The sequence below is a fragment of the Poeciliopsis prolifica genome, unplaced genomic scaffold (assembly GCF_027474105.1).
Source record: "Poeciliopsis prolifica strain line A6 unplaced genomic scaffold, Auburn_PproV2 SCAFFOLD123, whole genome shotgun sequence".
NCBI classification, from domain to species: Eukaryota; Metazoa; Chordata; class Actinopteri; order Cyprinodontiformes; family Poeciliidae; genus Poeciliopsis; species Poeciliopsis prolifica.
Window position 1 is genome coordinate 361,381 of NW_026562498.1, and position 70,807 is coordinate 432,187.

At 44.6% G+C, this 70,807-nt stretch overlaps 4 protein-coding genes and 3 pseudogenes across 5 annotated transcripts in view; 5 read left to right on the forward strand and 2 right to left on the reverse strand.

The window, feature by feature from the left end:
• LOC129355027 (dolichol phosphate-mannose biosynthesis regulatory protein-like) overlaps positions 1-840 on the forward strand; it is a 1,750-nt gene extending 910 nt beyond the window's left edge. The window contains 4 exon segments of the mRNA XM_055024580.1: positions 103-192; positions 295-397; positions 669-694; positions 696-840. Coding sequence (XP_054880555.1) covers positions 103-192; positions 295-397; positions 669-694; positions 696-725 — 249 coding nt within the window. The 3' untranslated portion in view covers positions 726-840.
• A 2,503-nt stretch (positions 841-3,343) lies between these two features.
• On the forward strand, positions 3,344-11,350 carry LOC129355024 (phosphatidylinositol 4-phosphate 5-kinase-like protein 1). The gene is given in 10 exon segments (XM_055024574.1): positions 3,344-3,378; positions 3,380-3,644; positions 7,732-7,782; positions 7,853-8,007; positions 8,396-8,520; positions 8,643-8,677; positions 9,106-9,161; positions 9,302-9,414; positions 9,825-9,991; positions 10,815-11,350. Coding segments are annotated over 10 exon segments (1,425 nt in total). The 3' UTR covers positions 11,238-11,350.
• A 2,733-nt stretch (positions 11,351-14,083) lies between these two features.
• Positions 14,084-28,814, reverse strand: LOC129355012 (endophilin-B2-like). 2 transcript variants are annotated; one of them, XM_055024563.1, is made up of 12 exons: positions 28,634-28,814; positions 27,338-27,479; positions 26,829-26,840; positions 26,588-26,716; positions 26,377-26,510; positions 25,538-25,630; positions 24,761-24,823; positions 21,683-21,706; positions 20,573-20,662; positions 19,757-19,857; positions 18,505-18,679; positions 14,084-17,906 (listed from the first exon to the last, which is right to left on the reverse strand). In XM_055024563.1, exons 1-12 carry the CDS (start codon positions 28,694-28,696, stop codon positions 17,799-17,801), a joined length of 1,134 nt encoding a protein of 377 aa, XP_054880538.1. In that variant the 5' UTR covers positions 28,697-28,814; the 3' UTR covers positions 14,084-17,798. The 2 variants fall into 2 exon arrangements, with proteins under 2 accessions (XP_054880538.1, XP_054880539.1); XM_055024564.1 differs by lacking the exon at positions 26,829-26,840.
• Positions 28,815-31,859: 3,045 nt separating this feature from the next.
• Positions 31,860-38,855, forward strand: LOC129355013 (protein zer-1 homolog; annotated as a pseudogene).
• Positions 38,856-40,962: 2,107 nt separating this feature from the next.
• On the forward strand, positions 40,963-48,347 carry LOC129354991 (TBC1 domain family member 13-like; annotated as a pseudogene).
• A 14,984-nt stretch (positions 48,348-63,331) lies between these two features.
• Positions 63,332-64,917, reverse strand: LOC129355004 (uncharacterized; annotated as a pseudogene).
• A 4,117-nt stretch (positions 64,918-69,034) lies between these two features.
• LOC129354986 (threonine synthase-like 2) overlaps positions 69,035-70,807 on the forward strand; it is a 5,315-nt gene continuing 3,542 nt past the window's right edge. Inside the window, 1 exon segment of the mRNA XM_055024553.1 lies at positions 69,035-69,398. Coding sequence (XP_054880528.1) covers positions 69,211-69,398 — 188 coding nt within the window. The 5' untranslated portion in view covers positions 69,035-69,210.

Genomic DNA, 70,807 nt, shown 5'->3' on the forward strand with positions numbered 1-70,807 from the left:
CCAGGTTTTGTCCTTGTGTCCCAGGTTTTTCCAGGCTAGAGCCGGAGCAGAAACCTGTCTGGTGAACTCCCAGTGAAGGGAATGTGTTTGCTGTATTTCCAGGCTACAGGAGCGGATCAGGCGGTCGGGATGAGTCTGGTTCTGTTCAGCCTGCTGCTCTTCTCGTATTACACTGTCTGGGTCATCATTCTGGTACGGGACCTGATCCTGGGAGAGAAATGAACCCACTATTATCAATCTGAACGTCTAATTACTGGATGTTATTATAAATTCAGTCTCCGTGTTTCTCTGCAGCCGTTCGTCGACGGCCGCCACGTCCTTCACAGATATTTCCTTCCTCGGGAATATTCGGTCATCCTGCCTGGAGTCGCTGCGGTGCTGCTGCTGCTCTGCATAGGTCAGAGGTCATGTTTCCTCTACCGGTTCTGGTTCTGTCCCATCAGCTTTAACTCTTAATATTAATTCATTCAGTGTGTTTATGTAGCTAACAGGTTCAAACTGTCTCATGTTGAGACAATCAGTCAATAAAATTTCACATTTGGTTTTTAATAAGCAGAACTGCATGTTTCAGTTTCATAATAAAAGCCCAAACTGATGCAGGAATCAGATTTTTAGTTGTTTCTTGGTTCTGAAGGTTTTTGGGTCTCATGTTCTGTTCGGTCCGACAGGAACCTTCACTGCCGTCATCCTGTGGAAAAAACCGCAAACCACAGAAAACCGACTGAGTTCAGGAAGTTCTGCGTTTTCTTTTGCTCTGGACTCAATCTGACAAACTCTGGCTCCCCCTAGCGGCCATTCTGTCCCGATGACGTCAGAGACTGTGCCGCAGGAATGACGTCACAGTTGAGCTGATTGATAATGAGGAAATCTGTAAATATTTGTGGAATTTGTGTACAGATTGTTTCTCTTTTGTTTACATTGAAATAAAATAAAATTTTTGCTCCTTAAAATTATTTGTGTCTAAATTTTTCAGATCAAACAAATAATTGAAACAAAGTCAAATTTAATTTATGTAGGAAATAAATTGTTTCTGTGAGAAAGTATTAATATTTCTTACGTCTGCTTAAAGCTTATTTGAATCTGACAGGTGAAACTCAAAGGTGTATTTATTCATTATTGAATTATTAAAATTGTTCTTTAATTAAACGTAGATCTGTAAACTGCAGGTTTACAGATCTATTTTCTGAACTGGATCCTCAGATTTTTTTCTTATTCCAACAAACATAAAATACAAATTTTTCTGAAAAAAAAATCAGAAATAAACATTTTATTTGTTTTTAGCTTGCGCTGCATTAATGCTTCTGTCCAGATGGGGGCAGCAGATCCAAACTTTAAATCTGTAGAAAACCGAAACCATCGATTAAAAACTTTGTTTCCAGGTGGAAATAATGCAGTTTCATGTTTCTGAAATGATTAACTGGATTAATTGATCATCGAAATAAAAGTCAACTAATTTATGAACTGACACTATAAAAATTTTTTATCAATAAAATCACGAAGGAAACTAAAAAGGAAAATAAAGAACATTGTGTAAAAACACACAAAATATTATGAAACTAAAGTTTAAAAAACATTGAAAAATCTTAATAAAAAAAGAGCTCTGATATTTCATAAAATTGCTAATGAATCTGAATAATTATTTACTTCCTGAATTTTAATGCAAAGTTGCAGAAAGTAAAGAAAAGTTCAGCAGAACTTTGATTTCATTAAATTATTCCATAACATATTCATAAACCTGAACGTTTTTAGCCCAGTTCAAAGTTCGGAACCGATGGAAACTCCTGCAGAAGGACCAGCTGCTGGTTCCGGACTGGTCCGCCCGGCTGGGCCGGGCTGGGCCGGGCTTTTAATTTGAAGGGACGCTGCTGCTGTGGAGCAGGAGCCCATCAGCCCGCAGAGCCAGTCGGTGTCAGGTTCTGGGTGTGACCGGATCCAGGATCAGTCCGGGCCCGGTCCGGCTGCGGCACAAGAACCAGAGGCACCGGACCGAACCGGAACCACAACCAGCAGAACTCACTGTGCGGTGAGCAAAATAATATTATACTAAGATAGATAGATAGATAGATAGATAGATGGATGGATGGATGGATGGATGGATGATGGATGGATCATTTAATAAATGCTGACGTTAACGTGCAGATCATTTGAATGTTTCTGATTGGCTGATGATGAGAGGCCGGAAGTGATGCTCCCAGCTAAACAAACTCTGAGGTGAGCTGACCTCCTGACTCCAGGACCGAACCGGTCCGGACCGAGCCGAACCGAGCCGAACCAGAGCTTTGTTAGTCAAATGAAGACCGGAGGTCTGAATCCTGATGGGAGAAAATCTTTGCAGAGCAAAGAGACAGAAAAGTTACTCTGTGAAACAGCAACGATCATATTTTATATTTTCACTGTTATTCATTCATTTAAATATCCCATCTTTAAGTTAAATACCTGATTAGCAAGCTAATTGTTTAGCTTAGCTTAATTAGCGTAATTTATGTTAACTACAAATTTTGTCGTCTTACATTATTGCAGCTTTTTTGTTCCTGCAGTTTAATTTTTCTTTCAGTGTTGACACAAAAAGAGAAAAATAAATAAACTAAACATGGAGAAAATATTTATCCTTTCATCATGAAGTGGTTCAGTTCCACAGCTACGCTAACGTCAGCTAACTTTAGCTAACTCAAGTTAACTTCAGCTAACTCAAGTTAACTTTAGCTAACTTCAGCTAACTTAAGCTAACTTCAGCTAACTTAAGTTAACTTTAGCTAACTTCAGCTAACTTTAGCTAACTTCAGCTAACTTTCGCTAACTTCAGCTAACTTTAGCTAACTTCAGCTAACTTAAGTTAACTTCAGTTAACTTCAGCTAACTTTAGCTAACTTTCGCTAACTTCAGCTAACTTAAGTTAACTTTAGGTAACTTCAGCTAACTTTAGCTAACTTCAGCTAACTTTTGCTAACTTCAGCTAACTTTAGCCAAATATTAGCTACATTTCTAAAGTAAAACAGATGAAACCTGTCTTGCTTTCTTCCTTTCTGCTGTTTATCTCGCCACACCTGGACATTTTGTTCCTGTTTAGGCTAGCATGTATCCGTTAGCGCAGATAACCTTTGACATTCCTTCTTTGTGTTCCTCCAGGTAGCTCTAATGTTGGGGATGAACCAATCAGACTCAGAGAAAGCAGTGACATCATCAGCAGTTACTTAAAGGGCCAGTCGTCTTGTTAGTTGTAGAGGTTTGATCTCTGGCTGCTCTGCTGAAACGTGTTAATGAGCCGCTCAGCTCATCAGGCGCGGCGGTGCGCGGCGGCGCGCGGCGCGGCCCGCAGAGCTTTCATCCCATTGTGCTGGTCACCATGGCAACCCAGTTACAGACTGCCGTGTTTGGGTTTTGCCGGCCTCCTCTCTGCTTTCTGCAGAAAGCTTTCAGCGCCTCACGCTGCTGCTCTGCTCTCTGCCCAGATGGAGACGCCCGGACGGCCGCCGCCGCAGCCATCCGGCACGGTGAAGCGGCGGCGCTGGGGCGGCCTGAGGCAGCAGTGGAAACTTCTGGGTCTGTTTGAGATCGACCAGCAGCACGACTTCTACGGCCTGACCTGCAGGATGAAGGAGGGCCTGGCTGCAGCCATACACACCTCCACACACACACCGGCAGCGGTGAGTAGCAGCGGCAGCAGCTTGCATGGCAGAAACCACAGAGGAACGCCTGCTGGCTTCCCAAACCCGCCCACAGGTCAGAGGTCAGCAGCCTTTATGTTTTGGTCTCAAATCAGTTCAGTTCAGACCAGATAAGATCAGATCAGTTCAGTTCAGATTAGTTCAGATCAGTTCAGTTCAGTTCAGATCAGTTCAGATCAGACCAGTTCAGTTCAGTTCAGTTCAGTTCAGTTCAGATCAGTTCAGTTCAGTTCAGATCAGATCAGATCAGTTCAGTTCAGTTCAGATCAGATCAGATCAGATCAGTTCAGTTCAGTTCAGATCAGTTCAGATCAGTTCAGTTCAGTTCAGATCAGTTCAGATCAGTTCAGATCAGTTCAGTTCAGTTCAGTTCAGATCAGTTCAGATCAGTTCAGTTCAGACCAGATAAGATCAGATCAGATCAGATCAGTTCAGTTCAGATCAGATCAGATCAGATCAGTTCAGTTCAGATCAGATCAGATCAGATCAGTTCAGTTCAGTTCAGATCAGTTCAGATCAGTTCAGTTCAGTTCAGATCAGTTCAGATCAGTTCAGATCAGTTCAGTTCAGTTCAGTTCAGATCAGTTCAGATCAGTTCAGTTCAGACCAGATAAGATCAGATCAGATCAGATCAGTTCAGACCAGATAAGATCAGATCAGATCAGATCAGTTCAGTTCAGATCAGATCAGATCAGTTCAGTTCAGTTCAGATCAGATCAGATCAGTTCAGTTCAGTTCAGATCAGTTCAGTTCAGTTCAGTTCAGATCAGTTCAGATCAGTTCAGTTCAGACCAGATAAGATCAGATCAGATCAGATCAGTTCAGTTCAGATCAGATCAGATCAGTTCAGTTCAGTTCAGATCAGATCAGATCAGTTCAGTTCAGTTCAGTTCAGATCAGTTCAGTTCAGTTCAGTTCAGTTCAGTTCAGTTCAGACCAGATCAGATCAGTTCAGTTCAGTTCAGTTCAGTTCAGATCAGTTCAGATCAGTTCAGTTCAGTTCAGTTCAGATCAGTTTCAGATCAGTTCAGATCAGTTCAGTTCAGTTCAGTTCAGATCAGTTCAGATCAGTTCAGTTCAGTTCAGTTCAGATCAGTTCAGATCAGTTCAGTTCAGACCAGATAAGATCAGATCAGATCAGATCAGTTCAGTTCAGATCAGTTCAGATCAGTTCAGTTCAGTTCAGTTCAGATCAGTTCAGATCAGTTCAGTTCAGACCAGATAAGATCAGATCAGATCAGATCAGTTCAGTTCAGATCAGATCAGATCAGTTCAGTTCAGTTCAGATCAGATCAGATCAGTTCAGTTCAGTTCAGTTCAGATCAGTTCAGTTCAGTTCAGTTCAGTTCAGTTCAGTTCAGACCAGATCAGATCAGTTCAGTTCAGTTCAGTTCAGATCAGTTCAGATCAGTTCAGTTCAGTTCAGTTCAGATCAGTTCAGATCAGTTCAGATCAGTTCAGTTCAGTTCAGTTCAGATCAGTTCAGATCAGTTCAGTTCAGACCAGATAAGATCAGATCAGATCAGATCAGTTCAGTTCAGATCAGATCAGATCAGTTCAGTTCAGTTCAGTTCAGATCAGATCAGATCAGTTCAGTTCAGTTCAGTTCAGATCAGTTCAGTTCAGTTCAGTTCAGTTCAGTTCAGTTCAGTTCAGACCAGATCAGATCAGTTCAGTTCAGTTCAGTTCAGATCAGTTCAGATCAGTTCAGTTCAGTTCAGTTCAGATCAGTTCAGATCAGTTCAGTTCAGACCAGATAAGATCAGATCAGATCAGATCAGTTCAGATCAGTTCAGATCAGTTCAGTTCAGATCAGTTCAGATCAGTTCAGTTCAGACCAGATAAGATCAGATCAGATCAGATCAGATCAGTTCAGTTCAGTTCAGATCAGATCAGATCAGTTCAGTTCAGTTCAGATCAGATCAGTTCAGTTCAGTTCAGTTCAGTTCAGTTCAGTTCAGTTCAGTTCAGTTCAGTTCAGATCAGATCAGTTCAGTTCAGTTCAGATCAGTTCAGTTCAGTTCAGTTCAGTTCAGTTCAGACCAGATCAGTTCAGTTCAGTTCAGATCAGTTCAGTTCAGTTCAGTTCAGTTCAGTTCAGTTCAGACCAGATCAGATCAGTTCAGATCAGTTCAGATCAGTTCAGTTCAGTTCAGATCAGTTCAGTTCAGTTCAGTTCAGTTCAGTTCAGATCAGATCAGTTCAGTTCAGTTCAGTTCAGATCAGATCAGTTCAGTTCAGATCAGTTCATTTAAGTTCAGATCAGATCAGTTCAGTTCAGATCAGTTCAGTTCAGTTCAGATCAGATCAGTTCCTCATATCTGACTCTGGATCAGTTGAAGGTAAATACTTTGTGGTTTTGCTGAAGGTTCGTCTCTAAAATGATTCCTGCTTCATCTGCAGTTTGTAATCGATGAGGTGATTTGACCTCTGACCTCTGCTCCTCTCGCTGTCCTGTCAGTAAATTGATGCGAAGCTTTTAAATCTGTACAAAACGTCTCTGATGTTAATTCATTCACTTCAGAGCTGAATCTTTTTGTTTTACGTCACTAATAATAAAACGCTGAAGGTCGCTGCTCCGCGCTGAAGGTCGCGGCGCTGCGGCGCTAACAGCTTTCCAGGGATTGATTATTGGATTTCTGAACGTGTCGGCAGTAAAATCATCTGTGTGTCCAGATCAGAGGAAAACCCGCAGCAGAAACTTCCACAGTTGATGAATGACCCCTTGCTGCTGCCGTAGTTCCCTTTGGCAGCAGTGGAAGCAGGTCAGAGCTTAGCGACGCGACCGCAGGAAACAAACTGCTTCAGCAACCTGGGATTCAGCAACAAACATCCTAAACATCCAATTAAAGTTGCTCAATGTGTCAACGCTGCCGTCTCCTGGTTTCAAGCAACTAAACAAACAGCAATTATTCCTGAAACTGAAACCTGAAGATTATCAGGAAATTCCTGATGCTAATTTAGAGTAACAGCTACAAAAACATTTAACGACCGTTTGTTTAAAATATTATAAAACCAGAATCCAGTCAGTGAATAATTATATTCAGTTTTTATAATTCTGTTTTCAAATGTTGCTGCTGCTGAGTTGTTGCTAAAACTTTGTGTTGGTTCAGTTGAAGCCACTGGACGGCAAGACATCTGCTAATCTGCTAATAGCAGAGCTAGTTTTTACCTTAGCGTGTTAGAATTTTTGCTAATGTTGAAAACATTTATTGCTTTAACTTCCCCTGAACATATATGAATTATTTTGAGAACCTCTCCTTATGAAAACCTCCTGGGAATCAACATGGCTGAGTTTAGCGCTTTAGCGATAGCATGTGTCCAAAACCATTTTGGACACAGTAGTTCTGCAACAGCAGAACTACTGTTTATTAGAGTGATGTAGGGTTAAAGGTTAAAATATTTAAACTTGAATGAATAAAGTCAGTTTGGCATCATGTCAATATTTCTGTTAGCTTTGTGAATTAGCCGCAGGTTGATTCGTTAGCATGCTAGCGATCTGCTGAATGATGCGTTGTGGTGAAGCAGTGAGTCCCTCTGAGCTTCATTCTGGATGTAGAAGAATAAATAAATGATTCTGTTTGTGTAAAAATCCTCACAGGAAGTAAAATGTGATCCAGGTTGGAGCTCACTGAGTTTCTGTTGCTACAGAACAAACAGAATTCCCGACCCGGTTCAACTCGGACCTAATCCCTCTGATGCCCAGAGCGCTGACTCAGCAGGGAGCATTACGACTCGGTCAGCGGCGCCGCCTGTGACATCACGGATTGCAGCGGCGACCTCAGTGCGCTGAGCGCCATCAGTCACTGAGAAATACACAAATATCCACAGAAATCTCATATTTAAAACAGATAAACCGAATTAAACGAGTCGGTGCAGAGATGGATGGAGTTTGAAGAACCTCCTGTAGAGGTCTGTGTTACATCACTTCTGGAAATCCCTCTGACTGAAAACCTTCTGTTGCTTTGGCTCATGAATTCCTGGATTTCCACTTTCCTACAGAAACAGAAAGTGAAATATGAAGCAGATCATGAATCTTTCTGTCTTACTGTGTTTCTGTTTCCAGAACGACCTTTCAGACGACGACTTCAGATCCAAGGTCACACAGGTGCACAAGGTGAGGTCGGGCCGGCAGGCTGTGATTGTGTCTCTGCAGGCGTCCCAGACAGTTTACTGTGTTTGTCCAGGACTTCTCGCTGGAGACGTTCGGCGGCCCGGTGTTCGCCGCTCTGCGCGCGTCGCTAGGAATCACAGAGGACGAGTATCTGCAGTCTCTGTGCTCAGAAAGCTGCTACCTGCAGTTCATCAGCAACTCCAAGAGCAAAGCCGACTTCTTCCTGACGTGAGTCTGGTCCTCATTCAGCAGAAAAACAAACAGGAAGCAAAAACTGATGGGTTACAAGGCATAGACCGAAATACATAAATCAGAATATTATAGAAAGTTGCATGTTAGCATTTTAGCAAGGATTTCAGCCATTATAAAGTTATTAGCTAATGCTAACAAAATAATTTGATTAGCATAGCTGCTAACAATAGTCATTCTTAAGTATTTGACTTTTTTTCAAATGTTTGTTGCTATCAGTTTAGGAGCTAATGCCAACAAAATAGCTTTTTAGGACAGTTGCTAACATTAGCCCATGCTACCATGTCTAATGTTATGCTGGCATGCTAACTGTAGGATGTTTACCAACGCGTGTTGATTGATGCATTTTGTGTTTTTGAACCTTCAGAAATGATAAACGTTTTTTCTTGAAGACCCAAAACAAACGGGAGATTAAATTCCTTCTGTCCAACCTGAAGATCTACGTAGAGCATCTGAGGAAGTTCCCACATTCACTGCTGGTCAAGTTCTTAGGTACAACACATGACCTGACCCCTAGCCTGACCCTTAGCCTGACCTTTAACCCCAAACATCATCAGCTGGAGGTCGTGTAATCATGATCCTGTGAACTCTGATGATTCTCGTTTTCCTTTCAGGAGTTCACCGGATCCGGATCCCGCCCGGTCAGAAGGTAAAGATCCGCTTTGACCCGGTTCTCTGGTTCTGAACGTCTGGATCAGGAACTGAGGGATCTTTAAACATTTCTCCCCCAAAATGTAGCATGATAAAAACAAATAAATTCAGAAAACAAATGTGATTTTTATGTTATGAGAGAATAAATCTGCTAATGCTAACTTTAATATTCCAGAGTTTAATCTTCTGTATCTTGTTGAAAAATTACCTGTAAATTAATTTCTGAGTTTTTAGAAACTAAACTAAATAAATATTTTGGTGAGATTTTGTGTTTTTAAGTCATTTCCTGTAGAAACTGCCTGACAACAGGAAGTAGGCGCTGCTCTAACATGTTAGCTAAAACGTCTGAATTTCTTCTTCTGCTGTTTTGTGGATCTGAATGTTTGGCGCCTCCTGCTGGATCGTCTCATGTTTCCTTCTTGGCAGAAATATTTCATCGTGATGCAGAGCGTCTTTTATCCGGACGAACGCATCAACGCCCGGTGAGTCTGGGCCGCCGAGGTCGGGTCGGTTCTGATCAGTCCTGGTACCGGGTCGGTCCTGGTACCGGGTCGGTCCTGGTACCGGGTCGGTCCTGGTTCTGGTTCCGGTCGGGTCCAGTGACGCTGCCTGTGTTCTGCAGGTATGACATCAAAGGCTGCGAGGTGAGCCGGTGGACGGACCCGGCGCCGGAGGGCAGCCGAATCATTGTGGTTCTGAAGGACCTGAACTTTGAAGGCCAGGTCATCACGCTGGGTGAGGAAGAGGAGAGGAGGAAGGTGCAGCGCACCCTCTACTGGTCACACAGAGAACTACTTCTGTCCTCCAGAACTGAACCAGTTCAGTCTGAAAACATCTGAAAAACCTGCTGGATTCAGGTCTGGACTTTGACTAGGCCATTCTAACCTATTAATCAGCGTTGATCTGATCCATCCATAATATCTCTGGGTTGTGTCAGAAACCAAAGCTCAGATTTTAATGGTAAAAATGTAGAAACATTAAACCATGAAAATGAAACTAAAGTTTTTCTGAGACCAAAGGATGAAACCCAAACCGCCTGGTTCTGATCTGACACCCATCCGGGTCTCTGTGTTTAGTTTTTGTTGTGTTTGTGTGTCTGGGTTTGGTTTTGTTGGTTTTGTTGAGTTTCGATGTGTTGTGTGCAGATCGGCAGCGCTCCTGGCTCGTCCAGCAGGTGGAGATCGACACCGGCTTCCTGGAGCGGCTCAACGTTCTGGACTACAGCCTCCTGCTGGCCCACCAGCCGCTGCACCACGACGAGCGGAACCAGAACCTGTCCTTCGCCTCGCTCATCGTCAGAACCAAGAAGTCCGTCTGCTCCGCTGGCTCCACTAAATAATTACCTAAACATTTATCTGGCTGACATGCTAGGTAGTTAGCATGTTGGCTAACTACCCAGCTATCAGGCTAGGTAGTTAGCATGTTGGCTAACTACCCAGCTATCAGGCTAGGTAGTTAGCATGTTGGCTAATTACCCAGCTATCAGGCTAGGTAGTTAGCATGTTGGCTAACGACCCAGCTATCATGCTAGGTAGTTTATCTTGCTAAATAGTAAGATAAATATTACAAACTGCAAAGTTTATAGTGTTTAGCTAAGTATAGCTTAGTACCATAATTAGCTAATTCTTGCCTTTGTTTACCAAAACATCTGCATTGGTAAATATCAATACAGATGTTCCTACTAATGGATCTATTGAAACAGCTTTTATTTTGATAGTCCACTTCTGCTTCTCAGCAAGTGAATCTGCATGTAGCTAAAGCTTTAGCTTGCTAGCCTGAGCAGATGCCGGTTTTTTTTGATCTCATCTCTTGCTGGGAAAAATGAGAATCACCATGGCAACCAGTTGGTTCATCAATCAGCTCCTCCATAATTTCTATAAATCTGATTATCTGATCAGAACCGATTAGATTAGGAAGCAGAGCAGAGGCTGCTTTAGCCTCCGTCTCCATGGCAACGGCTAATTGGTAAGGCTCCAGCCCAGTTCGGTGATGCTGAGCCTGTGGGACTGAAACGGACCTGGACGCTTTCCTCAGAACTTTAAATGGAATAAGCATCGACCCGGTTCTGATCTTAGGCTCGGTTCTGTCCAGAATCCCATACAGTCCGGCTCACTTCCTGTCTGGTACCGTTCCAGGTCCGTGAACCCCGGTCCAGCCCGATCCAAGGCGGAGTTCCTGGAGCGGTTCTGAATGACGACGCCGGACCGGAACCGGACTCGGGCTTGACGTCGTCCCAGGACCGAGACGATTCGTCTCGGACGAGTCCGCGCCCCGCCGGGTCCGGCGCCGGGTCCGGCGCCGACTCGCCCGACATTCCGGACTTCAGGGCCCAGAACCGGCGCCTGCTGCCGAACCTGAAGAACCCGCTGCACGTCATCGACGGACCCGAGCAGCGATACTTCATCGGCATCATCGACGTTTTCACCGTTTACAGCCTGAAGAAACGGCTGGAGCATCTCTGGAAGAGCCTGAGGCATCATGGCCGCTCCTTCTCCACCGTCAGCCCGCAGGAGTACAGCCGCCGCCTGCGGCGCTGGGTCCAGGACCACACCGCCTAGACCGGACCGGAACCACACCGCCTACACCGGACCGGAACCACACCGCCTACACCGGACCGGAACCAGGACCACAACGCATAGACCGGACCGGAACCAGGACCACACCGCCTAGACCGGACCGGAACCACACCGCCTACACCGGACCGGAACCAGGACCACACCGCCTAGACCGGACCGGAACCACAACGACTGGACCGGACCGGAACCAGGACCACACCGCCTAGACCGGACCGGAACCACACCGCCTACACCGGACCGGAACCAGGACCACACCGCCTAGACCGGACCGGAACCACACCGACTGGACCGGACCGGAACCACAACGACTGGACCGGACCGGAACCAGGACCACACCGCCTAGACCGGACCGGAACCACACCGCCTAGACCGGACCGGAACCACAACGACTGGACCGGACCGGAACCAGGACCACACCGACTAGACCGGACCGGAACCAGGACCACACCGCCTAGACCGGACCGGAACCGGAACCACACCGACTAGACGCTCCATCTCCTTCAGCTCACAGAACCAGAACCACGGCGCTCCATCCAGCAGACCGGCGCCAGGCGAAACGTTTCTGGTTTCCTAATGAAAAGAAAACAAACTTGTTATAGAAGGTCAGAAAGTAAACCATTGTTCTCCATCAGGTCAAAGGTTAAAGATCACGGCTGCTTGCCAGGGTTGAAGGAGAAAGCCTCTTCTCTCTAGAAACAAGATGGCCGCCGAACTGAGGTCAGCACAGCCCGCATGTCATGATGATGTCCTCTGGCACGGCGGTGGAGGCATCAGGATGTGGGCTCACTCTGTGGCTGCAGAACTTCTCAGTCAGTGATTGGACTAGACCAGCGGCGTCCTCCATTTTTGTTTGCTGCTCAGGAAAGAAGCAAAGTTCTGATCTGGATTAGATTAGGGAGGTTTGACCTGATCCTTGATTGATCCCAGTAATTAAAGTCTTAAAACGTCTTAAAGTCATTATAAAAAATGTGCCTTCAAAACCAATCACAGGAGTTAAACTTGGCCTGTAGCTAGCTGCTAACATGCTAACTAGCGAGCTAGCTTGTTTTGGACGTTGGTTTTGGTTCGGTTCTGTGTGAAGTTTCATTTCTGCTGGAATTAAAAACGTCTTAAATTAGATTTTCTGAAAGCTGCAGATGTTCAAAAGTATTTATGTGTCCAACAGTCACTGACAAACCGACTCAACGCTTAAATACGAAAAGAAAAGGGGTTAACCCTAACCCCAACCTTAACCCTAACCTTAACCCTTATTCATCTCATTTACATATTGGAACTAATTTTACAAACTGATGAATTTCCAAACTGCATCATGAATGATGTGAAATCATGATGAGGATCCAGGAAGTAAAGACACCCTGCTGGGTCACAGCAGGGTGTCTTTACTTCCTGACTTACTTTCCCTCCCAGTTTCCAAATGATGGTTTAGTTTCTGATCAGCTGCGTCTCAATATGCATCGTTTGTTATTTATTGACGTCTTTCTGCTTTACAGAAACATCCATGATGATGTTTGGTTTGAACTTTTAAATTAAGAGTTTGGATTTTATTTCATGTTTTTTGCTATAAATCTGTAATTTTATGCAAACTGACCTGAAAGGCCTGCAGTCCAGTCCAAGAAACAAACATTACAAATCCTTCATTCTGAGGATTTCTGCCTCAGGCCCACAGCATGATGCTGCCTCTGCCAGCATGATCTATTTTATTATTATTTTACTTTATTTCACTGATTCCAGTTTATTATTTTTACTTCTTGTGTTTTTTATGGTTTAGTTTCTGAGGTTGAGTTATTCTAGTTATTAGTTGTCCTGTTGCATGTTCTCGCTCGCCCACTGTGCCATTTTCTCTCTCTGTGAGCCGGTAGCCAATCAGCTGGCCCCATGGCTCCCAGTTGCTCCCAGTATTCGTCCAGTCTCTCTCTCCTCCTCACTGGTTCTTCTCCTTTTACCTGTTAGATCCTTTCCTCTGGTTCTGTTCTGATTTGGTTTTGGTTCTCCTCTGGTTCCCTGTTGTCTCAGTCGGGTTTCACACGTGTTTCCCAGTTAAGCTAATGATTAGCATCAGTTTGTGGACGGATTCCAGTTTGGTTTCCTCAGAATGAAACGAGTCAAAGTGACGTTTCTGAATTTAGAAAAAGGTCAAAACTAAATGTTTGGTATAATGGCACCAGAGTAACAGCAACTGGTTGAACTGGACCTGGAGGTCGCCTGACCTGCGGGTCGCCTGACCTCTGGGTCGCCTGACCTCCGGGTCGCCTGACCTGCGGGTCGCCTGGTTTGCTTGGTTTGTTTCTCATCACCAACTTCAGTAAGTTTTGTTTTTTCTGAGTTTTCTGTTTAACTCAAATTGTTTGTGAAACAAAACTTTTGAATGTTCAGAATGTTGTTGGACAAACAAACAATTATTTCTAAACATAAACTTAATGAATATTTTGTATTTGCTCAGTATTAAACTAGAAATGCTAATTCTCTTCAAAAAACAAAAATCATTGGTTGGAGGAAAAGCTTTTAAAAATCCCTGGCAAGACATTTTATTATTAGCTTCACAGTTTCCTGGTTTTTCAGTTTTTTTGTTGCAGCTTCAATAAATTGGGGGTAAAAGTTGATTTTTGTGCTTTTATTTTCAATAAAATTAAAATAATTTTATGAGAAAATATTTTATTCATCGGTTAAAATGTTTTCCTGCAAGATTAAATAAGTTTCAGATCTAGTTTAAGATTTAATTTATTCTGTTTTGATAAAAATAAAAATCACTGTGGGCCACAAATGGCCCCCAGACCGCAGCTTGGACATCCTGCTGCGATGCGTTCAATGACCACACCAACAACACGGCATCAGTGACACACATGCTGTTTATTGAACATCAATCCAGGAGAAATGAGACGCCAAAAAAAATCACATTTAACCAAAGAGTTAAAACACCGAAGCAAATAAACAACACTTTATTTACACACACACACGGCGCATGGTCCAGTCAAAGCCCGCGCTCTGATCATGCTGAAAACACGTCGACGTTCCCCTCAGAGCTCAGTTTCTTAAATCAGAGAATCTCAGAGATTAAATCCAGAAACCGTTTCATCATGTGACGCCATGGAAACAGTCACTGCCACAAAGCGAGTTTCTGTGGCTCTGCGGTTCGGGGGACTGAATGTCGGTTGCTGAGGTTTCTGGGTTTGGTTCAGTTTCTCTCTTTCTGCAGCTTTAGGAGCAGATTTAAAACTCCTTTAAAACTAAAAAACCTTTTCATCTTTAATTCTGAAATAAACACCAAAACATTTCCAAGTTTTAAATCTGAAGTCGTGGTGAAAACCAGGAACGGATCAACCTGTTGCTTTCTAAGCCAGAGATCAGTTCTGATGGTTCTGGTTCTGGTCGGATCCATGTGGGTCAGAACTTCCCTTAGAAAGTTTTAATCATCAGAGTGGAAATTATCGAGTTCATTTTCATTTATTCACTGGTTTTAATGAAGTTTATCTGGTCAGATGAATTTCCTGGGATGCGAGTCGGGATTTCAGCAGGAAGCTCAACAGAAGGCAGTCAGCCGCCGTGACCTTTGACCTGCTTTAGGAAGACTGAATGCGGTGAGGAAACATGATGACAGGATTTCATCACCGCACCAATTTATAGCAATAAGCTGAAGATGTGCTCATTCAGCCTTTGTTCATGTGACATCGCTGTCTGAACATTTAAAGGGCCGGTGTCGCATCAAATCCACCGTTTTATTTTCACATCATGTTATAATGTTGTAACCTGGAGCGTCGCTTTGATTCGTTTGTTTCAGAAACCCTTTCATTTCCACAGCAACCATTCAGCTGTTTAAAACGCCCGGTCGGCCGTAGCCCCGCCTCCGAGGCACAGCTCCTCCCCTACTCAGCTCCTTCAGACTAGCCAGCAGCAGTTAGCAAACAGAAGGATCTCAGATCAGCGCTGGTAAAAACATTAAAGGGTTAATAGAGTAGCGGTGTTGGGTTGACTTCCTGAAGGCGGAGCTTCAGAGAGAGCAGAAGCTTCTTAAAGGGTTAAACTGAATCTGACCCAGAAACCGCAGCACCAAATAAAAATGTTCCACCGATGAAAATGAAAAGGAGCCAATTCCTGTTTCTCTGCCTCACATTTCAGCTTCAAATAAAAAACTGCTGAACGTTCGTTAGTTTTTACAGTGAAGTTGTTGCATTTTATTACTATGAATACAGCTGCATAATTCTGATATGTTCCTTAGCATCACACCAATAATTAATCTAAACAGTAAGAACTGACTGATGCATCCTGCTGCCGTTCCCTCATAAACAGTAAAATCACAGCGTCATGAATCGCAGCTTACAGGAAGGTGAATCTGACGCCGCCGCTCTAAATAAATCTGATCCTGAGTCAGATCCATGACATCACTTCCTGCCAGCTCACAGCAAACAGCTGCTGAGGAACAGAAATCTTCTACATAGAACTTTATTAGTTTTAAAAGTGTTTTTCTGCTTTTATTTCCCTGATTCTGTGTTTTGTACTCATGTTTAAATTATTTACTGGGGGGATTTTCATGAATTATAAATGTTCAAATCAGAAATAAGCTTCATTAAACTGTGCATTCAATTTACTAGTACGAGTGAAATCGTTGTATTAAATATTAGATTTAGTTCTGAACTCTGAATAATAAAATCCGACAGATAACAGGTCCTAGTCAAATCACGGTGTTTTCCTCTAAAGTCATTTCTTAGTTCTGATTTGTGACTCTAAACAGACACAATTTTGATTTTCCCTTTTTTAAAAATTTTATGTCCTTAAAGAAATTAAATCAGAGATTTTCATTAGTTTTGTCAAAGTGTAATAATGTCAAAAACATAAATAATCTGGCTTTAAATAAGACAAATTATTGAGTAATTATTAAGGACCAAAACTGAAGAAACTTTTTATGATTGTAGAAACTGGTAGAAAATATTTGAATTTTTGGTATAAAATAATCAAAGCTGAAAAGGAAAATAGAAATATTTTATCCAGATTAGTTTTGTTTGGAGAGAAGGAGCTGCGGCGCCGTTAGGCTCCTAGCTAAGCGGCTAACAGATCGTTCCTCTGAGTCGCCATGATGGAAATAATTCATCACCAGCTAAATGAACAGCAACAGTTTGTGATCAACAAACCACTAAGTTATGTAAAGTATGTTTTTTAAATGTTTTTCATGTTTTTTTTGTAACTGAAACAGAAGAAAACAAACGAAGCTAGCTCCTACTGCTAAAGCTGCTAGCAGCTAGCTTGGTCTCTGTTGACACGTTGTGCAAACAACACAGATATGCTACAATAATTAAGTTATTCAGAGAAAATAAGGTGCAAAACAGAAATATAAATAAGCACAATGCTAGTGTCTTTAGCATTAGCTCCCTGGCTTAGCTTGTGATTCTTCATGTTTCTGTCTTCTGAACCAATCACCAGCTGCTAAGAAGCTCAAACCTTCACCAAATTAGACTCAATCATTACAATTCAGAAAACCATTAAGACTTGCTAGTTTTGTGTTACAATGCTAACTGCTAATAGAAGCTAATAGCAATTAATTTCTCAGCAGGTGATCATCCAGACACTGATGGATTGCGTAAACATGTTGATTTTGAGTAAATCAGTGAGATTCAGCCAATCAGAAAGTTAAACAAATATTTTCCAACCTGCAGACTGTTTGGACTCAAGGCAGCCATTTTGAATTTTGAGACTAAAACTTTCCAAACTTCTTGGTACTTTTCAGGTGATTTTTTAAAACTCAGATGTCAGAAATGTTTTCTGAAACTTTACATTGTGAAGGAAATGAAGCTTCTTACGGAGGAAAAACACAAAGTTGGAATTAAAACTGGGAAATTCAAAATTCCTTAAACAGCCGTATGTTCACAATCCAAGATGGCTGCTGCTCATTGATGTAGCTGAAATCCAGTTTGCTAGCAGCTCTGCTGGTTTGAGCTAAATGACTCCTTCAGTGTCAGAATGAATAAAATGGATGGAAATATTTCATCCTGCTTTGCTACTAGCCGTTAGCACCAAAACAATTAGCTTACTGGCTGGAGCTGGTGAGTTTTCCCAGATTGGAGCTCAAAGTTCAGAGATAAAATCAAAATGCATCATAATGCCACAAGCTAACAGTTACGTAGAAAATGACTGAGACATGGGCCCCATACGGTGGACTCTGTGGGCCTGATGGGTAAACTGGGACCTTAACGTCTCCTTGAAAACTGTTAATGACTCAACTGGGCCCCAAACAGGAAGCCATTTGAGCCCAGCTCCACTTCGAACCCATCGGACCTGAGAAGAAACCATATGGGGCCCAAATACACATAGGAGTGACTTGATGAACCAGGTCAGGAAACTTCCTGGTTCCGTCTGAGAGCATCGCTAAAATGTTTCTGGTTTTTCTCCAAGGAAAGCTGTCAGATAAAAATCTCTAAACGGAATCTGAACTGAAACTGAAATTAACTGAATTTGAACCAAATTTGAATCTCAGTTGAATCTAAACTGAACTGAAACTGAACTGAGTCTACCAGAGGGTTCAGATGTTTCACCAGATAGAATGCTAACGGTCCATTAGCTTAGAAGCTCCAGGTAGGTCACAGGTACTTTGCCTTTCTGGTTGCCCCGCTCTCCAACCAGCCAATCAGGATCCATTCCTGGTACCGTGTAGACAGTGATGACCTGGACAGAAACACAGGAAAACGGGTCAAGACAAAAAAAAAAAAACATCTACAACCTGAAGACAAGTTTCCAAAAGGAGCTAACTGACAGAATGACCAGGCAGAAATCAAACACTGGCCCTTTAAGAGTTTCGTCGCTCTATAAATGTATCAAGCGCTACGTCAAAGAACTTTGAGTTTGCAGTCTGAACTTGAAATTGGGCTTCTGTCTCTTTAAGAAGCTTCTGCTCTTTCTGAAGCTTCAGCATCACAACACAAGCTGGGAGAAAGAAATGAAAAAATCTATTAAATATTTAATTTAAAAGACTGACCAGGAAATGATTAATGATGTCATTATAATCTAGATTCTGTTAGGAATAATCCAGATTAAAGTTACTGGTCCAACTCACTGTTATTATTTGTATCATTTTACTGAAACAGAAAGAAAACAGCAGCAGCGAAACAGAGAGAGAGAGCTGAGCGTTTTCTAGATGAAAACTCCCCCTAGTGGCGGGTGGAGGCATTACCAATCGATCCCAGAACAGGATAACCAGCTGACCTCTAGATATCTAGTTACTTTGCGGTTCTGGTCGCGATCAGGGCGCTCGGGTCAGACTGACCTCGTCGGCCAGCAGCGACAGTTCGCTGGCGTCGTGAGCGTCGTAGTCGTACAGAACCTTGGCCTTCCTGGAGCCCGAGGCGCCGGGAGACAGGCGGCCGGACGGGAAGGCGGTCGGAACCGGGTCGGGCCCGGCGCCGGAGGGCGGCGGGGGGCCGACGGCTGAGTTCGCACATCTGCAGCAAAACAAGCAAATATTCACAATAAATATTCAACCGACCCGATAATCTGACCCACAGAACCGGCAGATTCAGAACCATGGAGCCAGCAGAGAAACCGATCTGGTTCTGATGGATCACCTCCCCGACCCAGAAGAACTGACTGGACCCAGAAGAACTGACTGGACCCAGAAGAACTGACTGGATCCAGAGGAACTGACTGGACCCAGAAGAACTGACTGGACCCAAAGAACTGACTGGACCCAGAAGAACTGACTGGATCCAGAGGAACTGACTGGACCCAGAGGAACTGACTGGACCCAGAAGAACTGACTGGACCCAGAAGAACTGACTGGATCCAGAGGAACTGACTGGACCCAGAGAACTGACTGGACCCAGAGGAACTGACTGGACCCAGAAGAACTGACTGGACCCAGAGGAACTGACTGTACCCAGAAGAACTGACTGGACCCAGAGGAACTGACTGGATCCAGAGGAACTGACTGGACCCAGAGGAACTGACTGGACCCAGAGGAACTGACTGGACCCAGAAGAACTGACTGGACCCAGAGGAACTGACTGTACCCAGAAGAACTGACTGGACCCAGAGGAACTGACTGGATCCAGAGGAACTGACTGGACCCAGAGGAACTGACTGGATCCAGAGGAACTGACTGGACCCAGAAGAACTGACTGGACCCAGAAGAACTGACTGGACCCAGAGGAACTGACTGGATCCAGAGGAACTGACTGGACCCAGAGGAACTGACTGGACCCAGAAGAACTGACTGGACCCAGAAGAACTGACTGGACCCAGAGGAACTGACTGGACCCAGAAGAACTGACTGGACCCAGAGGAACTGACTGGACCCAGAGGAACTGACTGTACCCAGAAAACTGACTGGACCCAGAAGAACTGACTGGACCCAGAAGAACTGACTGGACCCAGGCATCTGGAGCCATTTGCTCATTTTTCAGTCATATTTTCATCTCATTATTCATTAATTAATTTCAGTTTCGGCTCTGAATGTGTTAAATTAACTTACAACCTGACAGATGGTGGCGCTGCAGCTCCTCACCTGTTCAGCTCCTCACCTGTTCAGCTCCCTCTGCAGGTCCTGCATGTAGTGATGACACTGAGCGAAGTACGTGGCCTGAGCCTCTGCAAAGTCCTGCAGACACCTGAGGTGGTTCAGCTGGAGGAGGAAGAGGAAGAGGAAGAGGAGTTAGTGTAGAAAACAAACCCTCTGCAGTGGCCTAGTCAAAGTCCAGACTTTAATTTGAATCAGGTTGTTCTTGTTGAAAAACTGTCCAATATGAATTAAAGTAATCCATCCAAGCAGAGCAGGTCAAAGGTCATCCAGAGTCAGGTTGGTCTGGTTCCTTAAATCCGGAGAATCAAACTGATTTTCATTCGGGTCACATCCAGACCCTGAATGACCTCAAAGGTCAAAAACAGTCAAAGTTTCACATTTTAAAATTAAAACGTTTTAAACTTTCAGTTTCTACACCTGATCAGATTCAGACCTAAAGAAATAAAACTGATCAATAATAAGCAGAACTCTGGTAAGTTACAGTTGGATCCATGTGGCTCACTGACGGCCACATGAACGGGGCCGGATCCGGCCCACGGCGGGCCGAATCCGGCCCACGGGCCTCCAGTTTGACTCCTTTAAAATGGAACAAAACTGAAAACATGAAAGTTTCTTCAGTCGCTTCAGATGATGGAATAAATAAATAAATATCAAATAAAATAAAATAAATATATCAAAGTTTAAATTTAAAATAATAGAAACAGAAAGTAAACAACAGCAGCTGTTGTCTTTCCGGGTCCAACAGAACCTGATCCAGTGACACACTGTGGCTCATCAGACCCGACCCGACCCGACCCGACCGGCGCCTCTGACTCACATGTGTGCTGCTGATCCCCTCCAGCAGCAGCCGGGTCACCTCAGCCTGGCGGTCGAACTCCGTCTGGGCAACACGCAACTCCAGCTCCGCCTGGGGGAGAGAGGGATGGAGAGAGAGAGAGAAGGATGGAGAGAGAGAGAGGCATGGAGAGAGAGAGAGAAGAATGGAGAGAGAGAGAGAGAGAGAGAGAAGGATGGAGAGAGAGAGAGAAGGATGGAGAGAGAGAGAGAGGCATGGAGAGAGAGAGAGAAGAATGGAGAGAGAGAGAGAGAGAGAGAGAGAGAAGGATGGAGAGAGAGAGAGGGAAGGATGGAGAGAGAGAGAGAGAGGGATGGAGAGAGAGAGGGATGGAGAGAAAGAGAGAGGGATGGAGAGAGAGAGAGAAGGATGGAGAGAGAGGGATGGAGAGAAAGAGAGAGAGACGTATAGAGGGATGGAGAGAGAGAGATGGAGAGAGAGAGAGAAGGATGGAGAGAGAGAGAGAGAGAAGGATGGAGAGAGAGAGAGAGAAGGATGGAGAGAGAGATGGAGAGAGAGAGAAGGATGGAGAGAGAGAGATGGAGAGAGAGAGAGAAGGATGGAGAGAGAGAGAGAGAGGCATGGAGAGAGAGAGAGAAGAATGGAGAGAGAGAGAGAGAGAGAGAGAGAGAAGGATGGAGAGAAAGAGAGAGAGAGAAAGAGAGAGAGACATAGAGGGATGGAGGGAGAGAGAGAGAGAGAGAGACAGAGAGAGAGGGATGGAGAGAGAGAGAGAAGGATGGAGATAGAGAGAAAGAGAGAGAAGGAAGGAGAGAAAGAGAGAGAGAGAGAGAGAGAGAGAGAGAGAGAGAGAGAGAAGGAAGGAGAGAAAGAGAGAAAAAGAGAGAGAGGTATAGAGGGATGGAGGGAGAGAGAGAGAGAGAGACAGAGAGAGAGGGATGGAAAGAGAGAGAGAGAGGGAGAGAGAAAGGGAGAAAGAGAGAGAGCGAGAGAGACGGATGGAGGGATGGAGAGAGAGAGGGATGGAGAGGGAGAGAGACAGAGAGAGAGGGATGGAGGGAAAGAGGGATGAGAGAGTTTTGTCTCCTCTGGCGTCATCATCTCTCCTCCTCCAGTTTCCTGTTTCCTCACCTTGTCCACTTCCTCGCTCAGCAGCTGAGACAAACAGAACCAGAAAAACGTCTCAGATTAAATCAGTAACTTTTCACCACGAACCGCCTGGACCGGCTCCCGGCCCGTTGCCATGCCGACGCAGGTCAGCAGCTAAATCCGGGTCAACCGGTTCAGATGTGGCGGCTCACATATTTACATACACCCCAAAGAAGACGGAGTCCTCCATGTTTGATGATCCATCCACTTTGTGGCTACCAAAACATCCCTCAGCATGATGCTGCCACCACTGTGCTTGATGAATGGTACAGTGTTACTAGCAGTGGAATCACAAACATTAGCTATGCTAATGCTAATCTGCTAATCACAAACATCAGCTACTCTAATGCTAAAACACCAATATGATAAACTGTGGAGCTGCTAGTGCTAAAGAGCTAATCATGAAATTAGCTCAGCTAACGCTAACGCTCTGTATCACCACGGTGGACATCGAGTCCCTCCAGGATTTCACATCATTTCATTAATTTTTTAAAATCAATAATTTTTGATGCTTCTTCAGAAATACTTGGAAATAATTTTTCAATGTTTATATTTCAACATTTTTTCAGATTCTACATGGAGGAGAAAAAAAAAAAAAAATTTATTAGTTAAAGAAGTTAAAAAGCTCAATTGTATAACCAGACTTCAAATAATGCTGAGGTCGGAAATACCGCCACCTGCAGGTGGGAGAACTGCTTACTGTAGAACTACAGCAATGCATTCTGGGTAAACAGCAAATTAACTACCTGCTGATAATCATACAACCAAATTAACAAATGCTGGAAAATTAATTTACAAGCTAAGCTAAAGGTTTTCAAAATGCTAAAGCGCTAAGCTAAAAATTAGCTTTGTTGTTAGCAGATTAGCAGGAGTTATTAGTTAACTTCAGTTCTGTGAGTCAGAGCAGAAAACATTTGAATAAAAGATGCTGAAGGTTCTAGAAAGTGTTAGTGATGGAAACTGTTCATCTCCGTTTGCTGGATTTACACGTCTGAGGCACCAAGTTGGATTTTTGTTTGAATCACTGAGGTTCACATTTCTCCTCTGGGTGAAGGATGAATCACAAGGATCCAGAACGGGAGGATGAATCCATCATGAAAGGATGAATGGAGACGTCTGATCAGCTGAACAACATGGCGGCGTCTCGACTGGACGCTTCAATGGCCGACGTTTTCCAGGAACCTGGCCAACCTGAGTGGGCAGATCCAGATGTTCATCTGATCCAGATGATCATCTGATCCAGATGTTCAGATGATCCAGATGATCACAGTAAAACTCAATCAGAAACTTCTGCAGCTGAACTTTCAACTATATTCTTTACAGCGCCCCCTGTGTTAAACAGCTGCCATTACACTGCAGCAGGAAACTAAACATAATCAAGGTAAATATATGAACCTTTATTAAAGCTCTTCAATTCAATTTAAAAATAATTTATAAATCCCAAAATTAAATGTCAAATATATTCAGACTCTTTGTGGATGATGATCCTGTAGCAGTCAGTCTTACAGCGTTTATGAAAAGGCCTCTGACTGAAAACCGTTCTGACATGCTAACAGCTCATGTCCTGATGACATCATCAGCTTTTCTGATGTCCACTGGAGGAAACGACACTAAAACCTCTGAAGACACTGAGAGTAACTTCCTGTTTCACCAGATGGAACAAGATGGAGGCGTCACAGTTTAGTGCTGGAGGATTTCTCTTTAGTCTTTGGCTGAAGACCAGGCGCCGTTTCTACTGCTAGCGCTAGGCTAACATGTTAGCTTTGGTTGTATCTACCCAGAATGCCCTGCACTGCAGTCACTTCCTGTTTGTGGAACGCTCTCTGGTCCGCTTGGCGTTCACATTCAAACCAAACCGAGGCCTGGAGACCAGAGGTCAGAGGTCGATTAGTGTTCACAGCTCACCAACTGAGCTGGACTTTGACTAGGCAGACGGATTGTTTTAATTCTTGCTAATCTTCTGATCTTCAGCGTTTGTTTCTCTGAGCTTTTCTGTAGATTATAAAGTTTCTCTGACTCTAGAACTGGACCTGCTGTTCTACCACCACCGGTTCTACGGACACGGATCTAATCCATTCATCGGTCCAACCTTCCTCTGCGGCGCCGGCGCCGGGCCGGCCGCCGGGTCGGCCTCCAGGCTCCAGCTCTCCCAGCCGCTCTGAAGCCGCAGAAACAAACTGGAAATCAGAAACAACTGCTGGAAGATTTTCACCAGATTAACTCCACAAATGAAAACAATTCCTGGAATAATCCCACATCTGATCCTAATCATCACTTATTCCTGGTTTTCCAGGCTGATCCAGATCAGATAATCCAGATTATTCTGAAGAATGAATTAATTTGCTCTGTTGCTGATGTTGCATCGCGTGTCATTTAACCACTTCCTGGACTACAGAAAGAAATCGGAGCTACAATCAGAACCAGGTCGGCGCCGATCCGGAACGGCAGTAAAACCTCCAGAACCCTGAGAGATTCAGAACCAGAACCAGAACCGTCCCGAGGAATGCTCGGTCTCTAAACGATGACATCATGGACAGCACTGGGACTCGCCCAGTGAAACCAGTACCAGTGAGACCAGTGAGACCAGTACCAGTGAGACCAGTACCAGTGAGACCAGTACCAGTGAGACCAGTGAGACCAGTGAGACCAGTGAGACCACCACTGGTGAGCAGAAACTTCCTGCAGGCGGATCCGACCCGTTTCATGATCAAACTGTAAATAATAAAACATGAAACCGGATTCATCTTCTGATCCTGGAGGATCCACCAGTTCTGAGGTCAGAGGTCAGCTCAGGATAAAACTAACTTCATTTCAGATTAAGATTTTCTCTTCTAACCTGGTGAAACGACTTTTTACCAGTTTCTGCTTTTCAAAGTCGGTATGGAGAAATTATTGACTGAAAATCTAAAGTTTGATCTTTTCTGAAATTTACTCAGATATTTAGAACTAGACTGAAGTATTTCTCAACATCTTGTGTTTTTGCATCTTGTGTTGGGTGAGCCAATCAGATGGCGGCCCCGAGCCGGCGGCGGCGGCCCCCCTGAGCCGATGGCGCCTCACCGCAGACGCGCTGGCCGACAGGACGTAGTTTCTCGGCCGCGTCTCCTGGAAGTCTGGAGTCGCCTGGAGACAAAAGCACAAAGTTTGTTTTCATTCACATTTCAGGTAAATTAAATGAAAGTAATCAGAAGGAAGTGGGAGACGCGTGTCGCCCTCTAGTGGACAACAACGGTACAACATGAAAATTAATACAAATATTTGCAAAATACAGAATAAGAGAAAGTGTAAAAATTTTTATAAATTCTTAAATATTTGTAATATTTAAAGTAAACAGTGAGAAATTTATTCATAAAATACATATGTAAGATAAAGATATTTCTGTCAAATGTATAAAATACACAATAGCACTAAAAAAGTTAGGTAAAAAAAGCTTAATTACAAGTTAGAATTATTAAATATTAAATATTATTAAATATTTCATATTTTCTGCACTACAATCCATCATGAATCATTGATCTGCTGCTGTGACTCAGCAAACATTCTAACATCTGATTGGTTCATCAGCACAATAAAATAATAATTAATGTAAAGTTAGTGACAATCAGAAAAGGTTTGAACTGCAAATGAATAAATTATAAAAAGATTTTACATTTAAATGGACAAAAGAGAAAAGAGGCCATATCTAAACCATAAAGTTGGTTTATTGTTTTGTTGTTCTGATGGAACCAACCCAACCAGAGCACAGCGCCACCATGTGGGTGAGCCCTGTAACTGATGTTTCTGCTGTTATTGTATTGGAGGTTCTGGCCCGCTATGGCGGCTCGGTTCTGGTCTCACCGCTGCCTTGGCTTCGGCCTGCTTGGCTTTCTTCAGACGGGCTTTGCAGATGTCCAGGTCCAAACGCCGGTTCTCCAGGAGCCGCCGCTCCTTCTGCAAACACAGACAGAACTGGTTCTGACCCGGTTCCCTGGTCCTGACTCGGTTCCCTGGTCCTGATCTGGTTCCCTGGTCCTGACCCGGTTCCCTGGTTCTGACCCGGTTCCCTGAGAATCTGGGCTTTTTCCCATTTTTGGGTTGTTTCTGTCTTTGGGTTTAGGAACCGATTCAGAACCTGGAACAATTCTGATCCAAACGGGTTTAAAGCTGCACTAACTTTTATTAAAAATATCTTGTATTATTGATTATTATTGATTATAATATTCTGTATTATTTATAGTAATAAACATGTTTTACATTTTTATTAAACAATCAGATCATCTGAAATACATAAAACATGTAAACTGATCTCCTCTACCGTCTCCCAGTGCTAGAAACAACCAATCAGAACCAGGAGGCGGGTCTTACTGCTGTCAATCACCCTCTTCCTCCCTGGCTTTCTACAGTTAGCATAGCCTGTCATGCATGCTAATGCTAGTTAGCATAGCCACCTGGGAAGACAGATAAAAGTTTTTTCTGTAAAAATGAGTTGTTTCTCTGCCATGAGCACATTTAGCAGACAGTACATGAGGATGATTGACAGCACCACCTCCTCGCTCTGATTGGTTGAGTCTGTTCACAGATAATCTCTCATAACATGGAGACAGTTTTAACAAATATGTAAAAAGTCTATATCTAAATAAAAGTGTAAAGGAGGACGGAAACCGGACCGGATCAGAACCGCAGGCGGTCCAACTCACAGAGATGGTCCTCCAGTCGCCCTCCAGGAAGTTGCGCAGCGGCGACAGGAAGGTGACGGCGGCCGTGTGGAGGAACTCCCGCTCGGCTCCGCCCAGCTTCCTCTGGTACTCTCCCACCGTGATGAGGGTGGTACCTGCAGCGGGTCACCAGAACCGGGTCACACATAACCAGAACCAAGCCCGGTTCTGATGCATCGGAACTGTTCCTCACCGTACGGAGTGTCGGCTCCGAACTCCTTGGCGGCGTCCAGCATGAACTGGCCCAGCAGTTCGGCGTTGGTGGTTCTGGACGGAAGCTTCCGGTCCAGCTTGTCGTAGATGAACTCCTCGATCCGTGCGCCTGGTTCCGGTCGGGAACGGAAGACAAGCCAGAATTAAACACTGGAAACATTTACAGGAACCAATTAACACCATTTACCAGATGCATGCTGGGAAATGGAGGAAACTCCTACCTGTGTGATCGACTGAGGCATGAAGGAAAACAGAAGTTAGATGTTAGACCAGAACCGGTCCAGTTCATCAACAACCTCGGACCCTTTAAAGGTTCATTTCCACCAAAGTTACCAGGAACTTCAAAACACTTCCTTCAGGAAGTGAGGTTTTCAAAATAAAACTGATCAATTTGAATTTGAAAGGATTTCTACCAAAATGTCAACATGATGGATAAATGATATGCAGGATGTGAATCTGGATCCTGCAGAGGATCAGCAGCAACAGCCTGAGCTCTTCTTCTTCTTCTTCTTCTGGTTTCCAGCAGGAAGTGAAGCTAACATGGTTCCTGGATCTGCTGTTAGATTTACATTAACATGTAAATTATTACATCATTATTAAATTGGGTCAATGGTTGTCATTTTCCAGGCAGATATTCAACCTGATTTAGCGTTAGCAAAACTAATTTTTGTGATTAGCGCTTTAGCATCAGCTTCAGCTAATACCATGATGGAGAAACTGGAACACTTACTCGGGTTGGGCTGCAGCAGAACCTCCGTCTGTCTCAGGATCTTCTCGGTCCAGTTCTTGGTGGAGTCGGCCTTCGCCAGCAGGTTCTCCAGGTGAGGGTCCAGTTCGGTCTTCTCAGCCTGGCCCAGTTTCTCCTCTGTGAACTGAAACACATGGAGGTCAACCAGCAACACGATGGAGGTCAACCAGCAACACGATGGAGGTCAACCAGCAACACGACGGAGGTCAACCAGCAACACGATGGAAGTCAACCAGCAACACGACGGAGGTCAACCAGCAACATGACGGAGGTCAACCAGCTGAACCTCTGGGTTTTACTTCCTGTAATCTCCTGAAGTTCTCTAGAACTCTTCAGCTTCATATACAGAAAATGGACCAAAATATTTAGTTTTTTGTAAATTAATTGAATATAATCTGATGCTGAGAGATTCTGGTGAGTCTGTGTGGATTACAGCCTCACTTCCTGTCTGTGGATTACAGCCTCACTTCCTGTCTGTGGATTACAGCCTCACTTCCTGTCTGAGACTCTGGTCACGTTTCCTGCTCATCTACTTCAGTTTCTCATTTATTTAGAAATGTTCTGCTTACATTGATTATAACGAGTCATTATTTGAGCTTCTATTCTTCTATTTTCATCTCCATAGTTCCTGCTTCCTGGATATTTTCTCTTTTTTGGACTGACTGTTTTAATCCCAGTTAAAAGCAGTTTCTCTTTCAGTCTGGCACCATCATTACACGTCAACAGCCAAAGCTCCTCACCGTGTTTAGACAGCTAAAAAACAGCTGGGGGAAAATAAATCTTGTTTCCTCCCCCAACACACTGATGCCCTGGGCAAAGAGCCATTTTCTCCACATTTTAAAACCCTCCTCCTCCTCCTTCTCATTGAATCAAAATGTTACAGAATCTCAGAATAAATCTTCCAGATTATAATCCATAAAATGCATAACACCAGATTACAGCCAGCCTGAGAATCGGAGCCGTCGGTTAAATCGGCTGTTTTTTGCACGGAGTCTGGCTGCGGGCAGCAGGAGATTCTGCTGGTGTCACATGAGTGATGGAGCTGATCACAGCCATCAATAATGGATCGAGGCAGGACGGACCTTTATCGGCTTACAGCTGCTGCTCATCTGAGCAACAACAACCAGGAAGAACCGCAGAAACCAGCAGAACCGGCACCAGCCGGTACCAACCGGGCTCCACGCAGCCAGCCTCCCCCCAGCGGAACCTGCAGCTCCTCTGACCGGCGATGGGAGTCCCGTCACCCCGCAGCCCGCCGCCGGAGCGCCGCTGTTGTACCTGCACGGCCCGAGTGAAGAACACCCCGGCATCGGAGGCCAGCTTCTTCACGTTGAAGTCCATGGCGCTGGGCGGTTCTGGCGGCCTTTGTTCCCCCGGATCAGCTGCTGATGGAGCGGAGGAAACGCAGAGCTGCGGCCGTAATCCACTCCGAGGAGGAGGATCGGAGATCTGCTGGCCGCCCTGCGCTTAAAGGGACAAGTGGCGGGACGGAGGGGGATGACGCCGCCCCGCGGCCGGACTGACGCCCCGCGGCCGGACTGACGCCCCGCGGCCGGACTGACGCCCCGCGGCCGGACTGACGCCCGCGGCCGGACTGACGCCCCGCGGCCGGACTGACGCCCCGCGGCCGGACTGACGCCCCGCGGCCGGACTGACGCCCCGCGGCCGGACTGACGCATCATCCCTGCATGAACTATGATACAACAAGTAGCCTATATAAAAAACAAGTATAGGCCTAACACATTTATAAACTATTAAACACCAAACATGTAAACTACATAACATCCATATAAAGAATCCAATCAAATTTAGTTATAAGTTTAGTTTACAGTTCGGTTCTAAATTAAAACCACAGATGAAGAAAAATGTAATAAAAACATGAAAATCAGAGAAAACACAACAATAAACTTCATTTAAAGTGAACACTGATGCATTAATGTCACCATTTGCTGAATCACATGCTAGCATTAGCGGTAGCATCTGCAGTACAATAGTAAAATGAAACAGGTTTAAAAGTTTTATTTGGAAAATGTCAGAGCTGCAGTGAAATGAAACCAAATGAGTCAGAATTTAAATAAAATGTTTTCTGCTCTAGAATCAGTAGAACATTGATTCTAGAGCAGCGCTGTGCTGCACATCTGTCCTGGTTCTGGATGCAAACAGCTGGAAGGATTTTTACTTTTATACTGTCAGCCAGTTTCTATGATGATGTGATGATAACCATGGCAACAAGATTTCTCGGTGTTTTACAGGCGGCATCTTAATGGATGCAGAGCAAAAGGAGAAGGAAGAAAACCGTCTCCTTCACGTCTCTGGAGCCAAACGGACAGTCAGGTTTAAGAGGAGCAAAAGCAAAGGAGCAGGATCAGCAGAGCCAGCTAAAAACTGATGGAGCCATGCTGTTAGCATGTTAGCATGAGACTGCTGTGCACCAACAGTCTTCAGTCAGAGGACTCCTCAGATTCGTTGGTAGACTGACTGCTACTGCAGATCTTTTGATCCACAGCAGGAGGAACGATCAGCTTCCTGACACATTGTAGCCGCTGGGTACTTTATTCTGAAAGGACTAAACTGCCGTTTCCTGATGCAAAGTAAAGCTCAAAGCAATCTTAGGAAGAGAAACTGAACATTGTCTTCTTTGGCGTCTCCATGTTGGATCCGATCTTTCTGACTGTGATTCTCTATCAATAAAGAAGCTAATCAATCTGATTATAAATCTTTCATTGTTGTCATTACACTGCAGGCTTCATAGCTGACATGTTGGAATGGGGGCCCAACTGAAACTGTGCTCTGGGCCCCACAGAGCCTCGGACCGGCCTGCTCTGCTCCAGGTTTAACTCCTAACCCTCCAACATGGCCGCCTTGCTGCCAGCATGCTGGTGGCGGAGGTGAGTTAGCGGCGCAGCGAGCTGCTCCGTGATGACAGCTACCGGAAGTGGGAGCAGAGGAAGAGGAGGAGGAAGAGGAGGGGGGGAGCCTGTTTGTTGACATCGGGACGAAAGCGAAAATCAGATGATTGAGGACTGAAAGCAGCTTCACCGAGCCCGTCACCAGGAACCGAAGCCCAGGTAGGCTCCGGCTCACCTGGCGGAACCCGGACCGGGCCGAGCCGCGGTTCGGCCCCGCTGACCCGGTCCGCCGGTCTGATCCAGCTCAGCTGTCCGGTTCTGTTAGCTCCCTGCTAAGTTTGGCTAGGAAAGTCAGCGCTAGCAGCGAGCTAAAGGAACCGAGAACCCGAACCGGGGGCGGAGTGAGGCGGACAGTCCGAACCGGGCCGAACACCAGCTCCTGACCCGTTCGGTTTCTGCCGGGTCACAGGTTCCGGTCCAGTTTGCCAGCAGCTAGCGGAGCGGCTAGCCTGCTAACTGCTAACTGTTTCTCCTTCAGTTCATCTCAGGGTTCAGAACCGAACAAACCGGGTCACCGAACTGGTTCGGACCGACCCGCAGGCTCCGGATCTGATTGATCCAGGATTACAAATGATTTGAGATGATCGGTTTCATTCAGGTTAATTATTAATATCTGATTAAGATTGAAATAATCTGAGCTCCAGACTTCAGGTTTTACTTTCAGCTCATGTTTAACAGCTGAGAGGCTCTATTTATATCAACATGTTAATGTTTAATGTGACCTCAGCATGACCTATGAACTCTTCCTCTCTCATCATAAACTTCACTTTGTTTTCAAAGTTAAGTGGAAGGAAAAAATGACACATCCACCACTGCAGATTAACGCTCAGCTCAGGTTGGATGGAGAACATCTGAAGGCAGGTTCCAGGTTCTGGATTCAGGAATGGACTTTGACTAGGCCATGCTATGCCATGAATCTGCGCTGATCTAATCCATCCCATAATATCTCCTGCTGGAAGCTGAACCTTCAGTCTAGTCTCAGGTTTTCCTCCAGGACCCATCCATGACCTCTGACCTCTAAGTCAGACTCAGTCCTTTCACAATCCTGATGATGACGATGATGATGATGATGATGATTTGATGTGTTAAAAGATGAAGTGTTTTATTTTTTGCATATTTTAACTTCACAAAATTCTCAGCGTTTCTCATTTTCACCTGCTGGTAAAAAGTAAAAATACAATAATTACAACTTTAATCCTAATATTATAACTTTATTATAACATAATCCTCATGTTATTCTGACTTTATTTTTTATATTGAATTTTAATTTCATACTATTACGACTATTCTTCATGTGATAATCTGGGCTTGTTATATTGTATACTTGTTCAGATTTTTCTTCTGTTTTTTTTTAAAAGTTTTTCTTCATCCTTCTCTTCTGCTGGTTTTAAAAACCACTTCCTGTTAATCTGGGATTATCTTTAGATCATTTCTTCCCTCTTTAGAGTCGGAGGTTTTCTGGATCAGAGCCGCTGCTGCTCAGCTGATGGGATGTTTAGTCAGTTTAATCGTTTTAATCATTTGAACCTTTTCTTCCCGTCTGAACATTTGGTTTCCCTTCCTGACGTTCTGCCCGTCTCCGACCTAAGCCAGCAGCGCGGGGCGAACATGGCAGCCAAAGCGGGCGACGACCCGGACAGCCTGATGACGCTGGCCACCGTGTTCTGCCTGAGGAACCTGAGGAAGACGATGTGCTACCAGGGCTTCAGGAACAAGCTCTGCATGCGCGCCGACATCTTCCTGCCCAGCGAAATCTGCGACAAACTCGTCAACACGTACGGAGACCGCGGCGGCCGCTCGCGCCTGGACGCGCTCTGCCGCCGCCGCTCTGACTTCCTGTCTCCTGCAGGTACATGGAGCTGGTCCACACCGACAGCAACTTTGAGCCGGAGGAGAGCTTCTTCCAGCTGTTCTCGGACCCGCGCAGCACCAGGCTGACCCGGGTCCAGCTGAGGGAGGACTTCGTCCGGGACCGGGACCTGGAGGCCATCAGGAAGCAGGTGGAGCTACGACTCGTCCGACACTCTGACCATTAAACAGGCTGCAGGTTTCAAAATATGCAAATAAACTAATCTTAAACTAATCTTAAATTACAGAAAATGCAGTAAACTAGCAGACTGTTAAAGGCAAAATGTTTTAGTTTTAGTTAGTTTGAAGTGGAGCTAAGCTCCGCCCCCTCACCAACTCAGAAAGATTCCAAAGTGGGCGGGGCCTAAACACGCTGAGGGGCGTGGTCAGCACAAGAAAACTCCGAGTTTCTCTTTAGATTTACTGACTGTTTTCAACAAGAAACGACTAGAGACAAATTTAGCGACATGTGAAACTCCTGACTCGCCAGCAGGGGGCGTATCTGAGTGAGAGGGTTTTAAATTAACCTGTAGTACCATCATTCAGACCATAGAGGGCAGTTTGAGACTGAGATGTTGCAGAATTTACATAAAAACGTCACATTTTGCTCAGAAACATTGAAGTCTAACCTCTAATGACAGATTCAGACACTTTATCTAGTTCACCAGCTCTTTAAATCTGATCTGGATTCAAGTTTCTAATTCAAGAAACAATCAGAAATATTGTTTTCTTTAGAGACGCACAGATTTAAAGCTTCAGATTTCACTTTTATTAAAATCGTAAATCGTTCATATTTATTCTCAATTAAATATGAACATTAAAAATTTTTTTATTAACATTTCCAAGTTGCTGCAGTCTAAACCAGTAGAACATTCTATAAAACCAGTCTAACCCAGTCTAACTCAGTCTAAACCAGTCTAAACCAGTCTAAACCAGTCTAACTCAGTCTAAAACCAGTCTAAACCAGTTTAAACCAGTCTAAACCAGTAAAACATTCTATAAAACCAGTCTAAACCAGTTTAAACCAGTCTAAACCAGTAAAACATTCTATAAAACCAGTCTAAACCAGTTTAAACAGTCTAAACCAGTAAAACATTCTATAAAACCAGTCTAACCCAGTCTAAACCAGTCTAAACCAGTCTATCCCAGTCTAACCCAGTCTAAACCAGTCTAATCCAGTCTAAACCAGTCTAATCCAGTCTAAACCAGTCTAACTCAGTCTAAACCAGTCTAAACCAGTCTAAACCAGTATAACATTCTATAAAACCAGTCTAATCCAGTCTAAACCGGTCTAAACCAGTCTAACCCAGTCTAAACCAGTCTAAACCAGTCTCCCTCCCTCCAGGACCTGATCGAGCTCCATCTCACCTACTGCAACAGCCTGTCGTCCCGCAGCCTGAAGACTCTGTCCAGCTTCCGGGAGACTCTGGTGTCTCTCTGCCTGTTTGGCTGCAGTAACATCTTCTACAGGAAGGGCGGCGCCCCTGGCCTGCACGGAGGACTCCGAGGACGAGGACGAGGACGTGCCGGCCGCCCGGCCCCTGGAGACGGACTTCAGCTTCCAGGGCTTCGACCGGCTGCGGCTGCTGAACCTGGGCCAGCTGCCCGAGAGGTGGAGGCGGAGTCTCTGCTGCGGCCGCTGCGCTCCGTCACCGCGCTGGACCTGTCCAACGTCCGCCTGCAGGGGGCGGCCTTCCTCACGCAGTGGAGGGAGCGGCTGGCCTCGCTCGTCCTCTACAACGTGGATCTGTCGGAGGAAGTGATCGGCACCGTGCTGGAGCTGGTCAACCTCAGGTAGGAGGAGAGCATGCTGGGAGATCTGGAGCCAGAGTCATAGTCATGCTGAGGCTCAGGGGTCAGAGGTCAGGGGTCAGAGGTCAGGGGTCGGCCCGCTTTTAGTTTCACTATGATTCAGTCAGAGCATCTGATCCTACAGGAAGTCCTGATGCTCAGCCACTTCCTGTTCCTGAAGCGAAGCTGATGGGAACGCAGCAATCTTACTGGTTTAACTGGAACCAGTGGAGGATCAGCTGAGTGTTTACTGGTTTAAACTGGAACCAGTGGAAGATCAGCTGAGTGTTTACTGGTTTAACTGGAACCAGTGGAGGATCAGCTGAGTGTTTACTGGTTTAACTGGAACCAGTGGAAGATCAGCTGAGTGTTTACTGGTTTAACTGGAACCAGTGGAGGATCAGCTGAGTGTTTTGGTTTAACTGGAACCAGTGGAAGATCAGCTGAGTGTTTACTGGTTTAACTGGAACCAGTGGAAGATCAGCTGAGTGTTACCGGTTTAACTGGAACCAGTGGAAGATCAGCTGAGTGTTTACCGGTTTAACTGGAACCAGTGGAGGATCAGCTGAGTGTTTAACTGGTTTAACTGGTTTCCTGATGTGGTCATGTTGTGACCGTGTAAATCAGATAAACTGAGTCGCAGCTGGAAACCGTCCTGATGGCCAAACTAGTCTAACCAGTCTAACCAGTCTAACCAGTTTAACCAGCGGCTGCAGATGTTTTCCTACCACAACAGAACCGGCCCAGATTCTCTGGGTTTTAAAGCTTCTTGCTGTTTGGTTTGTGTTCATTGTGATCTTGCTGTTGACACTCTGACCTCTGACCTCTGACCCGGCTCTGCAGACATCTGGACCTGTCCCGGGAGAGCCGGCGGAACGTGAAGTTCAAGATGACCCGGAAGATCCTGACGGTTCTGGTGCAGCGGCTGCTCCACCTCGTCTCCCTGGACATCTCCGGTCACATCATGCTGGACAACTGCACCATGCCGCACTTCGAGGAGGCCGTGGGCCGGCCCAGGTGGGTTCCGGTCCCGGTTCTGACCCGGTTCCGGTCCGGTTCCCCCAGGTTGACGCCTGTCTGTCTCCTGCAGCACCGAGCCATGTAAGAGCAGCATCTACCCGCTGCAGGAGCTGAAGAGGCCGCTGCAGTTCCTGGGCCTCTACGACACGACGCTGTGCAACGTCACACACATCCGGCCTACAAGGTACCAGCAGAACCAGAACCGTCCGCATCACCGACCCGTCACTTCCTGCTCCATCGCGGCCAAAACAAACATCAGAAACAAAAGATCAGAGTTTAAAAATATCCCAATAAAGCTTAAAACAGAAGAAAACTGGGATGAAGTTCAGTTTAAACCAGGTTCTGGACCGGTTCAGCAGCGGTTCTGCTGACCTCTCCTCTGTGTTGCCCTTTGACCCTCAGGTTACCGGGTCAAAGAACGAGGATCAGGTTCTGAACGCCATCGAAGCCTACACCGAGTTCGCCCGGAGCTCGCCACAAAGCATCAACCAGCTGTTCGACATCGCCAGGATACAGCACTGCAGCCAGCTGCTGCGGGCCTGCAGGTCAGAACCGGGTCAGAACCGGGCCGGAACCAGAACCCCTCAGCCCTTCACGTGTTCCCTCTCCCTGTGTGCAGCTGGTGATCGCCGCCCTGAAGTGCCATAAGTACGATAAGAGCATCCAGGTGACGGGCAGCGCGGCGCTCTTCTACCTGACCAACACGAGTACCGCAGCGACCAGAGCGTCCGCCTGCGCGCGCGACGTCATCCAGGTGGTTCTGAACGGGATGGAGCAGTACCAGGAGGTCACCGTAAGTCAGCGGGGGGCGGGGCTCCAACGGGGGGGGGTCCACCGGGGCGGGGCTCCACGGGGGGCGGAGCTCCACCGGGGGGAGGGGCTCTACAGGGGGGCGGGGCTCTACCATGGGGAGGGGGGGGGCTCCACTGGGGGCGGGGCTCCACCGGGGCGGGGCTCCACCGGGGGGCGTGCCATGGTGCTGAGGCGTCTCTCTGCTGCAGGTGCAGAGGAACTGCTGCCTGACGCTCTGCAACTTCAGCATCCCGGAGGAGCTGGAGTTCCAGTACAGCCGGGTCAACCAGCTGCTGCTGAAGATCCTGGAGCCGGCCCGGCAGGACGAGTCCATCCAGAGGATCGCCGTTCATCTCTGCAACGCGCTGGTCTGCCAGGTGGACAACCACCACAAGGAGGCCGTGGGCAAGATGGGCTTCGTCAAGGTAACGCCGCATGGGACGCCTGCTGGGATACCGGGGTCAGTGGGGTCACCGGGGTCACCGGGTTAGGGTTGGGATTTAAAAAAAGAAAGAAAAAACATACTTCTTTAGAACAAATCTACAAAATATAAAATTGCATCTTTTGCTATTAACTGAGTGTTTCCTCTCAGACCATGTTGAACCTGATCCAGAAGAAGCTGCAGGACCGAACGGTGAGTGGGCCCGTCGGGCTGCTGGTGTGTGTAACGGTGTGTGTGTGTGTGTGTGTGTGTGTGTGTGTGTGTGTGTGTGGTGTGTGTGTGTGTGTGTGTGTGTGTGTGTGTGTGTGTGTGTGTGTGTGTGTGTGTAACGGTGTGTGTGTGTGTGTAACGGTGTGTGTGTAACGGTGTGTGTGTAACGGTGTGTGTGTGTGTGTGTGTAACGGTGTGTGTGTGTGTGTAACGGTGTGTGTGTGTGTGTGTGTGTAACGTGTGTGTGTGTAACGGTGTGTGTGTAACGGTGTGTGTGTGTGTGTGTGTAACAATGTGTATGTGTAACGGTGTGTGTGTGTAACGGTGTGTGTGTGTAACGGTGTGTGTGTGTGTAACGGTGTGTGTGTGTAACGGTGTGTGTGTGTGTGTAACGGTGTGTGTGTGTAACGGTGTGTGTGTGTGTGCCTGCAGTGCGACCAGGTGATGGAGTTCTCCTGGAGCGCTCTCTGGAACATCACCGATGAGACGCCTGATAACTGCCAGATGTTCCTGAACTGCCGCGGCATGAGCCTCTTCCTGGAGTGTCTGGAGGTGAGGCGCCACCTGGAGGACCCGTGGAGAAGAGCGGCAGCTCTGAGCAGCCGATGTCTTACCTGGTTCTGATCCGCAGGAGTTTCCAGACAAGCAGGAGCTCCACCGCAACATGCTGGGGCTTCTGGGTAACGTGGCGGAGGTGAAGTCTCTGCGGCCGCAGCTGCTCACGCCTCAGTTTATCACCGTGTTCAGGTGAGAGTCCTCCGGCCAGCAGGGGGCGGCGTGGGGGCGTCCTAACGTTGTACCCTCCCTCCGCTGCAGCAACCTGCTGGAGAGCAAGGCGGACGGCATCGAGGTCTCCTACAACGCCTGCGGCGTTCTGTCCCACATCATGTTCGACGGGCCCCAGGTGTGGAGCATGGAGGAGCCGCGGCGCGACGCCGTCATGGACAGGATGTGGGACGCCATCCAGAGCTGGGACGTCAGCTCCCGCCGCAACATCAACTACAGGTCAGGGTCAAAGGTCAATTAGTAGTGGAGGAGCTGCTATTGGTCTGTCTTGTTAGAACCAGGCTGAATCTGAATCTTGTTGTGAGCTGATGTTTTTATTTTTGTGTTGAGGATCAAACCTCCAGACTGTGTAGAAATGCAGATCTAGATCTGTAATTAGATCTAGATCTGTAATTAGAAGCTGTGTGTGCTGCCTGGTGCTGACGGTCGGTCTCACCTGCAGGTCGTTCGAGCCGATCCTGCGGCTGCTCCCTCAGAGCATCGCCCGGTCAGCCAGCACTGGGCCACCTGGGCGCTCTACAACCTGGTGTCGGTTAGTGAGTATCCACCTGATGAACACGACAACATGATGACTGCTGGGTAAACGCTGCCCTGACGCTGCAGCTCATGAGATTTATGTAGAACAATCTGATCTTTTAGCTTCAGATGCTAACTGTTCAGTGTTTAACTCATTCCGTGATTTATTTCTGTCTGTTTCCGTCTGCAGCCAGTAAATACTGTCCGCTGCTGATAAAGGAAGGCGGCGTTAGTCTTTTGGAGAAAGTTCTTGAGCTGGAGAGTTCCCAGCCAGAGACCAAGGAGATGGCGAGGTGAGACTCAACTTTTATTCTTAACCTTTAGCGCTGCTGTCTTTCTGGAGAAACAACAGAGTCGTCTGCATAGAGACGAATCACAAGGAGTCACTCCTAAAACCTCGCTTCCTGTCAGAGAAACGAATTTAAACCAAACCTGGAGCTGCTGCATAGTCAAAGTTTCTGACATGAATATAATGTAGTTAAGAGGCTGAATTTACCACTTTCATTAGCCATATTTCTGTCAATGATTTTATCCATATGTTGAAATAACCTGGTATTGCCGAGAGGTGCTTGCGCCCCCTGTAGGTGGTTTAGTTAGTGAGCTGCCGGTGAGATGGAAACAGGTTTACTGAACATTTCCTGTTTCCTCCAGCCAGAACATCTGACTCTGTGTAGCCTGGTTGGTCCGGTCCAGTTCGGTCGGGTTTGTTTAGTTTCCTTGGACTCATTATGGCGCCCCCTGCTGTTCTCCAGGAAGGTGATGGAGCAGTGTGAGAACTTCAAGGAGGATCCGATGGAGACGAACAACGGCCAGGAGGCCAACTACGGCCAGAGAGGCTGAGCCAGAACCAGAACTCCTCGTCTGCAGCGGGTCCAGCTGAGGAGAACCGGCTGGTTTCTGCTTCTTTTCCCGTTTCCTCTTGTTTCGTAGAGCAGAGCGACTTCTGAACCCGAACGCATCATAGGAGCCGCCATGTTTGGGTCGGGAGGGCTGTGTGTGTGTGTGTGTGTGTGTGTGTGTGTGTGTGTGTGTGTGTGTGTGTATGTGTGTGCGTGTGTGTGTGTGTGTTTGTGCGTGCGTGCGTGTGTGTGTGTGTGGTGGAGGAGTAGCACAGATCTCCAGTTCTCAGATAGGACTGGTTTTTCCTCCTCTGTTAGCGCCTGCGATCCGACCCGGTCCGGTCTGACCCAGTTCAGTCTGACCCGGTCCGGCGCTGGACTTGTTGTTAAATATGTAAAATATTCAGTGTGGGTTTTCTTTTACTGTGTGGATGTTTTATAAACGGCTGTAAACACTCATGACTTCACAATATTTAAACGGAAATGATCTGCTGTCAGCGCCGACCATCCACACCAGCAGCCCTGGACAGAACCAGAACCGGAACCAGTTCAAACCAATGGAACCAGTTAAAATAACAGGAACCAATTAGAGGCTTGACCCAGTGACTCGGCTCGTTTCCGGGTCGTATCCGGTTCCCTTTCACTTCCTTCCTGTTCGTTCGATTCCTTTGGTTATCGTCTGAGAAACTGCTGAGTCATTCTTAAAACGCAGAGTCACTGGTTGCCACCGGGGGAGACAAACGCTCTCTGTGTGAAAACTGAAAATGTTTTGAACTTTAGGAACCAGCCTGAACAGAACCATCAGGTCCGGTTTGTCCAGAACCAATCAGACTGGGCGTCGCTCTCTGGGCTCTGATTGGTCCAAAACCAGGAAGTCCTGCTGGAAGGAGACAGAAAGACCCGAGTCAGAACCGTCATCACTCTGAACTGGAAAACGGATCAGACAAACTCCCCGTGACCCGGTTCTGATGTTTCTGATGGAGGTCCAAACGGAACCGGGTTTCTCATTAAAATCATGTTCATATCTGCAGTTTGGTGGAGTTCTGGATTTTTCAGCCCAAACAGGGAAGCGCATTTGGACTCTGGTCTGGTTCTGATCCAAACAGCCTCAGAGATTCAAGCCTTCGCTCTTAGAAAGACAGCTGGCATGTCTGAATAATCCAGAATATCTGAGATTATTCCAGAGATCTGAGAACAGATTAGTATGAAATAATGATAATTTTTGAAATCAGAAACGGCGGTCCGGTCCGGTCCAGAGATGCTCCTCCATCTTGGTTCAGTTCTCAGAACTTCAGTCGGGTTAAATAATCCCGTTAATCCCAGAACCTTCACCAGGATTTCTCTGTTTTCTGATTCCCTTCCTGGTTCTGTTGACGTTTTCTCTGATTTCTCCAGTCTGGGTTTTGGTTCCTTGTTGTCATTGGTTCTGTTATTGATCCGATCGCTCTGATCGGATCGGGGGTTGATCAGCAGTTCCAGCTCCTGCGCAGTATTTGGACCCAGCAGAAAAAGAGCAGCGTTTCCGTCTGATTGTTTTTGCAGGTGAACAGAAAACTCGACTGTTTGTGATTATTTATGGGTTCTGGTTTCATCCTGATGATGTTTCTGTTATTGTTGATTTATTCTCACTGCTGACGAGTTCGATCCCAAATGAAAAACAAACGGTTCCGTTTCTGTTGATCTCAGTAGCTTCATGACTTTAATGTAAAAATATGAATAAGCAATAAACATGGAGTGGTTAAACAAGCTGCTGCTTTTGGATTATATTCAGCCGAGATTTAATAATAAGTTAATAAATTACAGCAGCAAAAATGTTCTTTAAAAATGAAATAAACAGCAGAATTTAAATGTTTATCCTGATTCTTACTTACACATCTAACCTTTGAGATTCATTTTCACATGTAACTATTTTCATGAAATAGTTGAAATGAATAACATTTTTAATCTCTTAATAATGTCTAACGTTCAGAATTTCTGTTGAAAGAAGTGCGTGTGAAAAAATGGGCCTTAATTTTTAATATTTGAATGTTTAGCAGCTAAATTAAACTTGTTTCTGATGAGTTCACTTCATTTTATATCCCTCTGCCACTAGATGGCGGTATAACACTTCATGTTTTTAATTCAGCCAGTTTTCTTCTCACTGACTTCAGATTAAATCCACCACAAAAACATCCACTGTCATCAGAAATCCAATTACAACACACATTTATTAATCATCTTCGAAATCACAAACAATATGGCTGCCACTGGTAGAAACGCGGCGGCCATTACTCAAATAAACACGCCTAAATACTTTACACAGCTTATTGAATCACATACTGATTTATGATCAGGTCACAATTAGTTTTATCTGTCCAAGCTGTGTATGACTATGACGTCACGGTGTTCCAGATTCCGACGCAAACTGAATGCGGTGTCATGTGCTTATTTGTCCCTCGTCGCCCGCCGTCGCTCTGCCTGCTGGCTGAGAAGGCGGAAGTTCCAGCAGGCTAACTTGCCTGAGTCCAATAATTCATTCCCGTTTCTGGGAGAAAGGCTGAAAGGGAAGCAGCGTCACCTGCCAGACATGTCTACTGCCTACAAGAACAGGTGAGTTTCCCTCCTCAGGTGAGACTCAGAGGCAGCCGGGAGAAAAACGCAGCTGGACGCAGAGAAATCAATTAGCTGGAGCTAACAGCCCCGCTAACCAAACAAAGGCTAACTTCACGTTCAACACACGACTAATTTAATCTCATCCGTTATTAATACAGCAGACTTAATGTCTCGTTTTAAGCCATTTAATGTTTTTTTTTAAACATTTTTTACGGTTCGAGTCAGTCAGCTGGATCTTTGTTTAGCCACGTTAGCTCCCTGTTAGCAGATCAGCTGACTGCTTCCAGCTGCTGACGTCATCAAAAGCAAACAGGAGTGCGCGAACATGAGTGAAAAAAAAATAAACAGCTGCAGGTTTTTAAAAAGATTTCTGAAGCTTTGTGGGCATTAGGCTGCAAAATAGATTATCGATATACTTTTATCAGAATATCAGTCGCTCCATCCTGACCTCTGAGGTCAGAGGTCACGATGTTAAGATTACCTCACAGTAATCTTAACAAGCTGGAAAAGGAGCAGGCAGACGTAAGAAACTTATGACCTCTGACCCCATAAACTCATACAATATTTTCAGTTGGACCCTCGTTAATAAATCCTATCAAAAATAAAAATGGGTTAATTGTCCATTTTACATATTTTATATATGTCTGAATGTATACATCCATCCCAAACACTCGTATGCCTTCGCCTCAGTTTACAGAAACACATTAGTGCCAACAGTCACCCATATTTCTATATCTTGTGAAAATCATCTCCCTAAAGATCCTTTTAAATTGTATAAAATTTTGACTTTAACTTCCCATTTAACTTGTTCCATAATTTTACCCCATGAATTGAAACATAGAAGCTGTTTCTTGTTGCTAAACTACGAATCCTTCACTTTGAGTTGAAGTTTTATCCTCTTCTCTTCCATAAAACATGTCCATCAGCTCAGACAGCACCTCAAACATCATTAGAGCAAATTTAAACTCCAGCAGCTCTTCAGTTGAAGAGTTTTAGATTTTAGTGCTAAGGGGTTTGTGGTCTCATAATTACCAACATTATGGATGATTGTCATGTTTCTGTAGGAACTGTAAAGAGCTTTAGTCATTAATTCCCCAAACCTCTGAACATGTTCAGTATGGCAAAGTCAGAGAGTTTTATAGAATATGAAGAGATTTATTATTCAGAATAGTTTGGCTTTGGCCAGGATTGATTTGCTTCTACTTACTTTATTCTATAAATGTTTCTGTTCCTCAGGATCCAAGAGTTCAAATCGGCGTTGGGAGAGGAAGCATCAACCTGACGACGCTGAGGGAGCTGAGCTTCAGCGGTAACCTTTGACCTCCAGCCAGTAGACGCTCTGCTCTGATTGGTTCAATCTGACTCTGGTTGTTTCCCTCAGGAATCCCTCATGAGGAAGGACTGCGCTCGCTGTGCTGGAAGGTGAGCTTCACTCACAGGAAGGTCCAGAACCGGTTTAGACACCGGTCCAGAACCGGGCCAGGAACAGGCCCCAACCAGCCTGGAACCGGTCCAGGATTAGAACAGGACCGGCCCGGAACTTCCTGCGTTTCTGTTGTATTTATTGTAATGAGTTCTGTTTCCTGATGGAAAGTACCGGCCGTGTTCTGATCCGGTTCGTTTGTCCTCCAGATTCTGCTGAACTACCTGCCTCTGGACCAGACGTTGGGATTCCTTCCTGAAGAAGCAGAGGTAGGAGAACCGGGCCGAGCGGGTCGGGCTTCAGGTTGTCATGCCTCTAACGGCCAGCAGGGGCGGAGCTTAACTCCAGCGCTGCTCACTGGGTAGAAGAAGAAGCTTCACTGGTTGAATCCGCCGATCCAGATTCTGCAGAACCCTGCTGTTAATAACCTTTTGTTACAATGATTGATTATTGTCAATCAGCCAAATAATTGATTAGTAATAATCATTAGCTGCTTGTTCAGCATCAGCTGATGGACGACCCGACTCGCTGGTTCTGAGTCCTGTTGCATATCGGACCTGGAGGTCTGGTCCATACCGAATCAGAACCGCCTCCTGTCATTCAGTAGAAAAGTTCCAGTCTGATCCAGTCTTATCTGGTACTGTCTGGTTCAGACCGGTCCGGTCCCGGTCCGCTCCGGTCTGGTCCTGGTCTGCTCCCGGTCCGGTCCGGTCCGATCCTCGGTCCTGTCTCCACAGAGAGGTCTACTCCAGTTCCTCAGAGAGATGATCATCCAGCCCGGTATCGCCAAGGCCAACCTGGGCCTGTCCAGAGCCGACGTCACGCTGGAGGACCATGTGAGTACTGACCCGGTTCTGGTTCTGGTTCTGGCTTTGATTCTGATGGATGGTTCTGGAAGGCCCCGATTGGGTAATCAGTAGAACTGGTACCAGCTAGTTGAACTGGTACCAGCTAGTTGAACTGGTACCAGCTAGTTGTACCAGTTCTACCTGGTTTTGGTAGACCGGTCCAGTTGGGTCTGTCAGAACCGGTCCAGTCAGAAACCGGGACTTTTTCCGTTGCAGCCGCTGAACCCGAACCCGGACAGCCGCTGGAACACGTACTTCAAGGAACGAGATTCTGCTGCAGATCGACAAGGATGTGAGGTAAGAACCCGGACCGGTTCCCGGGTCGGTTCTGGTCCGGGTCGGTTCTGATCCGGCTCGGTTCTGCAGGCGGCTGTACCCGGACATGGCGTTCTTCCAGCGGCCCACAGACTATCCGTGCCAGCTGATCCTGGACCCGCAGAACGACTACGAGACGCTGCGGCGCCGCGTGGAGCAAACCACGCTGAAGGCCCAAACCGTGAACCGGAACCGGAGCGGAGTCACCAACGTGAGTCAGCAGGGGGCGCTGTTCTGACTGGGCAGAACAAAACTGGTTCTGGTCTCTGAGTTATGAAGATGAATAATATTTCTTGTGGTATTAATTTATAAGTAAAGGGAAAAATAAACCAATCGACACAAAGATACCAGATGAATAAAGGAACCAATAAATTTATTTAAAATACAAATGTTAAACAAAAAGTTAAAACGTATGTATTGTTGTATTTATTAATACAATCATTTATTTATTTTCTTGCCTCAAATACCAACAATATATTTTAATAAGTTTTGCTTCTGATGTGAGAAAGAGAAACTTAGAAGAAATGTTCAATATTATTGTTGTTAATATGTGGGAACTGGATCAGAACGATTTAGTTCTTCTGTCTAACCTCCTGGTTCTGACCTCTGACCTGTCCCCGGTCCCTGGTTCTGCGGGTCCAGGTCAGCTCTCCAGGGAAGGCTCTGAACCTGTACCCGTCCAACGAGTACGAGGTTCTGCCCAGCGGCAGCGAGGCGCACTGGGAGGTGGTGGAGCGGATCCTCTTCATCTACGCCAAGCTGAACCCGGGCATCGCCTACGTCCAGGGGATGAACGAGATCGTCGGCCCCATCTACACCTTCGCCACCGACCCCAGCAGCTCCTGGAAAGGTTCTGGTGTTCCGGTTCTGGTTCCGGTGTGCTGGTTCTGGTTCTGACTGTGCTCTGACCCGCAGAGCACGCCGAGGCCGACACCTTCTTCTGCTTCACCAACCTGATGTCAGAGAACCGCGACAACTTCATCAAGAGTCTGGACGACTCTCAGTGCGGCATCACCTGTAGGATGGAGAGCGTCTACGCCATGCTGCGGGACAAAGACCACGAGCTCTTCCTCAAGCTGGTACCACCGCGCTCCTCTTCCTCATGCTGGTACCACCGCGCTCCTCTTCCTCATGCTGGTACCACCGCGCAGCGCTCCTCTTCCTCAAACTGGTACCACCGCGCAGCGCTCCTCTTCCTCAAGCTGGTACCACCGCGCAGCGCTCCTCTTCCTCAAGCTGGTACCACCGCGCTCCTCTTCCTCAAGCTGGTACCACCGCGCTCCTCTTCCTCAAGCTGGTACCACCGCGCTCCTCTTCCTCATGCTGGTACCACCGCGCAGTGCTCCTCTTCCTCAAACTGGTACCACCGCGCAGCGCTCCTCTTCCTCAAGCTGGTACCACCGCGCTCCTCTTCCTCAAACTGGTACCACCGCGCAGCGCTCCTCTTCCTCATGCTGGTACCACCGCGCTCCTCTTCCTCATGCTGGTACCACCGCGCTCCTCTTCCTCAAACTGGTACCACCGCGCCGCGCTCCTCTTCCTCAAACTGGTACCACCGCGCTCCTCTTCCTCAAACTGGTACCACCGCGCTCCTCTTCCTCAAACTGGTACCACCGCGCTCCTCTTCCTCAAACTGGTACCACCGCGCAGCGCTCCTCTTCCTCATGCTGGTACCACCGCGCCGCGCTCCTCTTCCTCAAACTGGTACCACCGCGCCGAGGAAGAGGAGCAAACCGGTCCGGTCTGGAATCGCTCCGGAAAGATCAAACTTTTATGTATTTAATTTATATTTTAAAAATAAAGTTTAAATAGAAATGATTTAATCAAAAAAATCCCAATAAATTTAGTTTTTTTTTCATTCATTTGTGTTTAAATGAGGGTTTCCAGCAGATTTTCAGCCTGGCAGCCACCAGGCTTTATTTGCCCCTCCAGACTGAGTGTAGATGTTTATGACCCAGTAGCAGGTAGAAGCTCAATGCTAACATGCTAACATCAGCTTGTGAACTCAGACTGAGTTCTCTATTCACCCTCGGACCCGTTAACTGACCCGAGACCGGTCCTGGTACCGCCCGGCCCATAACCGGTCCTGGTACCGCCCGCCGGGCCGTGACCGGTCCTGGTACCGCCCGCCGGGCCGTGACCGGTCCTGGTACCGCCCGCCGGGCCGTGACCGGTCCTGGTACCGCCCGCCGGGCCGTGACCGGTCCTGGTACCGCCCGCCGGGCCGTGACCGGTCCTGGTACCGCCCGCCGGGCCGTGACCGGTCCTGGTACCGCCCGCCGGGCCGTGACCGGTCCTGGTACCGCCCGCCGGGCCGTGACCGGTCCTGGTACCGCCCGCCGGGCCGTGACCGGTCCTGGTACCGCCCGGCCCATAACCGGTTCTGGTGTTGTCCCACAGGAGGAGCAGAACATCAAGCCTCAGTACTTCACCTTCCGCTGGCTCACCCTGCTGCTGTCCCAGGAGTTCCTGCTGCCGGACGTCATCCGGATCTGGGACTCCCTGTTCTCCGACCGGGACCGCTTCCACTTCCTGCTGCTGGTCTGCTGCGCCATGCTCATGTGAGGCCCTGGGTTCTGGTCCGGGTTCTGGTCCCGACCCGTTACTGTAGCTGAACTCTGACCCGTCTCTCTGTCCTCCTGTCCAGACTGATCCGGGACAGCTTGCTGTCCGGAGACTTCACCACCAACATGAGGCTCCTGCAGGTGAGGATCATGATCCACTGCTGAATGAACCAACATCACATGTGGGGTTCCTCAGGGCGCAGTGCTGGGGTTAGTCAGCAGCTGACCTCTGACCTCATCAGATGCTGACAGCAGAGAAATGTGAATATGCCAAAACTTTCTGATCTGAAGTTATAGCTCTAGAGTCACATGGCTTCAGTTCATCCATCTGGAAACCAGGCTGACCTCTGACCTTGACCTTCAGAGCCACATAAAGACTGTTCCAAAATCAGCCTTCTATAAACTCTCAGACGTTTAGTCTCTATATCTGATCTCGCTGAACGTTTAAAGACCTGCTGCTGTTGTCATAGCTACCCTCCAGGTCTCTCAGGAGTTCTGGTTCTGGTTCTGCAACCAGATCCAGAACCAGAACCAGACGGAGCGAAGCTGCATTCAGATTCTATTCACCACAAATCTGGAACAAACTTCTAGTAAACTGAAAAACAACCGAAACGCTGAGAGCTTTTAACTCCTGACTGGAACCAGAACCAGTTATTGATCTGATCAGTGACTGGAACCGATTATTGATCTGATCAATGACCGGTTCTGGTTATTGATCTGATCAATGACTGGAACCGATTATTGATCTGATCAATGACTGGAACCGATTATTGATCTGATCAATGACTTTGTTCAACATTTTGAAGATGGTTATTCTTGGTTCTTTTGATATTTGACAAAATAATTAAAATATTTAGTTTCTAATCTGTTATTATGTCATAAATGAGTGAATCGCCTCGTTGCTGGTGTTTTTGTGATCAGGTCAAAATAATTTATTGAAGAAATATTCCATCTGATCAAACTGATCAGTTTGATCAAACTGAAGGAAGTTCATCCAGAACCAGATCAATAAAGAACTTATTGATCCAAAATGTGAATTCAGTTTTAAAATGTTTTATTGATCTATTGTTTTATTTCAGAGTTTAAAATCAAACATCATCTCGTTGCTTCATATTCCAGTTTATGATCAGAATTTCTCGGTAAAGTTTCTGGATTTTCTGCTCTGGTTTATTTCTGGATCTCTTCTCTCTGCAGGATTATCCCATCTCAGACGTCCACCTCATCCTGACCAAGGCCAAAGACCTGCAGGAGAACTGCTAACCTGGGCCCAGGTAGGAGGGCAGACTGAGGGCCGGGTCAAAGGTCAAACCTGCTTCATCGTCCGTCATGGCAACGATCCTCCTCTTCCTTCCGAACTGATCAGAAAATATCGTTTCATTGATCGTCTGGAGGAGGAGCCGAAACCTTTCAACACTATAGACGACTGCTGGAGGAGAGATCGTCTGCTTCGGTTTTTATCATCAGAACCTTTTGGACCTTGATGGAGCAGGAAGTGACGAGACCCACTTCCTGTCAGTGTTTAACTTCTCTACAGGAGAACATCCGGTTCTGGTTCTGCTTCTCCGGGTCGGGTTCAGCAGAACCGGTCCTTCAGCTCAACAGAACCTCCAGGATTTCTGAAGGTCCAGAACCAGCAGCTGGTACCAGATACTCAGAACCAGGGTTGGACTTTACTATGAGACCCGACGGACCGGCTTGCTGCACGTGTTGGACCTTTGACCCAGGGTTCTGGTTCGGTTCTGGTTCGGTTCTGGGCCTGGCTTTCGGTTCCGGGTGCAGACTAATATCTGGTGAAGCTCAGTTCTGCTGCAGCCTTTATGGTTTTTCTGATGGTCAGAACAGATTTCAGTTCAAACCCAAGTTAACAGGAAACCTCTGGTCAGTATTGTGCAAAAGTTTTAAACCACCCACTTCCTGTGATCCAGACGTTCCTGAAATCTTTCACTGGTTTGAATCAACGGTTCTCCAGACGTTCCTGAAGGCCTCGGTCCAGATTTGGCTCCTTTTCCAGTGAACTTTGGTGACTGACGGCTGTAAATCTGCTGCAAATGCCAAAAACCTGAATGCAAACCAAAATGGCTGCATCACAGGAAACAGTGGCTGATGGTTTCCTTCCACTCGATTCTCAGCTCCACACTGCAGAGTCTGGGATTCCTCCCTTTGATTTGGATTTCTCCAGAAAAATTTAAGGCCAGTCAGCAAACAGAAGAAGTTCTAAACAATAATTTCAGAGTCGTAGTTCATCTGTAGCTTCAGCGCCGGCAGCAGAGAAAGTGAAGGTCAGTTAATGGTCACATTTCCAAATATTAAATTATTAACCGTTCAGATCAGCTTTTCGCTCTTCACAGTGGAGGACGGTTGTCCACAGGACAGACCATTTCTGGTGAACTTCATGTCATTATGTACGTCGCAGCCAAATATTAATGATGGTGTAAATTTTAAAATGTCAACAGAGCAAACAGGAAGTGATCTGAGTCCAGATCCTCTGGAGGAAGCAAAGCAGAGAAACGGAGCTGGTAAAATTTCAGCAGGAAATGAATCAGAATGGAAAACGCTGCAAACTGGCTTCATAAACCTGAAGGCCTCCAGACCACCAGGGGGCGGCGACTGGAAGAAAGCTGGACAAAGAGAGGATGTTTGACTTCACAATGTTTTCAGAATGTATTGCATTATATAACCACAGCAGGTTAACATGTTTATGTTACAGACTCCAGGCGCCCCCTGCTGGTTAGGAGCACTTCAGTTTGCTCATTTTTACAGTTTGCAGCATTTTCCCTTTTGTTCTGTGGGAGAAAGATTGTTTATTTTTTTATCTGCAGGCTTTTTCTGTTGCATTTTCTGTTTGAGTTTTTGAACCTGCATCATTTATTAGTTTGTAGCATCACGAGGTCACATCTACAAACTTTCAGTCCAGATCTAGACTTTAATAAACTGATCTGTCTCCACATGTTGGTTTTACCTGAACAAATCGTTAGGCTGCTAATTAGCGTTAGCCATGCTAGCGGCTAACAAGGAGTGAGTGTATTTAAACAGTAAAGAAACATTTTAATCATGTTAGCGCACTGGCTAGACGCCACGCTGCCATCATGATTTCAGTTTCTATGATTTTTCTGGATGATTTGAATCTGAGTTAAATTTTCTGGAAATGAGAGAAAAAGCATAAAAACTGGAGAACTTGTTGATCCAAAGCACCTTGAATGATTAATGGGAATAATCTGGAAGTTATGATGAAATTAGGGTTTGATTTTAGATGATTTTTGGACTCAAGTTCATCTCATTAAAAACTGAGTATTTTTAAACGTTTCTTTAAAATCCAGGATATAAATCAGATTTTTTTGCTTCTAAACATAAAGCAACAAAAACTTTTTTTTGCCAAAAGTGTTTTTATTGAACTGCCTTTATGACACTAACTGCATCACCAGATGTTTATCTACTGCAGGATCATCTTAAAGCTCTTTTCATGGGATGCATCTTAACGGCGTATTAAAGGAACATTTTTCCAGTTTCTGCTGCAGTTTCTCTGAAACTCCTGCAGGATCCTGTGGATTTAAGTGCAATCTAAAGCTGAGCCACTAGATGGCTCCACTTGGGCAGAAGGTATGGACTGTATCACCTGAACCTGATCCGGTTTGGTTTGATGACCGAACCGGATCAGGATCAAAACTGATTGATCATGTTGAGAAAATCCCAGTTAATGTCGGTTTATATTGAATGAATCTGAAGTTATTGGAGCCTTTTGATCAGAACAAATGAAGAACATGGAAACCAGAACCGGTTCTGGTTCTGTCGTCCAGCTGTGATCCAATGACTCAGAATCTGTTTGTTTCTGGCCACGTTTTCAGGATCTGCTGCTGGTTTTTGGGAGAAATTTGATCAAACCGTTCAGGAAAAGTTTCTGAGTTTCTCAGATGTTGCAAAGCTTCACATTCAGACGGAAACAAACTGAAGCTTTTTACTTTGAGGGTTTGTTACCAACAACGTCCTCATCAGTTTAACGTGTATTTATTTCTCCTGATGCTTTTGTGATTGTTGAATAAAACTTTTTGTCATTTGCATGATTTTACATTTTGTAAACTCAAATGACATTTTTTGTAATGTTCTCCAGTGTTTAAAATAATTGTATATAAATTGTTTTTACATGTTTGCATATGTGAATTAAAATAAACAGTGACAAAATGTTTGACTAATTAATTTAGTTCCTTAAAATGTATTTTTAACATGTGAAGGTTTAATGGTGCTGAGGCCGGTCGGCCATTTTGTTCCATCAGAAGAACTGAACCAGTTTCACTCAAACTGGTTTCCAGGACGTTCAAACCTGGTGGAGGAAAAGTTTCCACAAACTGAAGGAGTGAAGCGACTTCAACACGTTGTAACTAGTGAAAGTGAAACGTCCAGGAAATTACTGGAGTAAAAAAGGATTTGATAGAAAATCTGCTGAAGCACCGAGAACGTCAGAATAAATTTATTTTGGTGTTGAAATAAAACGCAGCCGCATGCGATTTCATTTCTGCTGGACGACGGAGAGATCAGCTGCAGGTCAAAGGTCACAGGTAATTTTATTGCAGTGTGAACATTTATTTATTTGCAGGTTTCAGATGAACTCCAGATGATCCACTGCATCCTGTTTAGTGTTTTTAACCCAGTTTCTCTCAGATGCAGCTACTTTGTAGAACCAACAGACATGAATCCACTGCAGGAGTTTGAGGAAAATTTTCCTCCAACAGAAACTCCTGCAGCAGATCTTCTCTCTCTGTCCTTTCTAACCCCCAGGGGTCACGACAGATGACCTCTCCTACTCAGCCTCTGGAGGTTCTGTGGAGGAGTCTTCCTGTTAGTTTTTCCTCTCTATTGTCACCACATGCATTCTCAGTTTGTCGTGAGGCAGAGAGGTTTTGAACCATCAGCCATGACTGGAGCTGAGAGGAGAGCAGAGACACAACAGGTCAGGAGAGGTCAGGTCCTGTTTGACCCTGAATGTGAGAAAACGTTCTAATTCAATTTATATGCTGTCTGTAGAGCGCCACCTTCAGGCTTCTCCCAGATCAGTTGGCCTGTTCTGCCACCTTGTGGTGGTGCAGGGGTTGAGCGTCCCAGAGATCCTGGGAGCCTGAGAGGCTTCGTGGTTCTGTTGGGTCGGTCCAACGGGGGACGGGTCCTAGTGAGGCATCGGACCAAGATCCCAGAGAAACATAGAAATATAGACAGTCACTGAATAGAACTAGAAATATAGACAGAAATCAAATTTCTCCAGTGTTTTCAGCCTGGCAGCCCACCAGGCTTTATTTGTCTCCCAACAGCTAAATGTTAGTTTATTTAAAAATGGATTTTTATTCTTCAGTGACGGTGAACACAGACTAAGCTCTGGGTTATAGATGCTCCATTGAACTGGCTGTGCGGGTTCTGAATCTCAGGTTCTGAATCTCAGGTTCTGAATCTCAGGTTCTGAATCTCAGGTTCTGAATCAGTTGTCCGTCTGTCCAGCTGCATGTTGGTTCCTCAAGCTTTCACTTCTGAATTATGATGCCTAATTGTGCATCTCTGGATTTTGGTAACTTAACATTTTTTAACCCAAGCACACAGCAGGCTGCTGATGAATGACCTTAATGACCTTAATGACCTTAATGACCCTGCCATCGGTTTCAACAAGTTTTTGGAGGAAACCCTGGAAGGTGAAATGGAAAGTCTGTTGTCATTTTGACTTGAAATATTCTTATCATTCTTCCTCATCGCTGCAGGTATTTGATGTTCCTCGTTATATTTACAAGCATCAGGTTTTGAAAAGTTTTTTTTTAATTCTGCGTTATTAAAGGGTTTGACCTGAAAGCTGCATGTTCTGAGATGGAATCCTTCTGATTCCGTCTCTGGTTTTGCGTCTGCAGTGTCAGACGTGGATTCAGGCTTGAATGATTTAAATTTAATCCTGGCTGTATAAATATTAACCAATTCATCAGTGCTAAGATGATCATAGGTTTAACATGAGCCTTTCATTTTACTCTTGTTGTAGTTTCATCCCTTCATGAATTGCTGGCCTGTTTGGAAAGTTTCTCTATGTGCAGGTTTGTGTATAAAACTAATAAATCTCCCTGTGATGATCACATTATAGGGTAAAGGTTATTATCACATTATGATGTAATATGAGGATAATCAGAGCTGCTTTCACCTCCTTCTCGCCTCCTTCCCGTCTCCTTCTCGCCTCCTCTCAGTTGTCTGTCTGGTCTTTGCTTTCTGAATTATTTGCACTGCTTGAATTTTTCCATTTTGTCACATTACCAACATAATTCTCAGTCTATAGATTCTCATAGATTCTCTCTGTATTTGGCTTCATCCATTTCCACATCAACCCTGACCATCTTCCCTGATGAAGAGAAGCATCCCAGAGCATGATGCTGCCACCACCATACACTGGGATGGTCTGTTAATGTACAGTATTGGATCTCCTGGTGTTTTGCATTTTTGCCATTTATCTTCTGGTCTGACCAAAGCTGCTTCTCCCACGTCTTTGCTGTGTCCAACATGGATTCTAGCAAACAGCGAACAGGAATTATTATGGTTTCCTTTAATGATGGTTTTCTTCTTGTCATGCTTCCATAAAGACCAGATCAGATCAGTGATAGGTGTCTTGTTGGCCATCTCTCACCCTGAGCTATGGATCATTTGGTTCAGAACCAAATGATCCACAGCTCAAATAGTCGGTCTCACCTCGACGCATGACTCCGGTTCTGGAACCCCCTCCTTGAGAGGGGCTGGATGTACTTCCACTCTGGAGTTGCCCACGGTGAGAGGCGTCGAGCAGGGGTGGGCATATTTGTTGCTCCCCATCTCAGCACCTGTACGTTGGGGTTTACCCCGTTGAACCAGAGGGTAGCCTCCCTCTGCCTACGGGTGGGGGACGGGTTCTGACTGTCGTTTGTGCTGACGGGCCAAAGGACAGTTCAGCCTACCCACCCTTTTTGGAGTCCTTAGAGGGGTATTGGAGAGTGCCCCCTCTAAGGATTCCCTCGTTCTCCTGGGAGACTTCAATGCTCACGTGGGCAACGACAGTGAGACCTGGAGGGGTGTGGTTGGGAGGAACGCTCCCTCCGATCTGAACGCGAGTGGTGTTCTGTTGTTGGACTTCTGTGCTCGTCACGGATTGTCCATAACAAACATCATATTCAGGCATAAGGGTGTCCATATGTGCACTTGGCACCAGGACACCCTAGGGCGCAGTTCGATGATCGATTTTGTCATTGTTTCGTCGGATCTGTGGCCGTATGTCTTGGACACTCGGGCGAAGAGAGGTGCGGAGTTGTCCACTGATCACTACCTGGTGGTAATTGGCTCTGATGGTGGGGGAGGATGCAGGTCAGACCTGGCATGCCCAAACGTGTTGTGAAGGTCTGCTGGGAACGTCTGGCGGAGTCCCCTGTGAGACGGAGCTTTAACTCCCATCTCCGGCAGAGCTTCGAATACGTCCCGGGGGAGGTGGGGGACATTGAGTCTGAGTGGACCATGTTCTGTGCCTCCATTGTCGAGGCGGCTCATCAGAGCGGTGGTCGCAAAGTTTTCGGTGCCTGTCGTGGTGGCAACCCTCGAACCCGTTGGTGGACACCTTCGGTGAGGGATGCTGTCAGGCTGAAGAAGAAGTCCTATCGGATCTTTTTGGCCCGTGGGACTCTGGAATCAGCTGATGAATACCGGCAGGCGAAGCGGCGTGTGGCTCGGGTGGTTGCTGAGGCAAAAAACTCGGGCGTGGGAGGAGTTCGGAGAGACCATGGAGAAAGACTAACATATGGCTTCAAGACGATTCTGGTCCACAATCCGGCATCTCAGGAGGGGGAAGAAGTGCAGCATCAACACTGTTTATAGTGGGGGTGGTGTGCTGCTGACCTCGACTCGGGACGTTGTGGGTTGGTGGGCGGAGTACTTCGAAGACCTCCTCAATCCTACCAACATGCCTTCCATTGAGGAAGTTGAGCCTGAGGACTCTGGGTTGGGCTCTTCAATCTTTGGGGACGAGGTCGCCAAGGTAGTTAAAAAGCTCCTCGGTGGCAGGGCCCCGGGGGTGGATGAGATTCACCCGGAGTATCTTAAGGCTCTGTAAGGTTGTGTTGGTTGACGCGACTTTGCAGTATTGCATGGACATCGGGGGCAGTTCCCCTGGATTGGCAGACTGGGGTGGTGGTCGGAGGGTGTGCTCCAATTATAGAGGGATTACACTCTTAAGCCTCCCTGGCAAGGTCTATTCAGGGGTCCTGGAGAGGAGGGTCCATCGGATAGTCGAACCTCGGATTTTAGAAGAGCAGTGTGGTTTTTGTCCTAGTCGTGGAACACTGGACCAGCTCTACACCCTCAGCAGGGTCCTGGAGGGTGCATGGGAGTTTTCCCAACCAGTCTACATGTGCTTTGAGAACTTGGAGAAGGTGTTCGACCGTGTCCCTCGGGGTGCCCTATGAGGGGTTCTCCCGGAGTATGGGGTACCGGGCGCTTTGATAGGGGCTGTCAGGTCCCTGTATGACCGGTGTCAGAGTCTGGTCTGCATTGTCGGCAATAAGTCGGGCTCGTTTCCGGTGAGGGTTGGACTCCACCAGGGCTGCCCTTTGTCACCGATTCTGTTCATTACTTTTATGGACAGAATTTCTAGGCGCAGCCAGGGTGTTAAGGGGATCCGTTTTGGTGGCCTTAGGATTCATCTCTGCTTTTTGCGGATGATGTGGTCCTATTGGCTTCATCGGGACGTGATCTGCAGCTCTCACTGGAGCGGTTTGCAGCCGAGTGTGAAGCGGCCGGGATGAGGATCAGCGCCTCCAAGTCCGAGACCATAGTCTTGGGTCAGAAAAAGGTAGAGTGCCTTCTCCGGGTTGAGGGAGATGTCCTGTCCCAAGTGGAGGACTTCAAGTATCTCGGGATCTTGTTCACGAATGAGGGAAGAAGGGAGCGGGAAATCGACAGGCGGATTGGTGCAGCGTCCGCCATGAAGCGGTGCTGTACCGGTCCGTCATGGTGAAGAGAGATCTGAGTCAAAAAGCGAAGCTCTCGATTTACCAGTCGATCTACGTTCCTACCCTCATCTATGGTCATGAACTTTGGGTAATGACCGAAGAACGAGATCGCGCATACAAGCGGCCGAAATTGGTTTTCTCCGTAGGGTGGCTGGGCTCTCCCTTAGAGATAGGGTGAGAAGCTCAGTCATCCGGAAGGGACTCAGAGTAGTCCACATCGAGAGGAGCCAGTTGAGGTGGCTAGGGCATCTGGTCAGGATGCCCCCTGAATGCCTCCCTGGTGAGTGTGATTCGGGCACGTCCCACCGGGAGGAGGAGGCCCCAGGGAAGACCCAGGACACGCTGGAGGGACTACGTCTCTCGGCTGGCTTGGGAACGCCTCGGTATTCCCCGGAGGAGCTGGAGGAAGTGGCTGGGGAGAGGGAAGTCTGGGCCTCCCTTCTAAGGCTGCTACCCCCGCGACCTGACCCCGGATAAACGGCAGAAGATGGATGGATGGATGGATGGATGGATGGGTGGGTGGGTGGATGGGTGGATGGATGGATGGATGGATGGATGGATGGATGGATGGATGGATGGATGGATGGATGGATGGATGGATGGATGGATGGATGGATGGATGGATGGATGGATGGATGGATGGATGGATGGATGGATGGATGGGTGGGTGGATGGATGGATGGGTGGATGGATGGATGGATGGATGGATGGATGGATGGATGGATGGATGGAATCCAAGCAGCCAGTGTTTAAACTATCCAAGAACATAAAACACATTTAAAAAATAATTCAAATGTCCAACTTTGGATCTGATTTATTTGTGATTTATTGCAAAGCTTTAGCAGAAACAGAACAAAACTCAATTCACCAGCTGAGAAAGATTAGATAACATGTAACAATCCTAATCCAGGTTATAAAAGGAATCAACAAAAAATCCCAAAATATATGGAGTAAATCACAAAATGTTGATGGAAATATTTAGTAAAACCAAAAGTAAAACCTGATTGGTGCTGATTTCTTCCAAACGGTCCAGAATCCCAGGATGAACAGAGACATGAAAACTAAATTTGGAGGAATCAGAACATCTCAGCTCAGAAACTTCAGTCACATTTCAGGAGAAACTCGACGGTTTCTGCTGTTAATCCAGTCAAATCTTTAAAGTCATGAAGGTCCTGCTGGGTAGCAAGAACCTTTCTGGTTTCCTTTATTCTTGAAGCGTCGCATCCTGACTTCGTCTGAAACGGTGAATGTTTTTCACTTCAGCCATTTTAAAGTAAACAGATCTTTGGTCAGAAGCTTCGTCTGTCTGTCAGCTTTTCAAGTTTTTCTCCTCAAATTATTTGGAATTTAATACAAAAAATATTCAGACAGGATAAAGTGATTATTTAAAAATAAAATGCATGTTGATTAATATGAAGGAAGAAAATGAAAATGAATTCTATAAACAGTTTTAAGATAATTTGAAGAGCCTCACCTTATTTTAACGTAATGCAACATGAAGTTTAGAATAAATCTAAATATTTTTGACTTATTTTGCTTTTTTTTCAACAGGTTTCATCTTAAACTATCTTCTAAATATTTCCATCAGGATGTCAAATATTTAAAATTCTGTTCTGTGATGATGATCCATGAAAACTAAAGTTTAAGTATTTTAGAACAATAGATAAATGTGACGCGTTGAAAGACGTTGAGCTTGTGGTGGATGTTCCTACAAACACATCATGTTAGTATTTATTTTGTTTTTATATTAGTTTATAGTTTAAGTTAATTGTGTATTTAGATATATTTTCTAGCTGTGCATATATTGTTAATGTCTGGTTTATTTACATGTTTTTGAGGTGCTGCTGATAAAAACCAGCAGCAGGAGGAAAACTGGAGAAATCATTTGTTTTCTGAAATACTTTATGTTTCAAGTTAATTTTAATTAGTTCATTTTGTCACTTATTATTGTTTTTGCTAAGCTAAAGTTAGTTTTGCTGTATTTGGTTCATCGGATGTGTAGGAGCCATTGTTGTCACCACCAGAGAGCGTATTGTTTTGTTTTCTGAGTGTGAGGGGAATGGGTTATTTAAGGTCGATTGTAATGGTGTTCAGGTGTTGACCATTGAAAAGAGGACACAGTTTTTTACTGTGTTTGGTTTGAGGGTTAGAAACGAACTTTATGTATGTAAATGGAAATTATAATAAAAGACTTTCATACTAAAGAAGAGCACTACTCTGAAACTTAATCCGAACGCACGTAAAAACGAACTACACCCAGAGGCAACCACTAGTAGCCCTAAAGTAAAGGATTTTGGACGCTACAGGATGCTTTAGTTCATTTTGTATTGGGTCTTTTGTCATGTTGTGCCTCCATCATGTGGTTGTTGTTGGTCACTAAACCCATAATTAATCAGCCTTTTGGACCCACATTAGTTTTTTATCCTTTGGCTCATTCTTGCATTGAATCTTTATGCTTTCATCATTTTTGGAAGAATTAAGTTGAAACTTTTTCTACTTTAAAGACTTTTTTGTCCTCATTTGAGTCTAGTCCCTCACTGAGCCGTAAAAACTTAAATTAGAAGATTTCAGTCTAAATTTAAAAACTATTATTTTAGACTAAATATTAACGTAATGGATCCAGTGAAATAATACAGGAGAAACATAAAAAATAAAACAGAGGAGTCACGTGGGACCGCCGAGGAAGATGGCAGCGCGCTAGGAGAGCTCCAGAAACCGACACCTTCATTCCACTTTTTTGGGGAATATACACCTCCCAATCTAACTCAGATGTCAGTACATATGACACGGTAAATCTGGAAGTCTTTTAGTGAAAGCAGATATTTACTATTTATCGACGGAATGTCAGGCAACAACAAAGCTAACTTTTTCAAAGGTGCGGCAACGAGAAGTAAGCTAGCAGCGAGGACCAGCCCCACGCCTGAAAGCACTTCTGCTAACCTACCGACAGACTTAAGCTACACGACAGAGAAACATCCCGACTCCAACTTTATGGAAGAAATACGGAAAATGAGTGCAACTCTACAAATGGTGGCGACGGATGTTGTCTCGATTAAAGAAACAACTAAAGAGCTTAAGGACTCCGTGGAAAACATCGTAACCAGGCTGGGCGAGGTTGAACAACGAGTGTCCGATATTGAAGATGCAAACGCCCAGACGGAGAAATGTGTTAAGGCATGTGGCGAGAAACTGGCGACACTCTGGGAACGAGTGGAGGATTTGGAGAACCGGAGTCGGAGGAATAATGTGAGAATGGTGGGGCTGAAAGAAGGCAAGGAAGAAAGAGGAAACGTGCGTCAATATGTGGAAAGGATCATCGCTCAAGGCTTCGGCCTCACGGGCAACGAGTTCGAAGTGGAACATTATGTAAAATTTATGTCGGTTGTGGGTTTCGGAGTTCGGATGGTTGTGTTGCCCGAGGACGATTTTCAAGGCGCCTCACGGACCAAGTTTAATAGGGGGTTAAGAAAAGGACTGAAGGTGGCAACATGTTCTACGTTGCTTTGCTAAGTTCTAATCTTTTTTGTTGTTATTGGTTTTTTTCGTTTTGTTTGTTTGTCTGTTTGTTTGCACCAGGTCAGTTTATTTTAGTATTGCTGGTATTAGACATTATGTCAATGTATTTGTACTCCCTTAAGTGGCCGATTAAATCATTCAAAGTATACCAAACAGCAAAAGATGTCTAAGGGATATATCAACATAATATCGTGGAATATTAATGGATGCGGGCACCCAATTAAAAGACAAAAAGTTTTGACTTACTTAAAATCCAAAGGCGCTGATATAGCATTTATTCAGGAATCACATATAAAGGGGGATGAAGAAGCGAATAAGTTCAAAAGAGGATGGGTGGGTAAAGTGTACCACAGCTCGTTCTCAAGCAAACGAAATGGGGTAATGATTCTTATTAATAAGAATATAAGCTTTGTTATGCTTAAACAATATAACGATAAAGAAGGACGGTTCATATGTGTTGAAGCCTTGCTGAATGGAGTCAGGACTGTCCTTTGCAACATTTATGCTCCCAATCAGGAAGAACCCAACTTCTTTCACAACATTAATAATATGATAGGGAACATGGAGGGCCATATTATTTTGGGAGGCGATTTCAATCAGGTGATGGACGGATTTATTGACAAAAGTACGCTGGGGGGGGAGATCAATACCTAGGGACAGGGCTGCAATACAAATGCTGGCACAGGACTGGAACTTGGTGGATATATGGAGACTGGTAAACCCACGGGAGAGGGAATATACTTTCTACTCTCATAGTCACAAGAGATACTCCAGAATTGACTTTTTTTTAATATCTAATAAGTTAGTTGAATCCGTAATGGGCTGTGAAATAGGAACAATTATTATAAGTGACCATGGCACAGTGGAGTTACATATGGACCTCAAAGTGGAGAAAGAAAGAAAAGGACGTTGGAGATTTAATACTATGTTACTTCAAGATGAGGCATTTAGTAAATCCATCCTAGAGGATCTTAATTTTTTCCAAGTAAATAATGGCTCTACAGATACTATAGCCTCAGTGTGGGAAGCCTCGAAAGCCTACATTCGGGGAAAATTCATTGCGTATGCATCAAAAATTAAAAAAGAAAACAACAGGAAAGGGAAAAAGTTGGAAAAAGAAATTTGCTTACTAGAGAAACAAATAGTACAAAATTACTCAAACCATTTATATCAAACACTATGTAATCTTAAATATCAGTTACATGAACTATATAATAAAAAAGCTGAATATGCGTTATTTAGACTTAAAACTAAATTTTATGAAGGGGGAGAAAAAAGTGACAAATTATTAGCGAGACAACTTAAACAAGATAATTCTAATAACATCCCATTAATTAAAAAAGATGGTAAAACATTCACTGCAACCAAAGAAATAAATAGGATTTTTGAAGAGTTTTACAAAAATCTGTATACTTCTACGAATAACTCTGACACGGAGGAAATGATGGCTTATATCTCATTGTTGAAATTACCTACCATGTCCAATGAGCAGAGAGAAAAATTAGATGCTCCTATTAGTATGGAAGAAGTCAAAGCTACAATCTTGTCTATGAAACCTGGAAAATCACCGGGCTTGGATGGCTTTCCAGTCGAATACTATAAGAAATATATTGACATTATTGCTCCAATATTATATGATGTATATAGAGAAGCCTTTGAGTTAGGCTCTCTACCTGACACTCTTAATGAAGCCCTGATATCACTTATTCCTAAAAAAGATAGAGATGTCTCAGATCCATCTAACTTTAGACCCATTAGTCTTATAGGAGTAGACTGCAAAATACTAACAAAAATACTAGCATTGCGGTTAGAGAAAGTACTTCCAGACATTATAAATGAAGATCAGGTGGGCTTTATTAAAAACAGACCATCAGTCGATAATATGAGAAGGCTTACTCATCTAATACACCTGAACTATTCTAACCCAACTCCGATTGCGGCGCTCTCTTTGGATGCTGAGAAAGCCTTTGATCGTGTAGAATGGGGCTTTTTGAAAGCAACTCTGTCTAAATTTGGATTTGGTGGTACATTTTGTAAGTGGGTTGAAATATTATATTCTAAACCAAAAGCAGCAATTATGACGAACGGACAGATATCTGAATTTTTTCATCTCTCTAGAGGGACAAGACAAGGCTGTGCTTTATCCCCACTGCTTTTCACGCTGGTCATAGAACCATTAGCAGTTGTGATAAGAATCAATCCAAAAATTAAAGGTGTTCTGGCAGGAGGAAAAGAGCACAAGTTGCTTATGTATGCAGATGACATCTTAGCTGTTATAGCTGACCCAAATATTTCTGTCCCAGCACTATTGCAGTGTGTTGAATTATATTCAAAATTTTCAGGATACAAGATTAATTGGAACAAGTCTGAATGTATGCCCATATCCCAAACATGTCACTCAAATTATATTACACAATTTAACTTTAAATGGGTTCCTTCAGGTATGAAGTATCTGGGTATACGACTTCATTCAAATATAGAAGAAATAATGCTACTGAATATGGAACCGCTTCTTCAAAAGATAAAAATTACTCTCGACAAACTGAAACTCTCTTTATGGGGAAAGGTGAATACAATAAAAATGGTGATAGCCCCGCTATTCAATTATGTGTCTATGATGGTACCTACCGACATCCCACCCCAGGTTTACCAACAATATGAGACTTATGTCAAGGAATACCTCTGGGACAAGAAGAAACCTAGACTTAGCATCAAGAAAATGTGGTGTACAAGGGACATAGGAGGCATGGCTCTACCTAATGTACGGTTGTATAATCTTGCATTTGAGATGTCGAGACTGTCCAAGTACTTTGAAAAAGGAGAGACAAAACTGAGTTGGATGATTATTGAAGAAGAATTAGCGAAACCTTTTAGACCAATAGATATCCTTTCCCATGATAAAATAGACAATAGACAGCCTCTTCCTACAAACCCAGTATTAGCACATTCTAAACTAGTATGGAAGGAGATACATAAACTATGTAAGATGTCACATTTAAAACAGTTGTACTCCTCATTATGGTTTAACCCTTCCATTCGTATTGGAAGAAAAACAGTATATTGGGAACAATGGCTGAGGAAAGGAATACATATTGTGGATGATTTATATAAAGATGGGGTTTTTATGTCTTTCTCAGACATTATGCTGAAGTATAATATAAAAAAAGATAATTTTTGGAAATATCTACAAATCAGAGACTGTATTGTTAAAGGAAATTTCATACATACTGATAACCCAATACAAGAATTTATGGGCTCAAGCAAAACCAAATATAAAGCATCCACATTTTATAAATTATTTAACAGTACGCAAAAGGATATATGTAAAAGTCTGGGGACTGTCTGGCAGAGGGACCTTGGCTGTATTTTTAGCGATGAAGAATGGTTGAAAATACTTTCGAATACTGGAAAGTACATCAAAGAATCGAGAGGGAAATTTACGCACTATAAGATAGTACATAGATTTTATTTCACCCCATCCAGACTCCATAGAATGGGCCTGCTCAGCAATAATCTGTGCTGGAAATGCAAGACCGAAGCAGGAACTTTCATACACGCAATATGGGAATGTAAATATATCTCCCCATTCTGGCAAGCAGTATTGCAACATATTGGAAATTGGATAGGTGTGGAAATACCCATGTCACCAAGATTATGCTTACTGGGGGATCAAACAGTGATACCTAACACTTCAAAGCATCAAAACATCGTGGTACAGGTGGGGACTGTTACGGCTGCCAGAATTGTCCTCAGACAATGGAAATCACTGACTGCCCCAAATATCAAAAGTTGGTTGGGATTGATGCTTGAAATAGTGTCATATGAACGAATGCTGGCTAAGCTGAATGATGATTTAGAAAACTATAAGAAATCCTGGAACAACTTTCTTTCTTGCAATGTCGGGTCAAGTAAACCCCTTTGAGAATCTGCTGTTGTGAAAATATTACTTCTTATAAACCTTTGGTTGGTAGGGTTGACTATGCTCATACCGAGGATGCCTTTATATGTCAATTTTCCGTGAAAATTTTATTGATTTGATGTGTGCAGACCTGGATGCCTTTTTTTGTTTGTTTGTTTGTTTGTTTTTTTTGTGTCTTTTTTTGTTTTTTTTTTGTTTGCCTTTTAAGTTCTCAATGTGGGATTATGAGGTGGGATCGGGAAGGGTTGAATATTTGTATTTGTGTTCTGAAAAAATAATAAAAACTTTAATAATAAAAAAAATAAAACAGAAACAAATTTTTAAAGGTAAAACTGCAAGTTAAAATTGCAACTTAAAGTTGATCCAAACTAATGTTCATCTTTAGAATAAAATCAAATCTTTATATAGTAAAAATAATATGCTGTATTTGAGTTTACTAACATTTAAAAAAAGAGAAACTAATTTAAAGCTTTTTAGATTGAAGAAGCAACACTCTGAAAGCAGCTATAATCCAAAACCTTTCTGAATAAATTCACATGGTGATTTTGGTTTATGGCTATAGATTTTTATATTTTATTTAGTAATGTATTTTCTGCTATGATGATTTTGATACATCATGTTTAGCTCAGATGCAAGGATTAAAGTCAAACATTATTGCTTTATATTCAGAATTTCCTAATGCATTTCCCAGCTTTCTGCAGCAGAGATGGGTTTTCATTTTCTTTCTCCATCCTGATCTTCAGCTCCTCCAGAACTTGGACCTTTTCTTGCTCCCCATGTTCCTTCATCTTCTCTATCAGGACATCCAGATGTACCAAAATGGACCCTGAGTTAACATTCAAAGCAATCTGCTCCAGTTTGATAATACAACCATAGGCCTCATCCAGCAGAAACGACATTCTCCTGTCAGTTTCCTGATTTCCTTTTTAAGGTTTTCCAAAACACTCTCACATTCTGCTTTATTCTGTTCATATTTCTCCTTGACATCATCCAGGGTCTTCTGAACTTTTGTGGTCTTTGTCACATATTTCCAGTTTACTTTGACATGATCTGATGCTGGACACTTGTTGGTGCAAACTGTGCAGCGACCATTCTTAATGACCTCACAGTGTTCTGGTTTCCAGGCCATTGTGCATCCAGGATAGTGACAGTTCTCCTCACAAATATTGCAGGTGATTGCTCCTTCTAAAAACACCAACAACCACATTCCTCCCCTGATTGGTTCTTTTTCTTTATAGGGCTCATCAACTTCTATAGTGAAGTTCTTGTTGTTCTTCATCTCATCTTCATGTTTCTTTAGAGCTTCTTCAGTCTGTTTGATTTCATTCTGTTCTGTTCATTCACCTCGATTCTGTCCTGCAGGTTCTGGATGCAGCCCGTCAGTCTAATCCGTTCATTCAGAACCTCCACTGTTATTATCAGTGGTTGAGGTTCGGTGTTTTTCAGAAAGTCTCTCAAACGACCCATTTCTTCATTTGTAAAGTGCCAGTCGTATTTATCACCAGGTTTAACTCTCTCTGTGTGTCTCTGTGTCTTCTGCTGGTTATTAAACATGAAGTGAGAAGGCTGATTCATCTCATCTCTGGAACATTTAATCTTTGCAGCTTCCAGAGCCTGGAGAGCATTTTCAGGTGGTCTTCCATCAGAGTGAGTCATCAGAGCTACAATGTTTCTCTCCAGATCTTTTCCAAACAGAGACGTCACTGAATCAAAGATGTATCTCAGTCGGTCACTCAGTCTGTTATCACTGGCCTTCATTACCAGACCCACTGCATTGATCTGATGAACTCCATCTTCTGATCGAAACAAGTCCAACAATCTTCGACTGACAGCGTTGTCTTCTCCAATCCCTCCGGTGCTTCCATATCCAGGAGTATCAATGATGGTCAGAGAGAACGGCAGAGTCTGACCTTCAAACCCAAAGATCTGATAGACGATCACATCTGATGTCTGACTTTCTGTTTGGCTTCTCTTCTCCTCCTCTACAATCTGAAACCAGACATTATCCTCAAACTTGACTCCCACAGCGTAGTTGAACAGAGCGTTAACCAGAGTAGATTTTCCTGCTCCTGTTTCACCAACCAGTAAGATGGTTTTATTGATCTTCATCTCATCTTTCTGTCCAACAGTCAGTCTGCTCAGAGTTCCTATCATCTTTCTTTGGTATCAGCTGGTAAACAGCAGGGGGTCCTTTATGGATCTGAACACTTTCTGAGATTAAAGCTTTCCGATTAGATGAGGTGATTGCCATTCTGCAGAAAAACAGGACCAACTTTTATTCATTAAAATGCAAGCAAAATGCATTGCAAATTATTTTATTAATGTATTGATAATGCGATGAATCATCCAAAACAAATTTAACATAGTGATATATTATATTCAGTTCATGTTTATGATGTGATAAAAGGTGTTATGTGGTGCTCTATGGGTAAAACGTAGATTGAATTAAATGAGCTTTAGAAAACAGGGTATTTCTGTTTTTCTTGCAGAAATACCCTAAAAGTAATGAGGTTCAGTAAAGGTGCCCCAATTTCTAACAGGGTCAATATGGACTGTTAGCCAAATAAACCTTATTTGTTCCACCCTTGACTCCCAGCAGATTTATGTTGTTGTTATTGCCCTCTTTTAGAGGTCCCCTCTAGAAGTCATCTGTGTGTGTGTGTGGGGGTCAGGGTTCACCCTCCTAGATACACTCCCCTGGTTTCCAAACCAACTTATTTATTTATTGAGTAATCTCTGACTTTCAGCTGCCTGCCTCATGCATCCTCCTTGAATTTTGGATCTTCTGTTCAGCATTTATTATAGTTATGATCTTGCAGGCATGTCATTGTATTGTACTGATTCTTCCCATGACCCCATTGTTTGGTTTGGTTCAATGAACTGGCTTGTATCTTCCTCGCTTATGCAAAGCTTATCGAACCCAAACCCAATACAATGATAGAATTTTGTTTGTGACAATGAAGACTGACAGGGAGAGATGTTGAACATTTTAGCATAAAATGATCCTGAGCTGTAAATGGACTGAACTAATAGAGCACTCTTACAATCACTGTGACACTTAAAGCACTTCAGAGTCACGTTCCCCATTTGCACTCACAAACAGACACATATTTATACACCAGGACGCAGATCGCTAGGCAATTTGGGATTAAGCGCCTTGCCCAAGGGCACAGCGACATGTGGCAGGAGGAATCTGGAATCACCCATGCAACCTTCTACTACTACTCTACTCACTGAGCCACAGTCATAAAATCTAGAGGCGTTGAACAGCTGAACATAACATGAAGTGACATGTTGAAAGTTCCTACCTGAGTTCTTGTGATGTTCTGGTTCCCTGATCCATTTGGTTGAATATTTCCTCCAGTTCCTTTGCTTCATCTCCTTGTCCTTTCATCTTCTTGATAAGGAAGTCCAACATGACATAAGTGGAAACTGAATCATCAATTGAATCATCAATCTTAACTAACACAGAATGTTTGATCAAATTTCTACATGCTTCATTTACTAATAGTTTCTTCTCTGCCCTCAGCTTAGTTTTCTCCATTTCAAGTCTTTCTGAAAGCTCCACCTTCTTCTGTCCTGCTTCCTGTTTATATTGTTGTTTCAGGGCTTCTTTATTCTTCTCAACCATCTGGGTCCTGATCACAAATTGACTGTTTTTTTATCGTGTTTTGATGCAGGACACTTGTTGGTGCATGAAGTACATCTTCCATTTATCATCACTTCACATTGTTGAGCATTTAAAGCCTTTGTGCATCCAGGATAGTGACAGTTCTCCTTACAACCCAAACAGATCACCGCTGTGTCTGAACCACATCTTCCATCTCTTAGAGCCTGCATGTTTTTCTCTGTCTGAGGAATACGTACATTATAATTTTTAGACTTTTTGATCTGTTTGTTATGAGAAAGAGCCTCTTGAGTTCGTTCCACGTCTCTGAGTTTTAACTCGGTGAACCTGATTCTCTCCTGCAGGTTCTGGGTGCAGGCTGTCAGTCTGATCCGTTCTTGCTGAACTTCCATCATGACTTTCTGCTGGAGAGCTGGAGAGTTTTCTAGAAAGGCTAGGAACTCATTAATTCCTCTTTCTGTTACTCTCCAAGCATTTTCTAGAGATAATTTAGATTTTATTGTTTGCTTTTTATCCTGACGGTTATCAAACTGAAAGTAAATAATTTCATTCTCTTCATTTTTGGCACATTTAATATTTGCATCTTCCATAGCTTCAAGAATATCAGTAGGTTCTTCTCCCGTGAGTTTGTCATCAGAGTACGATGTTTTCTCCACATCTTTTCCAAACTGGGACTCGATGAAACCATAGATGTACTTCAGTTGGTCACTGACTGGATTCTCTCTGTCCTTCATCACCAGACCAACTGCATGAACTCCTGGTTCCACCAGCTGATTGGAATAACTCCATTAATATCTGATTGATCTGATATTATGATTGGCATCATGTGTGTCTCCATATCCAGGAGTATCGATGATGGTCAGAGAGAACGGCAGAGTTTGATTCTCAAACCCAAAGATCTGATAGACGATCACATCTGATGTCTGACTTCCTGTGTCTCTCCTGTCCTTGTTCTCATCAACTAACTGAAACCAAACTTCATCGTCAAACTTGACTCCCACAGCGAAGTTGAACAGAGCGTTAACCAGAGTAGATTTTCCTGCTCCTGTTTCACCAACCAGTAAGATGGTTTTATTTGGTTTGGTCTCTTGTTTTTCACCAACAGTCAGTCTGCTCAGTGTTCCTATCATCTCTTTCTTTGGTATCAGCTGGTAAACAGCAGGAGGTCCTGGACTCACTGCATCACATTTGGAGACAATGGATGGATAGTTTCTGTAATAGCAATAAAGATGTTCAGTGCTTGTTTTAAAATGAGACTTATAGTTTAAAAAATATTACAGTGGGATAGATTTATGTCTTCTGAATACACATATAAGTCATAAACACATCTTTATAGTTTCAGCTGCAGTAGAAATACAGATTGAATCAGTGAATGTGGAGAAAGAGCAGATGGAAATAATCCAGTTTGTTTTGCTAAAACAATTAACAGCACAAGTTTGAGTTTGCAGTTTATAGAGCAACGTTTCCCTACCATTATTGATTATTGATCACAGTTATCATACAATGCTTTAACAAGTTTTAAAGAACCTGTTCCAATTCTCTCTTTGAGAAACTTTACTAATAGGCAGTTCCACAGTCAGAAACGTGGCACTAGAGACACCAGTAACCGTAGTCAAACATTTTCCAGGGCCAGACATCAAATTGTACCAGAAACTGCTGACTGAGGATGACTGTAAATATAGGAAGATAGTTGTTCATTCAGGTAACCACACCCAGTTACGCCAATCAGAGGTCACTAAAGTTAGTATTAGTTGTTGCATGAGCAAAAGACAATGAAGAACTAAGAGATTTTATGCTTTATAGATTATAATTTATACTTCAGTTTCAGATCTCCTGACAGATATAAAGATAAAAATATTTTATTTTTATGTTGTGAAAGCTGTTCATCATTCTAATACTGTCATTTTATACTACTGTGTAAGAAGAAGTGTTTGATTACTCACTTGAAAGTTTTTAGTTAGTTTAGTGATAGTTTCCAAACTAGACGTTTGGTTAGACGTGTCTCGTCATGTGTCTAGACATGATACTGATGTCCGATCAACGGCTGTATGTCTGATATGCCAAGAAACAGTTGCAGTTTTTTATTATCAGTCGTCACTTTGCCACAAAGCATGCTAACTATGCTACAAGCTGTCAACACAAGAACGGCTGCTAGAGGTTGGCAGCTAATTTACAGACTCTGCAACAATCTGCGATTCAAGAGTCAAGTACCAAGGCAAGTTTTCTGCTGGCATTCAAGTTAGCAAAGGCTAGCAAGCCTTTCTCCTTAAGGTGAGTTTTTGAAAGAATGTATGGTAGAGACAGCAGATCTCTTGTGTCCTGTCCCCTGTCACAAGACCCCGCAACAGCACCGCATGAGGTGCAATTGGAGCTGATCGATCTCCAGTCTGACTCTGTCTCAAAAGAGAAGTTCAGATCTCTTAAACTGAATGACTTTTATGCTTCGAAGCCACATTTCCAAACGTCCGGAGGATGGCACAGAAGATGCTGGTATTGTTTGGCTCGACACGCAGACTTTCAGCGACATGAACATCAACAAATCCCGTCACAGATCCGGTTAACTGACCAACACCTCAGATCGATTCTGAGAATCGCCACAACGAAACTAAATCCAGACTTTGACGCACTGGCAAAAAAGGAGAACAACAACACTGTCCCCACTGAGATATGAGTTTCTTTACTGTCTGATGAAAAAAAAAAAAAAAAAGCAATTTTAGCATTTAACGCTTAGAAATGAATTTTATTTGGCCAGAGTCTTTCTGTCTGCTTTTACTTGTTACTTGCTTTTTCGGCCAATAGAAAGTCGGGTCTATACCACGTGGTCACTAAGGCTCTGCACCATTTACATGCCGGCGTGGAAAGCGGTTCGCCGTGTTGGTGGGGTTTGTTCTCCGTTTCAGTCAACAGATAAGCAGAATGATCCACTTGCAGCAAACTTTAAACATTAATTCCTCTCCAAACAGGCTGACAGGACCTCAGCCTGTTGGATCTTCAGCCTGTTGGGTCTCAGGGTGTCAGATGGCGGGAGACATTCAGCCGGCGGGAGACATTCAGCCAGGTCTCCTCCTGGTGAATGTGAAGGAGTGGACCGCTGACAGACTAAGGTAAGGAACCAAAACAAGCGGACCGGACCGGTTAAAGTTCGGAGTTCTACTGAGAAAAGATCAACAGGTCCATTTGGTTCTGGTCCGGTAACCTGACCCAGTCTGGGTTCTGCTGGCTGCAGCCGGAGCAAAACATCAACCAGCGGAATTCATGTCTGTTTCACTAAATATGAAGAAAATATAAACTAATTTGATCAGATAATCAAACAATAAACCGATTTATTTTAATGCAACATTTATCAGCGGCCATGTTCAGGGTTTATTTAATAATGTAAAGATCATAAACGGATTAAAATGATCTACAGTAGATCTACATCTATAGATCTGTGTATATTAACAGTTTATTATGTAATAAGTGATTTAACTGCTGATCAGGTTCATTTTCCTTCCTGCATCTTGGATCCTTTCTCCTCATGTCCAGGTTCATCATTCAGAACCACAGATGGATCCAATAATCGATCCTGACCTGATCTGCAGGATCAGTTATCAGCAGCAGCAGCACCTTTATTTCATTTAATAAAGTCAGATATAGACAGAGAACTCAGATGATTCAACTGGATCTGGACCCAACAGAACCACCAGATCAGAACAAAAAGAAACTTTGTTTCCCAGTCGGTCCGTTAACGTCGGAACCGATCAAAGTCCAACTTTATGGTCTCAAAGGTTCTGCTCAGCGAGTCGCCGGGTTGGATCACAGCAGAGCAGAAAATACCTGAGGTCCGTCTGGAGACGGGTTCTACTGGGCCGAGCAGAAGGTTCTACTGGGCCGGTCAGGTTGGTTCTACTGGGCCGAGCAGAAGGTTCTACTGGGCCGGTCTGGTTGATTCTGTTGGGCCGAACAGAAGGTTCTACTGGGTCGGTCAGGTTGGTTCTGTTGGGTCGGTCTGGTTGGTTCTGTTGGGCCGGTCTGGTTGGTTCTGTTGGGCCGGTCTGGTTGGTTCTGTTGGGTCGGTCTGGTTGGTTCTGTTGGGTCGGTCTGGTTGGTTCTGTTGGGTCGGTCTGGTTGGTTCTGAGCTGCAGTTTGTTGTTGTTCCTCTGAATTTTCTGTTGATCCTGACATAAATATGATTTTGTTACTAATAAATTGTTAATTATTGATCATAATGTTCTTGTTCCTTTCAGAAGACAATAATAGAAATAATGTGGGAGTTATTGATTATTGATTATTGATTTCTGCTGCTGAAAAGTAAAACATGATAGTTTTAGCTGTTGGATCAATAATGTGTCACAGATCAGCTGAGAATTTAAATATAAATAATTAATAATTGAACATATTATATAATCTTCCATGATCAATAGATCAGCTGCTGCTGCTTAAGATCATTTAAAAATAAAATGTATAAATTTAACATAAATTAATATTTCTCCTGTATTTTCAGTGGTTCCACTTCATTGGTTTTTGGGTTTGT

What these genes read in the sequence shown, in the direction of transcription:
- LOC129355012 (XM_055024563.1), bottom strand. Translation starts at nt 28,696, where the DNA reads ATGGACTTCAACGTGAAGAAGCTGGCCTCCGATGCCGGGGTGTTCTTC. An exon ending in GCGACTGGAGGACCATCTCT is followed by an intron (nt 25,631 to 26,376) that starts GTGAGTTGGACC and finishes CTGTGTTTGCAG; the next exon opens with AAGGAGCGGCGGCTCCTGGA. An exon ending in AGGCCGAAGCCAAGGCAGCG is followed by an intron (nt 24,824 to 25,537) that starts GTGAGACCAGAA and finishes TTTTGTCTCCAG; the next exon opens with GCGACTCCAGACTTCCAGGA.